This window comes from Helianthus annuus, chromosome 9 (genome assembly GCF_002127325.2).
Source record: "Helianthus annuus cultivar XRQ/B chromosome 9, HanXRQr2.0-SUNRISE, whole genome shotgun sequence".
NCBI classification, from domain to species: Eukaryota; Viridiplantae; Streptophyta; class Magnoliopsida; order Asterales; family Asteraceae; genus Helianthus; species Helianthus annuus.
In genome coordinates, this window is record NC_035441.2 from 37,029,813 (window position 1) to 37,101,901 (window position 72,089).

At 37.0% G+C, this 72,089-nt stretch overlaps 1 protein-coding gene across 9 annotated transcripts; it reads left to right on the plus strand.

The window, feature by feature from the left end:
- Nucleotides 1-35,345: 35,345 nt before the first annotated feature.
- On the plus strand, nucleotides 35,346-53,694 carry LOC110877429. Of its 9 annotated transcripts, none has more exons than XR_004866924.1 (15): nucleotides 35,346-35,450; nucleotides 35,546-35,613; nucleotides 35,699-35,794; nucleotides 35,954-36,054; nucleotides 36,417-36,464; nucleotides 36,544-36,634; nucleotides 37,638-37,707; nucleotides 37,834-37,969; nucleotides 38,038-38,223; nucleotides 39,236-39,532; nucleotides 40,387-40,636; nucleotides 52,819-52,996; nucleotides 53,112-53,210; nucleotides 53,304-53,383; nucleotides 53,465-53,694. XR_004866924.1 is itself a non-coding variant. In XM_035977461.1 (6 exons), the coding sequence occupies exons 3-6, from the start codon at nucleotides 52,856-52,858 to the stop codon at nucleotides 53,557-53,559; spliced, it is 429 nt and encodes a 142-aa protein (XP_035833354.1). In that variant the 5' UTR covers nucleotides 39,589-40,265; nucleotides 40,387-40,636; nucleotides 52,819-52,855; the 3' UTR covers nucleotides 53,560-53,694. The 9 variants fall into 9 exon arrangements, 1 of the variants encoding a protein (XP_035833354.1); XR_004866927.1 differs by having other exon boundaries at nucleotides 35,346-35,412; nucleotides 53,286-53,383; XR_004866921.1 differs by having other exon boundaries at nucleotides 35,346-35,412.
- The last annotated feature ends 18,395 nt before the right edge of the window (nucleotides 53,695-72,089 follow it).

Consider the following 72,089-nt stretch of genomic DNA (forward strand, 5'->3'; position numbering starts at 1 on the left):
ACCGAGGATAATTCTACCGAGGATGATGTTGTGTTTGGCGTTCAAGTTGATCATAAGAAACCGTTATTAGACTTGAACCAGGCTCCGCCTCTCTCTCTTGATGAACCAACACCACAAGGGTATCCGAATTATGGATACGGTGATTAACAATCGTATTATGAAATTAACAATACAACACATTCTTTATACGTGCAACAAGACTATCTGGGTGGATACAGAGGATATGGTGGTGAGCAATCATATTATGAAAGTAACAATGCACCACATTCTTTTTACGTGCAACAAAACCATCTGGTGGATACGGAGGATCGGTGGTGAGCCTCCGAACACACCACTGTCTGATGATGGGCAAGGGTCCAGTGAACAATCCCCTAACCCAGGCAATCCATATCAAACTAAGCAGGTATCACATTTATGTAGTTAAATGTTATCTATTAAACTTAGTATATATATAATATAAAAATAATAAATAAGAGTAATAAATATAAAATATAAGTTAACCGTATCAGTGTTTTAGCTTTTCAAGTCTCTTGATACACTGCAGAAATGGGTACAAAAAAGAGAAAATGTGAATGATTACGTTATTGTGACGCGCAGATCGAAGAAAGATAGGTTATGGCTTGAATGCGACTGTGGTGGTGAGCATCGTTCTAAAGCAACGGTTAGAAAATCCGGCATAAAAAAATTGGTTGCCCACTTTCACTAATAGCTGTGCTGGTCAGCAACTATGATATCTTGCATTTACTAGTGGGAAACCTGGAACATAACCACGAACATGCTTACGATTTGTCTGGCCACGCGTCTATGCAGAGATTTTCTCCCAACGAATACAAACTGGTAGAGCAGCTAACCGCTCAAAACATGGAGCCACACAACATTTTTCAAACCATAAGAAAGCAATTCCCCGACAGCATCCATGTTCCGAAAGACGTACAAAATGTGGTGCGGAAGATAAGAGCACACAAAGAGACCGGAAGAATCCCATGCAGTCACTAGAAACCATGCTGATGAAGAACTACTTCATTTATGAGACCTGGCAGGAACCCGAAACTGATGTCATAACAGAGCTTTTTTTGTTCATCCCCAATCTTGTGATATGTGGCGTGAATTCTTGCACGTGTTGTTGATCGACGTAACGTACAAAACAAACATTTACAACATGCCATTTGTCCAGGTTGTGGGTTTGACGTCGACTGACAAGTTGTATTCTATCGTGCATGCGGTTATTTGTAAAAAGCGCAATGATAACTTCGTATGGGTGCTTGAACAAATCAGGTCAATGTTGGATGACTGTATGGAGCCACGTGTCATTGTAACATATAGAGAGTTGGCCCTGATAAACGCGTGTGCTACTCTATCCCCGAACGCCTCTAGGTATCTCTGCAGGTTTCACATATCACAGAATATTGCTAAACACTGCAAAAACATCTTCAATAAAAAAGACTAGGATAGTTTTTTTGTTATTCTGGGGGACATTATGTGAGTCTCCTTCGGTACCCATATACGAATACAACTTACGCAAACTGTATGAGCGACTTGTGGCTTGCAACTGTGGAAGTAAGTGTTGACCCCAACTAACTCTACCAAGAAACCACTGGTTGTGCAAAAAGATACTCGTGGCCGGAAAACATCAAAGAAAGTACAACAAAGGATAGACGAAGCTGCGAGACACAACTCCTTCAGTGAGGCAAGTACCTCATTTGCAGGTTCCCAACAGATTAGCTACGACGCTCCCCGACAAAGCTCATACATACCGTCAAAAAGCTCTTGTGGAACAGTTTCGGTCATAAAGTGTCAAAAACCCAAACTGCAACGAAGCGGTTCAACGACTTCTTACAAGAAACGAAATGATCATGGGTATCAAAAACCAGGCGCACCCCCTTCCCGCAGAGGTTTCTTTCCGCCTAGCTGGTGTGCAGCGTCAAATGACGCTTGCAGAGTTTACGGTCCGCTGCAGCTTATACTTGCAGGATGAGATCGCTACAGATCTTTATACACATGTACGTTTATTGTTAATATTTTGTATTGTTTTTATTTATTTTAATATATAAAATTTAACTTAGAATCATACTTGTAAATAGGGAATGGTAGTGGATGATAAACCCACGCTTCTAGGGTCTTGGGATGTGGTGGCAGTAAAGAAAACTTGGGACCACGAGCTCGCCAAGGGGAAGGTTTCAGCTATTAAGGACCCGCTCCACAAGTACGTTTAATATTATTGTTAATATTACTTATAATTAAATTATTATTATTATTGACACTCTAAGGAGGTATCTACACAGGCTGATCTCCTCTTCCATCACAGCTCGTGGAAGAGTCGAGAGTGGTGTATGAGTGGAGATCTATTTTTCTTTTGATGCCTCTTGTACAAAAGGCAGTGTGCTCGCGCACACGCATTGGCGCAGTACTTCGCCTCCGCGTATCATCGACAGCAACGCAAAAAGTTGTATGACGGCGCCTATGTCACTGTGATAGCCCGTTCCTTTTGCTATCAACTAAGCGCTGGCCCGCAATTTACGATGTAACTTTTTGGTGATTTGCCAATATACTGTCACCATTTGTTTTTATCTATATTTAATCGAGTTTTATATAAAGCTCAAGACTTTAAGATTTTGCTTTTTGATTTTGCCATGTTACACTTAGTTTCTTTGTGGCCATATGTAATCTTCTTTCTCATCCATTCCATTGTAACTGTAGCATCACATTAAGATAAACAATAAGATTATTATGTAAAATCTTATATTCTGATTCTTAACGATGATAGATTTTGATTGTGGCATATTTTTAGATATATACAATAAAACAATTTTTAGAAAATCTGAATAATCAGTTTTTTCCTTCTCCACATTTCAGTTTAAGTTTTACTAAAAATGGAGTTGTGTTTGAAGTAGAAAACTTCTTATATTGTATACTATATTGAGTGTCGATACCGTATTGTACTGTGACAAAAAAAGTTTCAACCAAACAACATTGAGACCGCTATTTGTATTTTCAGAAAACGTATCATCATTTTTTTATCGATGTAAACACAACTTTAATATATTGGGTTACACAAATTTATTTTTTACATAGTTGTTTTCAATTGATGCGAGTTTATTTTTCTATGATATTATTTGGGTTATATTAGACAACTATTGTGTAGAATCAGACCATTGTGAAGAATGTGGTTTTGTTGTAAACTAGGCTGTTTCGTAAGGAGTTGAATAATTTTCTATTTATGTCATAAACTAGAGTTTTTTCTGGTATTGTATACGTAACGAACTTCAGTGATACCTACCGAACAATGTCAATACCTGTATCGGTATTGCTATTAGTTTTATGGTTTTCGATCGATGTAATAAATATTGTTTTTTTTTTTCAAATTTAATGTCTTATGACTTTCTAAAATACCATTACGATGCACTTATTTGTATCTACATATTATATCAAGTGTCATTATCGTAATAAATCGAACCAATGCTAACCGAATTCCCGCCTCATAACTTAAGAGAATCTCACTCGATGTTATTAATATTAATACTAAGTATTTAGAGCATCCCTAATAGGATGTTTTGTACTCATTTTAGCTTTCAAAAACGCCACATCATCTAGTGTTATTATTGTGGAGATCGTTCATGTCATCCGTTTTTTGGGTTATCGATCTTGGCCAAAAACAAGAAAAAACGAGTTTGAGTGGGAGCCAGTATACTATTTAATTAATATTAAACATATATAGAGAGAGAAACAAGGATGATAAAAAAAACCAAGCGTGACGGGTATATCCGAAGCACTAAACATATGGGACGGGTATACCCAAAATCCAATAAGTATGGGTTGGGTATGGGACTAGTTTAAAAAAAGTTGTGTGTATGGGACATGTATGAGATTAGGTAATCCAGGACCCGATTACCCGAAACCACATACCCATTTACCCAAACTATATACCCGAAATTTTTGTTCCCGAGTTTATATTATTTATATTTTTATTATCCCTTAACTCTTAGCTATTAGTGACTTATTTTAATAGGTTCATTATGTAAAAGAAAAAGATCGTTTCAAATATGTCTTTGATGATATTATTTATATTTTTTGTGTTGTGAAGTATATAAATGATATTATTTATAAATTATAATGTTATTATTTATTTATGATAAAAACTTATGTGTATGTAATGTATAATTTTAGTTATAATAGTTATTATATAAATAAAAGTTAGATAATAATTATAACAGTAAAATGGAAATGTATTCGGAAATCCCAAACTTCATCTTTTAACAAATTAATTGGTAAACCCAATACCTGGCAGGTAATTACCCGAAAATACATGACAGGTATTAGGTCGTGTATTGTACGTTCTCAGTAAAGTTTCACTTACACTATGTTCCTGAGTCATTTAACAGGGGGAGGGGAGCGGAAGGAAAATTTTCTCTCCTAATCTCTCCAATTTGGGAGGATGAATATTTCGTCATATTTGGTCATATTTTCTTCCCTTTTCCCTCCCCTCCCCCTGTTAAATGAAACTCGGGAACATGGTTTTTCATATTTTCATCTCTTTTCCCTCCCCTCCCCTGTTAAATGAGACTCGGGAACAGAGTGTTAATGTGATGGATAAAATTGTTAAGTGAGGATATTGTCCATCTCACTGAGCAAAATCTTATTGAGTTTATCTTCACCTTCCATTGTTCACACCAAAAAACAAACGCCATATTTTACTAAATACCATTCAATTTATAAATGCCAAAATACTCAAAAACCACAGATTGCAAATGTCATTTCTTGGAGACTCAGTTTTGTTCTCAATAAAGTTTCACTGAATGGGATGGACAACATTGTTAACTGAGGATTAACAATGTTGTCCATCTCATTCAGCAAAATATTATTGAGTTAATCATCACCAAATTAGAGGTATAATGTGTTTTTATTTAGTAAAAGGTATTCTTTTTTTGGCGTTTATGTGTGTGTCCAATCTTATATTCTGAAATTGTTATGTAACTTCCAAATCACAAGTTATTCACAAGAAGTAGAAAAAAGGTGGGAAGAAAAAAAATGCTATATAAGAAATATAAAACGTCAGATTCCAATATTTGTGTGTTCTAAAAAAATAAAAAATACAAAAAAACCCAAACTACTCTTCGCTTGCTCTCGAAGACCGTGTCGATTTTCTTTAATTACGAGCTTTTCGCATGTCAATGCGTAGTGTCCATAACCTTTACAATTCTGACACTGTCTTTCTTTAGCCCCGAGTTTCGATTTTTTTTTTTTTGATTGCTTCCTCCTATTTGGATTTGAGACGCCTGTGAGATCCAGAACCTTTTGACTTAAACCCAATAGGGACTCTTATCAGATTCTTGTGGTTTTTATATTGACCTGTTATCTCCGCAAATCTATCCCTAGTACTTGGAGCAGGAGCAACAATCTGCATATCTTGAACATTCTTCATATAAGATTGAACATGATCCTTGTATAAGGATAGCTCCTCCTTATTACAAGATAAAAGGTTCAAAGTATACTCCATTGCAAAAATAATTTCTTGCATCATACTTTGCACATTGGGATCAAGCTCGGTCATATATTCACATCTCATTGAGTATTCGGAAGAGCAATTTGCAGAAAGCTCTTTACGCTATCTATTCAAAATGTATTGTTTTGGTAATTCCCTAATATCCAAACTTCTCAAAACATAAAATATATTTCTACGTAGCAAATCAAACTGCTCAAAACGCATGCATGAGCAAGTGCTGGTGCAATCAGACTTACCGTACATTACCTGAAAAACGCCACAAACAATGTCTGTATAAAACGCCATGCAGGGAATGTTTGTATAGAAAGCCCATCAAACAACAAACACAAAAACTGCATAGAAAAACAAATTAAATGTTTAAAAAATAAAAGCCATATTCAGAAAACACGCCAAAAAAAATTACCAAAAAGCCCATTGTTTACCTCGAATAAGGATGTACAAGGCTGTACAAGGCTGCTGGAAATCATTTATGTCAAACTTAACAAATCCATTGGGCTGATCTTCGTAATGTTGATTTATGCAATCCCCAATCCCGATTAGCTCAGTTTGAATGTCACTAAAAAAATATTTTTTTGTGTATATGTCAGCAGTTTGGCCCTCCAACACTTTATAATTACTTTTCAACTAGGGGCGTTTGTGTCGAGATTCATAATCATTTTTCTGGTGCGTGTGATGATGTGCTTCTATTGTAGTTTTGTAATGAGTCATGAACTCAACAAGAGTAGATTTTGAATTGCACACTTGACCAAAAAAATGGTTCTCACTCTCCAACCTCTATGGCGTTCGCATATGGCCTGGGAGCTCCTCCATTCAATAGTATGCATGGATCCAAGATTCCCTGAGTCCAAAAATATCAGAGAGCCAGTCATGATCTTCTGAATTGAACTCTCCAATAACCTCTTCCGATCCCGAATCAAACTCTTCGGGTGTAAGAATATCCGTCCACACAACACCACAAATACGTTCTTTGAAATTGGTGGAATTGCATAGCCTAACACCAACCTATATATAACACGAAAACGCCATGCAAAACATATATATTAGAAACAAACAAACTTACATGAAAAACAGTTACAAAGGACAAAACGCCATATATCTTAAAATGCCGTATATCTTAAAACGCCAAACATAAAAATAAGAAAATCAAACTTTAGAGAAAGTCTGTGCATCACGTGCCACATGTATAACCGATGTCTTGTTTCAATAAATACAGCAGAAATAGCCTTCTTCATTAGTGGGTCTTGGTCAGTGACAACAACTTTTGGTTGAGAACCAACAACTTTTAGGAAAACTCTCAACAACCATATATACGGATCAGTAGTTTCTGACGCTAGTAATGCAGCACCAAATGTAACATTGCCGTGGTGATTGTCTATACCAGTGAATGGTACAAACACCATAGAGTATCTGCATATGAAAACACCATTGAGAAAATGAAACGATAACAAAACACCAATGCATGTAGACAGTGAAAACGCCAATGCATGTAAACAGTGAAAACACCAAAAGAACAGAAAAATAGAGTTATAAATATTACTTGTTGGAACGATACATGGCGTCAAACGAAATCACATCACCAGACACGTGGTAATTACATTTGGCTTGATCGTCACACCAAAAAAGTCTTTGGAGCTGAGTGAGGTGTCGTTCAGTTGGAAGAAAATGCTTATCGAAGAAAATACTTATCGAAAAAAATGCTTATCAGGATGTTCAACAAGATCATGGTTATGCTCCTCAACAAAGTTATAAACCTTCCATGATCCAACCTCAAAAATTACACATAACAGTGCGTCCTCTTTGAAAAGTTGGATCGCACAATCCGTCCCTTTTGATTGGGGACCAACGTATCAACCTTCTTATCCTTATATACCTAGATCTCGTACACATGTAATACTTAATATGTTTTTCATCTTTGGCGTTTATATTTTCAGTCTCTTTCCTAACAGAAAAACCACAAACGTTGGCATACGTAACATACATTGATATCAATCATCGAGGCTTGTGAATATCATGTCCATTTTGGGATTTATATCTTCACTAACGTCAGGAATGATAAATGGTAAACCAGTTTTGGGGCAAAACCTTTCATTCGAGAAAACATCTTCGTCTGAGAAAACACAGTGAGAAACAATTTTAGAAAAACGCCATTAAAATAGAAATTGTCTCCTTATAACATTATCGACGAAAATGCCATTAATTGAATAATAAACAAGACCTAATAAACATATAATTGGAAACTCCATAATAAAAACGCCATAATGAAAACACCATTAGTTGATTAATTAACAAATATAACGAATTAACAAAATTAATGAAACGTGTTAATCAAAAGGCCATGAGTTGAATAGTTAACAATAATTAACAATATGAATAATTAACAAATATAACATGATAATGAAAATGCCATAGTTAACAAAACTGATGTTTACAAATTAACAAATAGTAAGAACTGATGTTTACAAATATTACTCAATAATATTCAAAACTAATCACGTGTAAAACGCCATTGATCGTATACAATAAGCATATATTAGATCCCAAATGACAATTAACATTAATAATGAAAACTCCAATTATCAGTGCTTACTAATTGTTAAACAACCAATGAAAACGCCAAATATTGATACATGAATAACGCCATTGAATATACAACGCATTGTGAAATATTAATTTGAACAAAAACGACAATGAAACAAGCATAAAGAACAAAATGCCATATCTATTGTAAATGTGTTGCATGATTTGCTAGAACAAATATGAAAACGTCATCAAAGATTACTTTGTCTAACGGAATCCACGTTAGACACCATAGATCTCGAAAGCTTGGAAAGGAGGTAACTGCTAAAAGGAAATTTTTGGAGTTTTATTTGAAACAGATTTATAACATGATATATGGAGGGGAACGTGCACAATGATAATCGTACCCCTGCATATCATTTAGCGCCCCCTGCCATGCGTTAGGCCAGGATTCGTTCTCACCGTTTTCACAATTTCAGTCGTTTTCTCCTGATCTCGTTTATATATATATATATAATATAGGGATCGGTTAAAATGAAAACTGTTGGGATTGAACCCTTCCAAAGGAACAGATAATGAAAGCCAAAACTGGATCAGACTAGTGGATCCAGAATAAGCAGATGTTTGCATTCAAGTCTCTCCCCTTGAAAGTGGTTTCAACATCTGCTGACCTCCTATCTGCTGATCATGTAAACTGCTGACCTACAACTGCTGATCAAGTCAAAGTCTGTTGAAGAACTAAAGCTCTGCTGCTCAATCTACTACCTTGTTTCAAGCACTGCAGGTCATGACAAGTACTGCTGGATTCACAGCAGTGGAAGGATGCAGCAGCTGTTATGTTTACTTTATGTAATGAAATGTAATATCAGTAGTTAGTATAGTAGTGTTCGTATAGGTCAGTTGTTAAGAGTTTGTTAGGAGGTTAGATGTCACTTTCATGGTGACGTCAGCTTAGATGCTCAGTGGTTTGTTAGTGCCTATAAATAGAACAGTGCTCTGTACTGTTCTGTTTAGCTTTTTTCACCATCTTCTTCCTACACGAACAATCAATCACTGAGCTCGGGCTAAGGGGGAGTTTGCGAATCATACATGCATTGTTGTCACACCCCCAAAATCCACCTGCGGAGTATCACCGCTTGGGAGCGTGACTGACCAGGATCAAGCCACCAACCATATCGAACACAGTATTTAATAATAAAAACAGATAATGTAATTCATCACGACATGATTGATGTTCAAAACCAAACATTGTTTAAGTAGCGGAAGCTTGTAAGTAAACCCAACATAAATAGTAATGTATGAAATGTTATAAGTGTTTATTTAAGCATTCATAATCCATGCTCCACAACGACCTGCTCCTCCCTGTGCAAGCTCCATGTATCTAACGACCTGCATGGCATCTAACAGAGGATCAACAACTAGTTGAGCGAGTTCACAGTTTATAGTTCAGTAATTGTAGTAGTATAGTAAGCCTTGTATTTGTTCGTTATGTCATGTATCGTATTAGTTCGTATCGCGGCCCTCTAGGCATGTATGCGAAGATTAAGTAAAGTTCTCAAGCATTCTAGACTAGGTATATTTGTATCGCGGCCACCCGGCACCTGTGCGAAGTTTAGCGTATAGTTCGCAGCCTTCCTAGGCATGTGTGCGAAGATCAGTCATAATATCGCGGCCAACCCTGGCGTGTATGCGAAGATCAGTTCAATTAGTATTACTAGTCTAGTAGTATCTTAACCAATCACCTTCCTCACCCGAGGATCATATCATTACGTTCCATTATAGATAAGTACCAGTAAATAATCAAATCCCATTCCCACCCTGGGAACCCCATGCCTTGGCTGTGTGAACTCACCTTGGTTTGCTCGGTAAGATTAGCTACTTGATTTAACAGTGATTAAGCGCGCCCTAACATGGGTACATATAACAATCAGTTTCATGTGCATACCTCCTACGTAACACGCGTACGATAAATTCACATATTACTCAGTCACATGCTACACACCATTCTAAATCCCCATAAAAACCCTCAATATTCATACAAAAAAAAACTATGATAATCAAGGAGAGATAAAAGAGGTGTGTGCTAGCTAGCTAAATTAAATGAGGTGCTAGCTTGCTTGGTTTTTCTAAAGCTCGAATATTAGTAAGGAAAGAGAATTGAGGTGTGAGCTAGCTAGGTTATAAATTGTGGTGGCTTCTTGCTAGCTTGGTAAATGAAAATGTGTTTCACGGTTCATACATTAATGTCAAACCATAAAAAGAACTCGGACTCCTATATATATAAAAGAAGTTCGGACATGGTACCTAGCATTTAAAAGTCGGATCCCCTCATCTCATAACAAGGTCGGACCCTTTTAATGCTATAAAAGTCGGACTAGATGGCTCCCCCTAAAACTCGGATCCTTTCACTAGTTTAAAAGTCAGACAAGGACAAAGGGTGTGAAACTCGGACCAAAGGGTTTTAGGGATCAAGTGTCGGACTCCACTTACTACCATAAAAGTCGGACACCTTTTTTTTATACATCAAAACTCGGACAACACAAGGTGGGGGGGGGGGGGGGGGAACTCGGACCCCCTTGATGATTAACAAAGTCGGATAGTAACAACATATCAAATAAAAGTCGGACTACATCACATACAAATTAAGGTCGGACATGTGTTTAGCTTACAAAAGTCGGATTTCTTATGCATTGCACCAAGGTCGGACCTTGTGGTCCTTGTAAAGATCAGACCACATAATTATAGGTTAAAGGTCGGTCATACTTGGTTAATTAAAAGCTCGGACAATAACATATATATAAAGATCGGACCTCATTAAACATATAGGAACTCGGATAGCATACAACTTTAAATACTCGGACATAATATCATCAAACAAAGTCGGACTTACAAACTATCAAAATCAATCAACAGTTAATCATGCAATTCATTGAAACAGTTACGTTTCCTTTCGTTTGCTCGACCAGAAAACCCTAATTCGTGGCGTCATAGTGCAGTAATCGAATAGATCATTAACAGTTCTAACCTCATGCAACCTAATCATCAAGAAAATAATTATACGACAACAACCCTATTCATATCTCAATGGTCAGAGTCAATAAACACAGAACATTACAGAATTTAGCATGTGAAGAACTAGGGTTTACAAGAACCACATAATCAAGGATTGAAAACAATCAAACAATCAATAACCATTTACCTTGGATTGATTCTAAATGGATTGGAAGATTAAACTTGTTGCAGGAGACTTGTAAATCCAAGAATGATGAGAAGATGGTTGTAGAGAGGATTAGGGAATGTGAGGGTACGTGTTTTGATTCTTGTGATGATTAGTGAATGATTAGGGAATGAGATTAGGGTTAAGTATGATTTAGATTTCACTAATAACTCTTTACACCCTTAATTAATAGATTTTACAATAGTACACCATCTCAAACAGTTTCACAGTTTCACCATCAAGTTTATGCATTTAACAAGTCTATCACAATTAGCACATAATCATGCATAATCACACAATACACTTCATTGCATCAAAACGTATATAATTCCATAGCAATTAATTGTGTAAATAATCAACTAAACAATACAAGAACGTGCAATAAATGCGAAATAGAAATCTTGGAATTTCGATTTGTCACATTATCCCCAACTTAAAAGAAATTTCGTCCCGAAATTTGGTACGCACTCACTGAGGAAGCTAGGCAAGCTGTATTGTTCACTGGTTTTCCTGGGGTGTCACATCATCCCCCCGTTGATTTGGAATTTCGTCCCGAAATTCCGCAGTAGTAGCTTCAGTCTCAGTAGTGGTTGTATTGGTTCCGAATAACTGGGGGTACTTTTCTTTCATTTGGTCTTTGCGTTCCCATGTGTACTTTGGGCCACGTCGGGAGTTCCAACGAACTCGAACAAGAGGGATTCTCTTGTTTTTGAGGACCTTAACATCCCGGTCCGTGATTTCAACTGGCTCCTCGACAAACTGCAACCGCTCGTCGATAGTGAGTTCCTTAAAAGGAACTATGAGGGTCTCATCTGACAGGCACTTCTTCAGATTTGACACGTGAAATACATTGTGAACTGCACCGAGTCAGCTGGTAGGTTTAGCTTGTAGGCCACTTTGCCTATTTTCTCTATGATCTCGAACGGTCCGACATACCGCGGATTTAGTTTGCCCCGTTTGCCAAAACGAACCACACCCTTCCAGGGTGAGATTTTAAGTAAAACCCGGTCCCCGACCTGAAATTCCAACGGTTTCCTACGCTTATCCGCGTATGCTTTCTGACGGTCGCGTGCTGCCGCCATGCGTTGTCGTATTTGTGCAATCTTTTCTGTAGCGTCCACTACTATCTCTGGACCCATGATCTGACTATCCCCCACCTCTGCCCAACAGAGAGGTGACCGGCATTTACGTCCGTACAATGCCTCGAATGGAGCGGCTTGTATGCTGGTGTGATAGCTGTTATTATACGAAAACTCCACCAAAGGGAGATGCTTTTCCCAGCCGTTACCGAAATCAATGACACATGCCCAAAGCATGTCTTCAAGAGTCTGGATTGTTCGCTCAGACTGCCCATCCGTCTGAGGATGATATGCTGTGCTCATGTCTAATCGTGAGCCAAAAGATTTGTGCATCGCTTGCCATAGCTCTGACGTGAATCGTGCATCCCGATCCGAAATGATGGAGGTGGGCACCCCGTGCCTCGAAACAACTTCTTTAAGATAAACGTCTGCGAGAGTGGAGAACTTATCCGTTTCCTTAATAGCCAGGAAGTGTGCAGACTTGGTGAGTCGATCCACGATCACCCATATGGTGTCATTCCCACGCTTCCCACGCTGAGATCTAGGTAGGCCTGTAACAAAATCCATGGAAATTTCTTCCCATTTCCACTGTGGTATCCTGGGTTGTTGAAGTAGGCCCGCTGGTTTCTGATACTCCACTTCGACCTTTGCACATGTCAAACATTTGCCGACGTAAGTTGCTATGTGGGCCTTCATGCTAGGCCACCAATAGGTAGTTCTGATGTCGTGATACATTTTATCCGAACCTGGATGTATCGAGTAGCGAGACTTATGAGCTTCATCCATTACAAGTTCTCGTAAACCGCCATATAGGGGTACCCAAATACGCCCTGTTACATAGTAGGCGCCGTCTTCCTTTTGTTCCATTCGCTGCCTTGAGCCGCGTAAGGCTTCAGCCTTGATGTTTTCTGGTTTCAATGCTTCCACCTGAGCATCTCGTATCTGTGCAGGAAGACTAGACTGGATGGTGAGCTGTAAAGCTCGTACACGCGTAGGTAAAGTATCTTTTCGACTGAGAGCATCAGCCACAACATTGGCTTTGCCTGGATGGTACTTGATGGCGCATTCATAATCGTTAAGTAACTCGACCCATCGTCGTTGACGCATGTTCAATTCCTTCTGCTTGAAGATATGCTCGAGACTCCTGTGATCGGTGTAAATAGTGCACTTGGTACCGTACAGGTAGTGTCGCCATATCTTAAGCGCAAAAACAACAGCTCCCAGCTCTAAATCGTGCGTCGTGTAGTTCCGTTCATGAACCTTGAGTTGACGAGAGGCGTAGGCAATAACTTTATCCCGCTGCATCAATACACAACCAAGCCCCTGTATCGATGCGTCACAATAGACGACAAAATCATCCGTGCCCTCTGGCAATGAGAGAATAGGTGCGCTGCATAGTCTATCCTTCAGGTACTGAAAAGCCGTTTCTTGTGTATTACCCCAACGATAGGTAACACCTTTCTGTGTCAACATGGTAAGCGGCTGCGCGATCTTGGAGAAGTCTTTGATGAATCGTCTGTAGTAACCCACCAAACCCAAGAATTGGCGTATTTCCGTTGGAGTACGCGGTGCAGGCCAGTTCCTGATCGAATCTACTTTGGATGGATCGACATGAATCCCATCCATGTTCACCACATGGCCTAAGAAGTGGACTTCACGAAGCCAAAAGTCGCATTTAGAAAACTTGGCGTACAATTGCCCCTTTCGAAGAAGTTCCAAGATAAGACGTAAGAGCTGCTCGTGCTCCTCCTGACTCTTGGAGTAGATCAAAATGTCGTCGATGAAGACAATGACGAACTTGTCAAGATAAGGTTTGCACACCCTGTTCATACGATCCATGAAGACTGCAGGCGCGTTCGTAAGCCCGAATGGCATGACTAGAAACTCGTAGTGACCGTAGCGAGTTCTGAATGCTGTCTTGGAGACGTCCTCATCCCGGACTCTCAGCTGATGGTAACCTGACCTTAGATCAATCTTGGAGTAGTAACTCGACCCTTGCAACTGGTCGAATAAGTCGTCAATGCGTGGAAGAGGGTAGCGGTTCTTCACTGTGAACTTGTTCAGCTCGCGGTAGTCTATGCACATCCTGAAAGTGCCATCCTTCTTTTTCACGAATAGTACTGGAGCTCCCCAAGGCGAAGAGCTTGGACGAATAAAGCCCTTATCCAAGAGCTCTTGTAGTTGCTTAGACAGTTCTTCCAGTTCAGTTGGAGCCAAACGATACGGTGCGCGAGCTATAGGTGCTGCCCCTGGAGCTAGCTCGACTTGAAACTCGACCTGACGATGAGGCGGTAGACCAGGTAAATCTTCAGGAAACACTTGAGGAAATTCGCGTACCACTGGAATATCCTCTATTCTTTTCTCCTTTGTCGATGCATCAGTAACAAGTGCCAAGATAGCCGTATGACCCTTTCGTATGCATTTCTGAGCCTTCAAGAAAGAGATGATGCCAACCACAGCACCACTCTTGTCGCCTTGAACTTCGAGAGGTTCCTTCCCCTCACGAGGAATACGAATGATTTTCTCCTTGCATAGGATCTCTGCCTGCTGCTTGGATAACCAATCTATGCCGATGACGATGTCGAAACTACCCAGAACTATAGGAATAAGATCAATCGAGAAGGTCTGACCCGCTAGAACGATGTTACAACCCTTGACTACATGCATGGCTTCTACACTCTTACCATTTGCTAGTTCTACGACATGTTTGGTGTTTAGGGGTGTTGGTGTACGTTTTAACAATTTACACATTTTCAAAGATATATAACTCGTATCCGCACCCGAATCAAACAAAACAGTAACATAAATATCGTTGAGAAGAAACTTACCCATAACGACGTTGGGATCATTTCTGGCATCACCCTGCCCCAACACAAATGCACGACCCCTTGCTTCGTTGTCGTTGTTGTTCCCACCATTGTTGTTGTTGTTGCCATTCCCCTGATTGTTATTATTGTTGCGATTCTGGTTTAACTGGGGACAATCACGCTTGAAATGACCTTCAGCCCCGCACTGAAAACATCCCCTGTTGCCCCGCTGATGCTGCTGCTGGTGCTGGTTCTGTGGAGCTGGTGGTGGATGTTGCTGATTCTGATTTGCAGGTCGCGAACTCCTGCAGTCTTTAGCTTCATGCCCTAACTTGAGACATCTCTGACAACGCTCCTTATGACACCGCCCGCTGTGGTGTCTGTTGCACTTATTACACAGTGGGTGAATTCCCCGATATCCACCCTGCCCATGACTGCCAGATGATTGCTGACTCGGATTCTGGTAGTCATTTGTCTTGCGCTGCTGAGACTGAACAGAAACTGATCCCTTGCTGGAATCCCCCTCCCATTTTCTCTTGTTGTCACTGGGAGTAGCAGAAGTAGTGACAGCAGTAGTGGTAGCACTGATACGTTTTGGCAGCCTGTTCTGATCCACTGCCTGATCTGTAATACGATGTGCAAGGCGCTGAATAGCCTGGATATTATCAAGATTAGCCGATGTCACATGGCTCTGAATTTCTGGCGCCAAACCCTTGAGATACAACTCAATACGCTTCACTGGAGGGTCCACCATAGTTGGGCATAGCACGGCCAGCTCATTCGACCGTTTAGTATAAGCTTCGATCTCTGACCCAACCATTTTCAAATGATACAGCTTGTCTTCCAACTTATGAATGTCTTCACGTGTGCAGTATTCCCTTTTGATCAATTCCTTGAAATCATTCCAATGGGTGGCGTTAGCAGCTGCCAACCCTAGGATCTGTACTTGCGCGTTCCACCAAGTCAACGTGATCCCTTCCAAAGTACCAGTGGCGTACTAGACCCTGCGAGCCTCAGGGCATTCACACATTTGGAACACAGATTCTAGCTTCTCAAACCAATAGAGGAGTCCCACTGCCCCCTCGGTGCCACTGAATGAGCTTGGACGACAGTCCATGAAGTTCTTGAAAGTGCAGACAGGCTGCTGAGCGTGTTGACCTATTGTGTACGAATAGGACAAGGTTAATCACAAGAGTTAATGTAGGATCTAAAGATCCTAGTGTGAGTCTAAGCTGCAGGGTATACTACCTGCTTGAGCAGCTGCAAGTGCCGCAGCAACTTGTTCATTAACGAAAGCCGTCAACTGGGCTTGTGTCATGTTGATACGTCCGGCCATTGATCTTCACATCAAAGGCAACATAGGTGAGTGAGGTTCGCGAATAGTGCGATGACAGAAGAGTGTAAGCGCATAGGTGTTCTTAAGCAATAACAAGTAGTGAGCAAAGTAATGTAACCATACTGCGAGCAAAGTTCTATGCAATTCTAGCATGTAGGCAATAAACATAAACCGTATTACCTAGGATGTTGAGTCTTGCACGTGGAGCGAAGCGTCGTTGTGGATCGTTGAGAGCACTGTTCTGGTTATAGTCTGGTTTTAATAAAAACGTTTTCCCATATTAAAACCAAGTTCTCTATAACCAATGGCTCTGATACCAATCTGTCACACCCCCAAAATCCACCTGCGGAGTATCACCGCTTGGGAGCGTGACTGACCAGGATCAAGCCACCAACCATATCGAACACAGTATTTAATAATAAAAATAGATAATGTAATTCATCACGACATGATTGATGTTCAAAACCAAACATTGTTTAAGTAGCGGAAGCTTGTAAGTAAACCCAACATAAATAGTCATGTATGAAATGTTATAAGTGTTTATTTAAGCATTCATAATCCATGCTCCACAACGACCTGCTCCTCCCTGTGCAAGCTCCATGTATCTAACGACCTGCAAGGCATGTAACAGAGGATCAACAACTAGTTGAGCGAGTTCACAGTTTATAGTTCAGTAATTGTAGTAGTATAGTAAGCCTTGTATTTGTTCGTTATGTCATGTATCGTATTAGTTCGTATCGCGGCCCTCTAGGCATGTATGCGAAGATTAAGTAAAGTTCTCAAGCATTCTAGACTAGGTATATTTGTATCGCGGCCACCCGGCACCTGTGCGAAGTTTAGCGTATAGTTCGCAGCCTTCCTAGGCATGTGTGCGAAGATCAGTCATAATATCGCGGCCAACCCTGGCGTGTATGCGAAGATCAGTTCAATTAGTATCACTAGTCTAGCAGTATCTTAACCAATCACCTTCCTCACCCGAGGATCATATCACTACGTTCCATTATAGATAAGTACCAGTAAATAATCAAATCCCATTCCCACCCTGGGAACCCCATGCCTTGGCTGTGTGAACTCACCTTGGTTTGCTCGGTAAGATTAGCTACTTGATTTAACAGTGATTAAGCGCGCCCTAACATGGGTACATATAACAATCTGTTTCATGTGCATACCTCCTACGTAACACGCGTACGATAAATTCACATATTACTCAGTCACATGCTACACACCATTCTAAATCCCCATAAAAACCTCAATATTCATACAAAAAAAAACTATGATAATCAAGGAGAGATAAAAGAGGTGTGTGCTAGCTAGCTAAATTAAATGAGGTGCTAGCTTGCTTGGTTTTTCTAAAGCACGAATATTAGTAAGGAAAGAGAATTGAGGTGTGAGCTAGCTAGGTTATAAATTGTGGTGGCTTCTTGCTAGCTTGGTAAATGAAAATGTGTTTCACGGTTCATACATTAATGTCAAACCATAAAAAGAACTCGGACTCCTATATATATAAAAGAAGTTCGGACATGGCACCTAGCATTTAAAAGTCGGATCCCCTCATCTCATAACAAGGTCGGACCCCTTTAATGCTATAAAAGTCGGACTAGATGGCTCCCCCTAAAACTCGGATCCTTTCACTAGTTTAAAAGTCGGACAAGGACAAAGGGTGTGAAACTCAGACCAAAGGGTTTTAGGGATCAAGTGTCGGACTCCACTTACTACCATAAAAGTCGGGCACCTTTTTTTTATACATCAAAACTCGGACAACACAAGGTGGGGGGGGGGGGGGGGGAAACTCGGACCCCCTTGATGATTAACAAAGTCGGATAGTAACAACATATCAAATAAAAGTCGGACTACATCACATACAAATTAAGGTCGGACATGTGTTTAGCTTACAAAAGTCGGATTTCTTATGCATTGCACCAAGGTCGGACCTTGTGGTCCTTGTAAAGATCGGACCACATAATTATAGGTTGAAGGTCGGTCATACTTGGTTAATTAAAAGCTCGGACAATAACATATATATAAAGATCGGACCTCATTAAACATATAGGAACTCGGATAGCATACAACTTTAAATACTCGGACATAATATCATCAAACAAAGTCGGACTTACAAACTATCAAAATCAATCAACAGTTAATCATGCAATTCATTGAAACAGTTACGTTTCCTTTCGTTTGCTCGACCAGAAAACCCTAATTCGTGGCGCCATAGTGCAGTAATCGAATAGATCATTAACAGTTCTAACCTCATGCAACCTAATCATCAAGAAAATAATTATACGACAACAACCCTATTCATATCTCAATGGTCAGAGTCAATAAACACAGAACATTACAGAATTTAGCATGTGAAGAACTAGGGTTTACAAGAACCACATAATCAAGGATTGAAAACAATCAAACAATCAATAACCATTTACCTTGGATTGATTCTAAATGGATTGGAAGATTAAACTTGTTGCAGGAGACTTGTAAATCCAAGAATGATAAGAAGATGGTTGTAGAGAGGATTAGGGAATGTGAGGGTACGTGTTTTGATTCTTGTGATGATTAGTGAATGATTAGGGAATGAGATTAGGGTTAAGTATGATTTAGATTTCACTAATAACTCTTTACACCCTTAATTAATAGATTTTACAATAGTACACCATCTCAAACAGTTTCACAGTTTCACCATCAAGTTTATGCATTTGACACGTCTATCACAATTAGCACATAATCATGCATAATCACACAATACACTTCATTGCATCAAAACGTATATAATTCCATAGCAATTAATTGTGTAAATAATCAACTAAACAATACAAGAACGTGCAATAAATGCGAAATAGAAATCTTGGAAATTCGATTTGTCACAATTGTAATCAAAGTTTAAAATAAATTTAATCATTTGATTCTGTGTTGAAAATGTATGATTGAATGCATTTCTTCTGTTTAATTGTGAAAAGTTTGCTTCCATTTAATTTCCGCTGCACTACTTTTTCATTGTTCATCTAAATTCAAACACAAATCACAATCAATCCAAACTCAGATCCTAACAATTGGTATCAGAGCTTGGATAGTCAAATTTGATTTAACAATCATTTTGACATAAATAGTTCAGCTCGCAATCGTTGATACTAATCGTTTGTTCGTTTCGTTGAAAAACAGAGCAAGGTTTAATCACCATTAAAGTTGATTAATCAGTGCCTGTAAAACAACCAGGATGACGTCACAATCACAAGCTGACAAGAATAACATCGGTTCTCTTTTCAAACCACCAATGCTTAAACGTAATGAGTACAACATCTGGGAGAGAAGGATGAGTCACATCCTTGCTCAACAAAACACTGGATGTTGGAGGTCTGTTGTTTTTGGTCCTCATGTTCCTATGGTGCCAAGTGCTGAGGATACAAAGAAGTTCGTTCCTAAACCAACTGAAAACTATACTGAAACTGATTTTCAAAAGTTCGAACTCGATGCCAAAGCATTTAGCATCATAGCCTCTGCATTGCCCAATGAAATCTATGTTGGGCTGTTACACTGTAACAGTGCCAAAGAATTATGGGATGCATTGAAGGAACAATTTGGGGGGACGGAAGAGGTTATCGAAAACAACAGGGAAATTCTGAATCAGCAGTATGAAACATTTTGTCATATCAAAGGGGAATCACTAACCCAACAATTTGAACGTTTCAGTTGTCTCATCAGTGAACTAAGGCTTGTTAAGGTTACATTTCCAAATGCAACCCAAAATAGCAAGTTCCTTAGATCACTGCCAGAAAAATGGGACACAATTGCTTTTGACACCAAAAATTCAGCTGAGTTCAAAGATCTGACCCTGACCCAACTCCATGATAGACTCCTGACCTATGAAAGGGAGTTAAACCAGAAAAGGAAGTTGCAAGAGTCTGGTAAAGTTGCTGATGACTATTCATTTGGCAGCACAACTCTATTTGGTCAGGAAGAATCTGGTAGCAGCAGTAAGGATCAGAGTTATGATCATTTTATTGACATAACTGCTGGTGGTAATTTTAAGAATTCTGATTCTCACTCTGCAAATTATGCTTTCACTGCAAATAATGAAAACCAGATGTCAGATAACTTGTGCTTTGAACTCAATGATTTGCAACATTTTGATCCCACTGACTTAGAAGAGATGGATATTTTGCATCAATTGGCTTTGCTTAGTGTTAGTACAAGCAAATTCTACAAAATAACAAGGAGAAAATTCCCAGGGCTTCATGGGAATTTAAGGGTGGGGTTGGATAAGTCGAAAATTAAGTGTTACAAGTGTAATAGGCTAGGTCATTTTGCAAGGGAATGTAGGAGTCAAACCACTGGTCCAATAATTACTCATCCTAGTTCAAACCCTAGACCACAACAGCAAAACACTATGCACTATACCTAATATGCCCCTGCAGCACATGTTAACACTACTCATTATGCTGCAACCCCTGTGCCTGTGCATTATGTTCAAACCACTGTTCCACAAATTCAGTATGTTCAAGCCCCTGTTCCACAGGCACAAGTGCAACCTGTTGCACCTCAACAAGCTGCTCCAACAATGACACAACCAGATCAGCAAAGCTTTTTCACACAAGGTCTGATGAGTGTGATTCCCAACTTTTGAGGAAATTGAGAAATACCAATTTAAACCCACATGGTCTGATGAGTGTGATATCCGGGAAAAATTCAAACTAATGGATTTCACAACCACTGATGGTGTAAAAGCTCTAAAAGCAAAGGTCATTCCTCTCAAAGATATTCCAACAGTGGTTCAAAACTCTATTGCAAAGGAATCTGAGAAAAGGAAGAAAAGAGAAAAGATCAAAAACTTGTTTTGTGAATTCTATGAAAAGAAAAATCATCTAACAAAAGACTGTTTTCATCTAAAAGCATATGATATAAACAAAACAAGCATCATTGTACCTGCTGAAAGCTGCACCATCTGTGGTAAAGATAATCACAAAACTCAACAATGTGTGTATCTCAAGAACTTTGACATAAAAAAGAATGAGTACACTGCAAAAACATCTTTGAGTCCATCAACATCATCTGTCAAATTCACAAAGAAACAACCACTGTTTGTGCCAGTCCAAACAGCTGTCACAAAACAGCTGAACCAAACATCTTTCAAAGAGATGTTCAGGTGACTGATGCACCCCCTGCCAATCAATTCAAGAGAGGTAAGGGACAACCATCATACCATAGGATCCCACATGTTTATGAGACTTACAAAAAGCCCTCTAAACCCAAAGTGAACATGTATCCTTTTGGTTATCAACAGATGATTGGTCAAGACCCCCAACAGTGGTTAGAGAAAAACATTCCCAAAAATGTTCAAACCCTTGAGCTAACCACTGTCCATGCATCTGTCATCAGCCCAGACACTGTTGAGACCCCATCCAAAGCCTTATTGGCTTTGGAAACCTTAATGAACTAATCCTTTTACTTCATGTGCAGGGAGCTTCTGCATGCTTAGATAGTCTTTGGTATGTAGACAGTGGAGGCTCCAGGCATATGACAGGATGTAAAGCCCTACTCAAAGATTTCAAAATCCATGGAGGGGGTGATATATCCTTTGGGAATAATAGTAAAGGGAAAGTTCTGGGGTCTGGTACAGTTCAGTCTGGAAATATAAAATTTGAAAATGCCAATCTAATAGACAATCTGAAATTTAACCTCCTGAGTGTCTCACAAATGAGTGACAAGGGGTATGGGACATTCTTCACAAACGAGTGTTGTAAGATTGTTGGACCAGAGATGATTGAAAAGATTGAATCAATAATAAAATCAGGAAAAACAAAACTTGTTGCTCAAAGAAGTGGCAATGTTTATGTTGTTGATATGTCAAAAGAGTGTCCCAGAGCTGATGCCTGTCTGTTCTCAGCTGCCTGTAACAAAGAGACAGAGCTATGGCACAAAAGACTGGGGCACACAAATCTCAAGACAATCAATGAAATTTCAAAAAAATGGCTTAGTAAGAGGCTTACCACAAAAAATGTTTTCATGTTCTGAGCATTGTGTTTCCTATTTAAAAGGAAAATAGCATAAAAGCTCTTTCAAGCCCATTGAAGAGTCCAAAACAACCCAGTGTTTGCAAATGATGCACATGGAGATATTGTTTGGCCCAGTGCAAGTCATGAGTCTCAAAAAGAAGAGATATTGTTTGGTTATTGTTGATGACTTCTCTAGGTTTACATGGACCTTCTTTTTACACCCAAAAGATGAGACTGCAGGCATTTTGCAAGACTTTGTGACACAGGTTGAAAAACAATTTGACCTTCCAGTGAAAGTCTTCAGGAGTGACAATGGCACATAATTCAAAAATAAGGAGTTGGATCCCTTCTGTGTGAAGAAAGGGATTGTAAGGCAGTACAACATCCCTAGAACACCAGAGCAAAATGGGGTTGTTGAAAGGAAGAACAGAACATTGATTGAGGCTGCCAGAACCATGCTTGCAGATTCAGGTTTGCCATTAACTTTTTGGGCAGAGGCAGTAAATACTGCTTGATATGTCCAAAACAGAGCTTTAATCAACCATAGGCACAAAAAGACTGCTTATGAAATTCTGTATAAAATAAAGCCATTAATCTCATATTTCAAAGTTTTTGGTTGCCCATGTTTCATTCTAAACTTAAAAGATTCTATCTCAAAGTTTGCAGCCAAAATTGATATGGGATACCACCTGGGATACTCAACCACTGCTAAGGCCTACAAAGTGTTCAACACACGGACCAAAGCAGTGGAAGAGACTTTGAATGTAAAGTTCATTGAACTTTCATCAATGAAAATCCCTGCAAATCCTGCAGAATTGTTTGATCTTGAAAAATTCACTTTTGAAAATACTGCTGTCAAGACTAACAGTGCAGGTCCATCAGAGGATTCATCACCAGACTATGGATATGAGATCATCATTCCTCAACAAAAGTCTGCCACAATGGGAAGAGCAGTAGATGTTCAAAACAGCTGTCAAAGCTCAACCACTACTACCTCAACAGTTGTTGACCAAAGTAGCCCTTTAACACCTACTTCCACCTCATCAAACACTGCTTACAAAAGTCCTCAAACAGTGGATCAAATTCAGCAGGTGTCCACACCTTTACCCCCTATGCCACCACCTTTTGAAGCCACTGCTGGGTCATCAAAGTCACCAGCAGTGGTTAGCTCAGATGATACACATCTGCAGCCCTCACCACTCAATGCCATTATTCCATACCAAGGAGAGCTCATCTTCTTGAAATCTCATCCGCTAGATCAAATCATTGGCAACATCAATGAAGGGGTGCTCACAAGAAAGCAATCCCAAAACATTTGTCTTTTTGCTGGTTTTCTATCACTCCATCAGCCAGTCAAGTACCAAGAGGCACTGAAAGACAACAGCTGGGTAGAAGACATGCAAGAGGAGCTTGTTCCATTGCCAGAGGGTGTGAGTCCTATTGGCACAAAATGGGTCTTCAAAAATAAAACTGATGAAAGAGGTATTGTTGTCAAGAATAAAGCCAGGCTTGTGGTTCAAGGTTTCAGACAAGAAGAGGGCATTGACTATGATGAAACATTTGCCCCTGTAGCAAGACTTGAAGCTATCGGACTCTTTCTGGCCTTTGCTGTCAACCACAACATCAAGGTGTATCAAATGGATATCAAATGTGCATTCCTCTATGGTAAGATTCAAGAGGAGGTTTATGTTTGTCAACCTCCAGGTTTTGAGGATCCATTTAATCCAGATCATGTCTACAAGCTGAATAAAGCTTTGTACGGCTTGAAGCAAGCACCAAGAGCCTGGTATGAAACTCTGTCCACCTTTTTACTTTCCATTGGTTTCACCAGAGGCAGGATTGATAAAACACTGTTTTTAAAATGGAGAGGGAAGGATTTAATGATTGTCAAAATTTATGTGGATGACATCATTTTTGGAAGCACATGCAATAAAATGTGTGAAGAGTTCAGGCAACTCATGACAGCTGAGTTTGAAATGAGTGCAATGGGTGAACTCCAGTGCTTTCTTGGTCTCCAAGTAAGGCAGCTGCAAAATGGTACTTTCATCCATCAAGGCAAATATGCCAAGAACTTTTAAAGAAATTTGATATGGATGATTGTAAGCCATGTAGTACACCCATTGCAACCAATAAATTGGTCATGTCTGAAGAAAAGGATGATTTGGTTGATCAGACCTTATATAGAAGCATGATTGGGTCTTTATTGTACCTATCTGCATCTAGACCAGATATCATGTTTGCATCATGTGTCTGTGCAAAATCCCAGTCAGCCCCTAGAAAGTCAAACCTTATTGCTGTAAAAAGGATATTCAGATACCTCAAAGGTGCTCCCACACTTGGTATCTGGTATCCAGCTGATGGTAAAATTGAGCTTTCAGCTTTCTCAGATAGTGACTTTGCTGGATGTGATAAAACAAGGAAGTCCACTTCAGGAGGGTGCCAATTCCTAGGAAATTGCTTAGTGTCTTGGCAAAGCAAAAAGCAAGCAGCTGTTTCCACATCCACTGCTGAGGCAGAATATATAGCTGCTGCAAGCTGTACAGCCCAACTGCTCTGGCTTCAAAATCAGTTACTGAATTTTGGTATCACTGCCTTCAAGACACCACTCATGTTGGACAGCCAGTCAGCAGAAAATATCATCAAAAATCCAGTTTCCCACTCAACCACCAAACACATCGACATCAGACATCACTTTGTGAGGGATTGCTATGAAAAAGGTTTGATTTCTCTTCATCATGTTCCAACTAAGGATCAGCTGGCAGATGTGCTAACCAAAGCATTAGACACATCCACTTTTGAAAGCTTGATCTCTAGGATTGGCATGCTTAACATGGAATAACAGGTAAAATCCTGTTTTTCTATGAATAAAAGCATTAAAATGTTTTCAGAAAACCAAAAATCCATCCTTAAAAATAGCTAAAAATGAATTTTTCATTAAAATCCTAAAAGTCTGCCATAACCACTGATGGGTTCAAAAGTCTGCTCTACTTCAAAAGTCTGTCCACTGCTGAAAGTCATCCCCTGATCTCAGTTTCCTCTGATAAGCACTGATGTTCAAAATCAATGTTGTATCCACTGATATGCTATCCACTGATAGTGAAAATCATCCACTGCTCTCCATTACCGTTACAACTACTGTCGTCACCAGTTGTTTTCACAAAAAGTACTGTTCAAAAGTACTGTCCTTCATTTCACTAGAGGATGGCATGCGGACAGTACATAGTGGTCAGACCTTTTGTAACCACTGCCACGTCAGCATTCACTTTTCCTCTATAAACCCCCTTTTCAAACCCTAAACAGGGTTTCACTGTCGAATTGAATTGTTAAAAATTCTCTTCTCAAAGCAGTTTCCATCCCATTCCATCCAATTTCTTCGCAAACTCATTTTCGATCCTCGTCTTCAAAATGACAAAATCGAAATCATTCGCAAAATCTTCCAAAGGGGCCTCTCAAAAGGCTACCTCCACATAAATCCCACACAAATCATCTCATAATCTTCTGGGTCTTCTCACAAAACCCGGCACCATCGATACATTTGATTCCATCCTCGATATAATCACTGCGTCAAAGTACAAAACTTTGCTTACAGCAGATGCTCCTATCTACCTGCAAACCCAGAGAGAGTTTTGGAAAAATTGTACCCTTGACAAACAAGGTGAAAATATCATAGCCATTAACTCTACTCTACAGAAAAAAGCAGTTCAAATAACACCCAAATCCATATCAGAGGTCTTTCAACTCGATGATCAGGAAGGTACAGATTCTTTATCTAAACAGGAGTTAAAAATCGACTTCATTGAAAGAGGGTATGCAGACACAATGATGAGGAGGGACACCTTACAAAAAGGTTTCTTTCCTCCTGCAACACGGTTTTTATTCCATACCCTCCTTATATGTGTTTCAAATAAAACCACTTCTTTTAATGAAATACCAATGAAGATTCAAAACTTGGGATATGCTATTTTACAAGAAGAAAATTTTAACTATTCCAAGGTAATCTTCAATGATTTGGTTAAAAATGTTGAAACAAAATCATTCTTACTGTTTCCAAGATTTTTAAGTTATTATTTTGAGAAAAAATTCAGTAAGGATGATATTACTATAATAAACCAAGGTGAATCTTTACAAATGCACAGCTTAACTGCTGAAACTTTTACAAGAATGTTAACACCTTGCAAAACACAAACAGAGGTGCCTGAGCAGAATTTAGCAGCAAACACTGCTCCTCAGGTATCTGCTGCTGAGCCCACTGCTCAAGGTGATCAAGGTAGCAAAACAACTGCCTTGAAACCCACACCTAAAATCACCAAAAAGCCATAGAAAAAGAAAAATCAAAAACCCCCCAAAACCCACCAAAAAAGCAACTCTGGAGGATGAGATACCAGAGCAACTGCCTGTGACAAAACTAAAGTCACAAGAAACCACTGCTGCTACTTCCTCACAGCAGCTGGTCAAAATATCTCAAACCCTACCTGAAACTCCTCCTGTCTCTTCACAAAAAGAACAGGTTGTACAAATAGGGTCACCTCATCATGATGCTCTGGAAGCACTCGTTTCCATCATCCACAGCCCAATGCCCGCGGAAATTTCTCTTTCTAAACCTACCTTCACATCCCCAATTCCACCAAATACCAAACTACTGTTGGATGCAATTGATTTGAACGTGGCACAAACCAGTCCTTCTCAATCACCTGTTCATGAGAATATACCTCAACAACAAACTAGGCCTGATGTATCAATCTTTGCAAACCCTCCAACACAACCTGAGGAGGTTACACCCCTTGAGTTACAAGTAACTCTTGGTGGTAATCCAAGTGAAGCAGCCACTACAAGTGTTGAACCTACAGGTTTACACTTGGACAGTGGTTACATCAATAAGACTTCCTTGGAGGCAATTCCTTCCATAACACCTCTGTTATCTGCTAGTGAGTTTGTATTAACCACTAGTTCCATCAAAAGATTATCAAGTGTTGAAGGAAGAAGACCCCAGTACCAAGAAAAAGGGGCATCAGTTGTTGATGTTTGGAGTACACTCCCTACCTCAACCTCTGATAAAACCACTGCTAGTGGGGAATCAGATGATCCCATTAAATTGGGTGATGGTTTACAGTACCAGGAAATGACGAAAAGATTTGAAAAACTGGATACATCTGTTGTAGAAATCAAAGAAATGCTGCAACAGTTGTTAACAGTTCAAATGGTACCATCCATTGCTGTTCCACCTCAAGCACCTGCTCCACCATCAGCAGATGTTACAAATGAGCTCTGGAATTTTTTTCAACCATTTCTCCACCAAGAACAACAGATGGCTGAGCAGCAGCATGAGAAACATGTTCAAGAGCTCAGAGAAGCAGTGGAGTCTAGTTTCAAAACCACACAAGCAGACATCAAGGCTCTAAAATCACATCTGTTGGCAACCACTGGCACTGCTCCTCCAACAGTTCTTTTTATTGATGAAATCCCCTCAGATAATGCCAAAAAGGGGGAGAAAATTAAGGAGTGGATAAAGAAAGGGATTGATAATGGGGTGTATCTTGATCCAGAAAAGGATGCAATGCTTAGAAACATTCCCTTGCCAGATGGTAGCAAGAAGGTTGATGTTACCCAGAATGCACTAGATGATGGTGTCATAAGTGTAAAAAGGGTTAGAGAGGCGAAGGATTTGTCAAGTGGAATGAGGAGAAGAAAGCTTTCATGAAGCTGAATGCACAGGGTTGTTCTGGGGAAAAGGATGTTCAAAATCCTATTCCAAAAAGAAATCTTACTAAAAAAGTAAGGAAACCCAAATCCACACCATCCAGTCTTCCTAAGCATACTTCAAAACCACCATCCAAAAGCCACCAACATCAAACCTCCATCCAAACAGCTGCTGAAACTCCTGTTGTATCAACATCTGCTAGTACCTCAGTTGTTACAGCAACTGCTCTCACTTCAACACACACCACTTCAACACACACCACTACCACTGCCTTATCACTACCAAAAACATCATTTCCTGCCATAAAGCAGAAGACAGCAGATGTTAAAACATCTGTTGTAATGACAACATCGGTTGAAACACCAGTTGTTTCAACAACTGTTAGTCAGTCACAAACCACTGCCACTCAAATCACCTCCACTGTTCCACCCAAAACATCATCTGCCTCTCCTAAAATTAAGAGGAGAAGGATTATCATACCAGATGATGATTCTCCATCACCACCATAAACAGCTTCAAAATCCCAAGCACTTGTCACAAATCCAAAACCCATTCCTCTCTCTTCAACTCAAATTCATAAGCCATTACCTCCTGCAGGTGTTGTGTTTCCTTTAGAACTCATAGCAGTTAGAGATGAAATCAAATCTTTCTACTATGAGGATAACCCTGCCAAAAGGAGCTTGCCTTCAATGAAAGGATATCCTAGGCCAAACAACATTGAAGAATATTTAGAAATCAAAGCCAAGCAAGCAGAGGATATCGCTAACAAAAATAAACAAGGGAAATCTGATAGGGAATTTCAGCAAAACTATCAGTTTCTTCTCACACATGTCAGATCAATGGAGCAATTTGCCAAAAAGGTTAGTCAACAAATTTCAGAAAGGGCAGATGAGACTCTAAGAAAAGACTACATTGAAAATATCATGACCTACAAGAAATACAAGGGGGAGAAACACATGTACAAGAACTGGACCATTCCTGAGCTTGAAAATGAAGCAGCCAGGATCCAAGAGATGATCAAAGATAATGTCCAGCAGACTCCTCCTGAAAAATTCAAACAGTTTGAAGCTGAAAAGGCATTAGAGTTGAAGAGAATGAAAGAGGAGCTTATCATAGCTGATTATGGGTCAAAGAGTTCTGTGTCAAAGTGGGGAGAAGCCAGGGTCAGGGCCACCTACAAAAGGTTGGAGGAGCTTAGGAAGAAAGATCCAACAGCTCCACAAAAGCCTGACTACTCCAAAGCAGAGGTCTCAAAAAGAGCACCAAAGCTGCAAGCCAAAAGAACCACTGCTCCCATTGGTGCTGCTATCTACAAAAGAAGGAGTCAAAACCGGTTGGGTACTGCAACAATTCAAGATCTAATTACTGGAAATGACCTTGTAAAAGAAGGCATTAGATTAATGTTGAAAGAAGATCCTGAATTTGAACAATCTGCAAGTACTGCTCAGCCAGTTATGAATAGGCCAGCATCACCAAATACCTCATCAAATAAAAATCTCCCAAGAAACCCACCAGGCTCAAAGGTACTAAAGTGGAAAACAGACAAACAGACCCACGTACTGACAGTGTTCAAGTCTAGTGGCGAAGTGAAGAACCTAACAAGGGAACAAGCTCTTGGCCAGAGTCTTGAAGCTTTGCAGGATCTCCTTGATCTTCCACTAAGCAGGGATAAAGATGATACAGATGCCTTAACTTTTGAATTACAACTCAAAGGGCAAATAAGGGAACTGCCGATGAGGCAATAAAGATCTACAATAATGGAGAGTTTTGGCATTATCTGTTCCAGTGGGAGATTGTTGGGATTGAACCCTGCCAAAGGAACAGATAATGGAAGCCAAAACTAGATCAGACTAGTGGATCTAGAATAAGCAGATGTTTGCATGCAAGTCTATCCCCTTGAAAGTGGTTTCAACAACTGCTGACCTCCTATCTGCTGATCATGCAAATTGCTAACCTACAACTGCTGATCAAGTCAAAGTTTGTTGAAGAACTAAAGCTCTGCTACTCAATCTACTGCCTTGTTTCAAGCACTGATGGTCATGACAAGTACTGCTGGATTCACAGCAGTGGAAGGATGCAGCAGCAACTGTTATGTTTACTTTATGTAATGAACTGTAACATCAGTAGTTAGTATAGCAGTGTTTGTATAGGTCAGTTGTTAAGAGTTTGTTAGGAGGTTAGATGCCACTTTCATGGTGACGTCAGCTTAGATGCTCAGTGGTTTGTTAGTGCCTATAAATAGAACAGTGCTCTGTACTGTTCTGTTTAGCTCTTTTCACCATCTTCTTCCTGCACGAACAATCACTGAGCTCGGGCTGAGGGGGAGTTTGCGAATCATACATGCATTGTAATCAAAGTTTGAAATAAATTTAATCATTTGATTCTGTGTTGAATATGTATGATTGAAAGCATTTCTTCTGTTTGATTGTGAAAAGTTTGCTTCCATTTAATTTCCGTTGCACTACTCTTTCATTGTTCATCTAAATTCAAACACAAATCACAATCAATCCAAACTCAGATCCTAACAAAAACCATCCCCAGTTGCGAGAACCACTCTCCACCAATCAGATTATGCGACATATACACTATTATTTTAAAACCAAAAGGTTATTTTGGTAATTTACTATATATGTCATTTCCATCTCTGGCTCTGTCTCTTTTTAAAGTCTGCATACTCTCTCTCTCTCTTCACATAATTTGAAACCCTCATCTCTCATCTTTCTCTCTGTTCATCTGATGAAGAAAATCAAATCTTCATCATCTTCATCTGATTACAGAGACCAAGTTACCAGCACCACACCCACACCCACACCCACACCGACGACCCCAAAACACCACACCCACACCGGCGACCCCCCATCTTCTCTGGCGACCAGACCGGGGGAGCCAGCATAAAACCCCTTTTTTTCAGCCGATACCGTCGGTGGTGGGAGGTGGTTGATCGGTGGTTGCTTTACCGGAACCCTGGTGTTCTGGGGATAAATTCATCGGCTCAACATCTCCGGCCTCCCTTCTTCTCCGCCGTCTCTGCCACCCACAACTACCCCTTCGCTGCCGCATCCGTCACCGGAGTATGTGAGTTTTGAAGGGGTTGGAGTTTGGTGAAAATAGGCAAAGATATGTTTCTCTCTCTCTCTCTCTTATCACAGAGATCTGCTTCTCTCTCTCTTTTTAATTGAGTTTTTTTGGGGATTTTTTGTGACGAAGGTTTGAAGGATGTTGTTGTGGTGATGTTATTTTGGTGGTTAAGACGATGCTGGTGGTGGTGTTTGGCAGAGGTTGGCGACGGTGTTGGTGTTGGTGGCGTTGGGGTTGGGGTTGGTGATGGTGGGGTTTTTTTGTTGGTGTGGGGCAGAGGTGGCTGACGGTGGAGAGTAGGTCAGGCGGTGGTGTAGTCCGGAAGATGAAAAGGATGATCTTGATGCAGGTTATTGAATGTTTGAATCTGGAAACAGTTTGTTGTTAGATGTTATAGATTCTGTGATGCAGGTTTCACACATTCTGTGATGAGTTTTAAGCTCATATTTTGTTGATGGGGTTTCTTGATTTTTTGTGTTAAAGATGGTGAAAATATTTTGGGGGGTTTTTTTTCCTTCTGTTTAAAATTTTGATCCCCTGTTTTTGTATATCTGATATTTTGGGATTTAATTAAAGATATGGGGATTTGAGTTGGCAGTGATAGGGCGAAAATTTTTTTTCCGACAATTTGATGACGATGGCGTGGCAAGGACGGTGGGGGGTAGGTTTTTGACCTGCAACCCCACTTTTGCATCCATGATTATTGGAAACTTTGAGACAAACCCCGTTTTTTCAAGATCCACACATGGTTTTGGGTTTTGTGTGTTGGTTTTTATATTTTTTTTAGTCGATGATAATAAGTTCAACTTATCTTATCTGAGACACCTACTGAGTCATGATTTTTGGGTGAGTTCGTTTGTTAAGATTCTCATATGTTGGGGGGCGTAAAAAGATGTTTAGCGTAAAAAAATTTCTTGTTTTTTTTGTAAAAAACTTTTTGTAAATTTTTTTTTGTTTGGCGTAAATTTTTTTGGGTGAGTTCGTTTGTTAAGATTCTCAAATTTCGTAAATCCGAAATCAAGGTCGGGGGCATAAAATGATGTTCGGGGTAAAAAAAAATTTGTTTTTTTTTTGTAAAAAAAATTTTGTAAAAAAAAATTGTTTTGGTGTTAAAAAATTTTCTTTTTTCTAAAAAAGTTTAAAATCGTAAAAAAACTTGTTTTTTGTAAAAAATAAAAAGAATTGTTTTTTTTTTTTTTTTTGTAAAAAAATCTGTTTTTTGTAAAAAAGTTTAAGGCCGTATAAAAAATTTAGTCAAGAAAGGTTAAAACCGTAAAAAAGTTTTCGTAAAAAAATTTTTTGATAAAAAAGTTTTTCGTAAAAAAGTCTTTTGTAAAAAAAAGTTCGTAAAATAAGTTTTTTGCAAAAAAACTTTTCGAAAGTACAAAAAGTTTTTGGTAAAAAAAACTTTGTCCGTAAAAAAAATCATAAACGGGGTGTAAAAATGGCGCGTAAATATAGGGCGTAAAAAACGGCGCGTAAAAACGGGGTGTAAAAGAACGGCTTGTAAAAACGTTTTTTGTAAAAAAAAATTCTGTTTTAAAATGTTTTTAATAAAAAATCTGATTTTAATAAAAAACAATTAATATAATAAGACAAAAAGTAATAAAGAAACAGTAAATGACAAAAAAGAAAATTTACTAAACTTCCCTTTAACATTAAAATATTAAAAACATAATAAGACAAAAAGGATTTAATATTAGTTTTAACTACTTTTAGTCTCATCCATCCATCTCCAAGATCCAATGGTTGGAAAATGGTTCTCATGGTTTTCACAACTAGAGGTGGTTTTCATTTTAATCTTGCCTTATATATATATATATATATATATATATATATATATATATATATATATATATATATATGGTATAAAGGTTATTGTAAATTGTGTTTTATTATTTTGGACTGATTTGAAAATTATAGTGGTAATAGAGTGTTTATATCGATTTGAAAATAGGAAAACGTATCTTCATATGCACACTAGTTATCAAAACCCCTACAAATTCGCGATTTCACTCCTCGAAAATCTGATTTCATGGAAGAAGATCATCATCGAAAAACATCTTTGTGTTATAAACGTAATCCACATTCCTTGTTCATTGTGTATCATCCTTTAATTTCTAGGGTTCCATAACATTCATCGGCGTTCTTTTTTTAGGGAAAAGATCAAAATCGAGCGGTAAAGAGCGGTATATATAATGTTGTAGTGTTATACAGAGTTATAAAAAGGGTTATATGGTGTTATATACTATTCGTAGTGTTTTATAGTGATTTGTAGTGTTATATCTTGTTTTGTAGTGTTATATACTTACTATAGTGTTATGAACTGTTGAATGGTGTTTTGTAGTGTTATATACTTATTACAGTGCTGAATGGTGGTTGTAGTGTTATATATAATGTTGTAGTGTTATACAGAGTTATAAAAGGTTTATATGGTGTTATATACTATTCGTAGTGTTTTATAAAGATTTGTAGTGTTATATCTTTTTTGTAGTGTTATATACTTTTTACAGTGTTATGAACTGTTGAATGGTGTTTTGTAGTATTATATACTTATTACAGTGTTATGAACTGTTGAATGGTGGTTGTAGTGTTATACATAAAGCTTGCACATAACAGTCCTTTAAGTATAACACTATATAAAGACCTTCATTCTATATCCATCACTATATAACACTTTATAAAACCTTCATTTTGCGATCTTCAGATTTTATGATTTTTTAATTGACGAACGATAACCCACAGAATCTTAATGGATCTTTAAAAAAAAATCGTATTCCTATAATAAAGGGTGCGGTTATAGAAGGTTATTAATTAATTAAATCAATGAGAAAATTATTTTTTTATCCTTTTGAATTAATTTAGATTGAGGACACATGTGATCTCCACAATATTTCTCACACTTCTCACACTTTTAACCATTTTTACAGGATCCTCTACACACACATATCTATCATCTATCATATATAATAAATGTGTTAAATTTTGCTGATTAGGCCACTGAATTTTGCTTTTTGGCTCCAAAACCTTGAATCCGTTTTTTTGACAATGAAGCCCCCGAACGGAGCTATTTTACCCGTTTTTAACCCGTGTATATAACCCATCTAATAAACCTGAATTTCTCTACAGCCTCATTCTTCTCCTTCGCCGCTTCATTCTTGAAACCCTAGATTCACATCTCTGCTTATGTTCGATCATATTTTTTTCACAAACCCTAACACAAAATGATTCGCCGTCTCCATGGATTGAACCTTATCACTTCCTAAACCTTCATCGCACACAGCCATTTCCTCTGTTACAAAACGCTAATGGCCATATCATACATAATCAAAGCAAGCAAATGATAGCTCTTTTGATTAAATATGACTTTATATTTGCAATAGAATAATGTTAAGCTTCATCCAGATGGATATTTAGTCATTTTTCACGTTCACTCATCGTCGCCAGACGCCGTCGGTTTCAATCCCGTCTTTATTGTGTTCGTTGACGGTGGTCCAAGTTCAGTGTATGCCATCAATACTCTTATTTTTTCATTTTGATTGCGTGCTTATACTTTATACGATTGATTTTTATGACATCGAGATTATTGTAGTAATGTTTTCTGTTCTGTGGAAAAAATAGGTTTCAAAGCAATCGGGTTTATCAGATTTTGCAGTTTTACATGTGCAATTGGTTATGTTTTTTACTGTTTACCATTATGATTTCTTGCAATTGATAAGCTTAATGGAATATCTAATTATTGTTCTTATTTTTTATGATTTTAACTAAAAAATTTGTAGGTAAAAATATATCTTAATTGTTAGACATTGACTCGATGTTTGATGTTTATTCTGTTAGGTTTTACAATAATGATTTTGGATATGTTACTATACGTTATTTGGATCTGTTCTAAAATACCCTAATGAAAAGTTATATTATTCGACGTTACTTATTTGCAGTCATTTCGGAATTGATACATTACACATCTGCAAGAAACGTGGATTGATTTACCATTCAGATGCCGTTAATTCAAGTAATTGTGTCTCAAGTTATGAATCTAAAGCCGCAACTTATAGATTCCTCAAAGGTATTTTTTTATCACCGACATCTGATTGATTTTATTCTTTGTTTTATTTTATTAAATTTTGATGTAAAGGCGATTGCTCGATTATTTGCTGATATGGGTGATTCCTATGTTGAATTGATTGCAACCGGTATGATACTTGATCTATTGATCATTGTGAATCTTTAGGTATTTTATGGTTTCACCTTTTTAGTATGCAGTTTCAGAATTTAATCTAACTTTATTCTCATTTTCGTTTGGTTTCATTTTCACATTTTCTATAGAAAACTCCAAAAGACAACAAAGCAAGGCTGGTCATCCATGGATTTATAAAGAAGGTGTTGTATGAAAAGTAAGCAAAAAGAAAAAATCCATATTCATTTCTTAAAATAACTGAAAACTTCACATTGTTAACCGTAAAGTATGACTTGGTACAGGTGATTGGTGGAGTCGCGGATCCTTCTCATTTTTAAAAATTCGTCCTTTTGTCAGAATATATCTTCAAACCATTTTCACCTAGGCATTGAGCTTAGGTAATTTCATTTCATTTCATTTTTCTTAAATATAATTAAACTAACCGTTTAAGTAAAGTGTGGTATGCAAGAATGGGCCATTCCATAATGAATGTGATTTCGTTCTCCTTGAACAGTGGTTTGTTTGTCTGGTACGCCTAATGTGTGTTTAAAATGTAGGTGTCCAAGATATAGACCATAAATTTTTAACATAGAGCCATGGAAAATGGAGACGGTTGCCTATTTAGTGCGGTCGTGGTTCCGAATATGGGGAGATTGTTGTGAGTGCCCTGATATGATATATTGTAAACATTTATTTTTCATGAAAATAAATTTTTAAGATCTGGACGTTTCTCCCGACTTTCTTGAAGTTCCACCTCTTCCGGTTTTTCTTGGAACCTTTTTTAGTACTCTTATTTTTTTGAACTTGAAACGGATCATCTTGTGTTTCCAGAATAACAAAGTCGGGAGAAACCGGTGGCATTTGGTTCATGTTACGCTTGATAACATGGGTAACTTTGTCCAAATTGCTGAAACCGAAAGGCTAAGATTTGTGTGCTATCGTGACCATACACATGTCAAGTTCTGAAATCGTTGATTTGTATCATTCCTCATGTAGCTCACTAGCTCACTGGTTATGTAGATGGTTGCTAATTTGGAGAGGATTAAGATGATGTTAGAAAAAACACAGGTCACATGCTTAGTTTTAGTAGTTGGGTTGCAACTCCTGAAGAGTTGCTTGAAAACTTACAATTTGGGTGTCGTTGCAGGGATGAGCTTTCGAGAAGCACACGATCATTGGTAATATGCCTTGCAAAGAACTAGGATGGTCAAGGAATAGCCTTCAAAGACTTAATTCAGGTTTGCTTTATATTAAACTTATAAACTTCAACATTTGCATATGTTTGTTTCTTATAAAGAAACCAAATTTATTATACACAAAAAAATTGGTTGCGAAGCGTGCCTGTCGAGCGGGTAGGGTAGCATGTCAAAAAATATAGTTTTTTAAGTCAGACTGGGGATGGGGTGACCTGAATTTTTTTGTGTAATTACCATGTTGAATAATAATATAATAAATGGAATAAAATGATTAAGGAGGTTTTATGCATTAAAAATATATATATATATATATATATACATATAGGGTATCCTATACATATATATATATACATATATATATATATATATATGGGACCCATTTCAGTTTAACCTATGTGACCTGTCTTTTTATTTTACATGTTACAGATAAAACATAATTTGAACTACTGGATCAATAAAGATTGACCTTGGAGCACCAAGGCACTATACGCAATCTTTCTATTCTATTATTAATGTGGCTCAAATCCACGACGCTTAGATTATGATAAAGTAACAAGGGTGCGATTTTGACCATATGAACAAGATTGTTGACCAAAGATATGGGCGGGCTATATCTGGTATCTTTCTTGGGGAACTAAAAAATGAAAATTCACAAAATTAAGGCTAAAAATTCCTAAAATTTGCAGGCAGGAAATGCTGGTGTTCTTCAAGGCACAGAAAGGTTTGACCACAGTAGAGGATGCAAATTTCAATCTATTGTTAAAATTTGAGTTATATTGTTGTCTGCATCTTACACAGTATTCATTCTTATTGTTTTGTGATTTCTATGTTTTAGATCATGGATAAACACAACCATATACAAGTCGTGTAGTTCATGTAAAAAGGATATGCACCCAATACGACTCACATATTTAATTACGGTTATTTATATACCATATACTGGGTGACAAAAGATTCATTAGGGATTTGTCATTATTTTCCTGAACCTTTTGAATTCGCTTATTACATTGTTATTATTATTATTTTATTTACCTTAATATTGCAGCTGGAAGAGGAAGAGATGTCAGTCCCACATTTTGAGTTTGTTGCTGGTGAAGGATCTCAACCAGTGGAAGGTATATATGGATTTGTGCTGTTTTGTTTTCCGTCCATGGAATCTATGTATTTCATGTTCGTTCTTGTGTAGAGATAGGTAATTTGATTGATAGTAAACTAAATTATGTACTCCCTTTTCTGGTCAGAAAATGCTAATGCTGTTGATACACCAATAGTTGATGATCCACCATCAGTGAGGTTCACTTGGAAAATAGAGAATTTCTCAAAATTGACTCGCAAAAAGTTGTACTCTCATATTTTCTTTGTTGGAGGATACAAATGGTATCTTTTGATTTAGCTATAAATCTATATTTTCTCTATAAGACATTACTGTGGTGATTGGTTTATAGTATTTTGCTGACATGGTGTCTTGGTCAGCCGAGTGCTCATGTATCCAAAAGGAAACAACACCGACCATTTATCAATGTATCTTGATGTTGCTGACTCTACCACATCGCCACATGGTTGGAGTAGAAATGCTCTGTTTAGCCTAGCTGTGGTTAACCAAATTCATAGCGAGTTCTCCCTAAGCAAAGGTTAGTGTTAATGACATTAACAGTCTTTAAGATGGATTATAAAGTACACTTCCTTGCAAGAAGTTATTTACTATACTAAGGAAGCTTGAAGAAAGATTTAATTGCTTGATGTTGGTCGAGAAAGGAGAACATTCTTTTACTTCTTTAAAGGGGGATAATACAATTTTCTAAAATACAATTTTATAAGCAATACAGATTAGTGAAACTGGTGAAATTTTTTTTAGTTGTGAACATTGTCTTTTGTTGAAACTTATTATGTTATTTTTTTTTATATAACTCATGAAAACAAATAGTGTGAAAACTAACGTTCATTTGGCATTTTTCAACCTGAAGGATACATGATACAATGGCTTTGTGTGTGTGGATGCTTTTGTTGTGAATGTGAAAACATTTATCTTTCAAGTGAAAATACCCACTTCCAAATGAAGTTTCTTTTAAAGATATCCTAAGTTTTTATAGTTCAATAAATACTTTTAACTTTAAACAAGGATACATGCATGTTAGTTTTCTTATATTCTAACTTTCTTCCATCACTTTTTTTTGCTCTCATCCTCACATTATAAGTTGTTGATTATGTGATAATTATGACTCTTTTCTCCTTGCAAAGACATATTACTTTGTACAACTTCTGTCATGGTTAACTCATTTCCATTTTAGAGACAAATGTGGTAAGTCTTACAGGGTTTGGATTTTTTTTATATTTATGAAATGATTATTTTAAAAAAGTATGTGTACGTATAATATTATATCATTTGTTTTTAAAGTTTAAAGTCAATGAGTGGAGTTATTTTTAGATTTTGGTTATATTATTTAATTCTTTGGATCGTGAGAAATTCATCTTCATATTTTTTATATATTTAAATGTTATTGTCTTGCTCTATGGATTATCAACACCATACATAACTAAATCTATTCCTACTTCAATGGTTTCAGCATTGGTACTACATAGTATCGACACCAATGTTTATTTTATATTTTTAAACACTTATAATTTGGTTGGTTCATTTTGTAGAGGGGACTCGATTTACTAAGGAAAATGTTTTGGCAATTCGAAGGATATGCATCTTCAAATGGACTCGACTATCTTTAAAATGTTTTTGGGCGTGGAAACATGTGAGCAAGTATGGGAGGCGGGATCCGTTTCTAAATCGGGTCGGAATCTTGATTTGGGTCAAAATAAATGGATCGTATATATGGTCTTTTCCAAACGACATTACTATACAACCTCACTTTTCTAAACCCTATCCTCCCTCTCATTCATCGGTGTACTGGATCCATCATCGTCTTCTCCAAAGGATTCACCAAACAGGTAAAAATTCTTTAAATATAGATTCATGTTTGATAATGTCGATTCCTATTTGATGTTAAGATTACTAAAACTTCATTGATTTTTTTACAGGGCAACTTTATTTTGTTAAGAGGTGTCAAGATGAGTAAGTTGAGTAACAAGTAATCCAAACCACCTTTTGTCCAGAGATTTTAATCGAAGTGTCATATGTGATTGCTAACACATTATTTCTACACGTTTTTTTTTAGTAAATTGATTTATGTTTGATGTGAACTAATTCACTATGTGAGACAATTTTGACCCATTTGATAATTATATTATATTCAATTAGAGGTGGCAAAACCGGCGAGGGAGCTATTGGATAAAGTAGTTTGGGTCAACGGGTCTGTCTGGGCTGGGTTTACCCAACAAATTTTTTTGTTCAAAAAACTTATTTTATTTTTACAAATAGTTAGTGTGGCGAGCCTATTTTATTTCAGTAAAAAAGTGACTTTTGAGTAAATGCATATACTAAGTTTTATACGTTTAAAACTACATTTAAGACCGGATTCTCATGAGAAATTCTCTTGATTTTTCTCATATGACATGTTTAAAAGATAAAACACAATTCAAATTGACCTGTCTAAAAAGTATCAAACTTATATCATGTGAGTAATGCCTAGCAACTCGAGCCGATTTCCAAGCCCAATTGAATGATGATATAGACCCATTACTGGATAAGCTCGGAGAAGTTTCTGTAATTCAGCAATATCATGTGAGTAATGCCTAGCAACTCGAGCCGATTTCCAAGCCCAATTGAATGATGATATAGACTTGTTACTAATCACCAGTCTTTGTGAAATTGTACACCTTTTAACCTTATTAGTTTTGTATAGGCTACTGAAAAGGTGCTGCAAAGGGATCAGACCAATCCAAGGATGGGTCCAGAAGCAAATGTTTGAGTATTCTCCCACTGAGACGCGCGTGACCGAGTTTTGATTAGATCCGTGATTGCTTAAATTGGAGGCCGAAGAATTAATGTGGCACCATAAATCTGATATGGAGCTTCTGAAGTGATCTTCCATGGAGTTAAAAGATACCTTATGCACATGTTTAACAACTGCACCCCACTGGTTTTCAGATTCGGTAAGAGCCCTCCATCTCCATTCCCAAATCGGATCGATTTTTTAAAATAGTTAGTGTCAAATATGTTTACTAAAACTTCATTGATTTTTTTACAAGGCAACTTTATTTTGTTAAGAGGTGTCAAGATGAGTAAGTTGAGTAAAAAGTAATCCAAAGCACTTTTTGTTATGTGATTGCTAACACATTATTTCTACACTTTTTTTTTTTGAGTAAATTGATTTATGTTTGATGTGAACTAATTCACTATGTGAGACAATTTTGACCCATTTGATAATTATATTATATTCAATTAGAGGTGGCAAAACGGGCGAGGGAGCCATTGGATAAAGTAGTTCGGGTCAAAGGGTCTGTCTGGGTGGGTTTACCCAACAAATTTTTTTGTTCAAAAAACTTATTTTATTTTTACAAATAATTAGTGTGGCGAACCTATTTTATTTCAGTAAAAAAAGTGACTTTTGAGTAAATGCATATACTAAGTTTTATACGTTTAAAACTACATTTAAGACTGGATTCCCATGAGAAATTCTCTTGATTTTTCTCATATGACATGTTTAAAAGATAAAACACAATTCAAATTGACCTGTCTAAAATGTATCAAACTTATATGAATTCTTCTGGTCCATATGTGTTTTTTCTATTGTTTTGCTTTAATTTGAAGTGTGTTGTTCTTTATATTGTTTAGATGCTATCAATTTTGATCCTTTTTGTTTAATTGTTGTGCACACCAAGTGTTTTAGAATTGCTTGCCTAATCTTAGGTATGATTTTCATGGGGTTGATTGTTCTTTGTAGTTGGATTTAGGTTTTAGGGTTTTGTGTGTCTTCAAAACGCTGAAGTTGTTTCTAGGTAATGACTCTTGTCCCTTATAAGTAGAGTTTCTGCTGATTTTTGACTCGTTTGACATGTTAGAACCGTTGTACCTTTTTGTTGGTGCACTTGTGTCTGTACTTTGTCTGTATTCGGTCTGTATATAAACGATGTCCAAAGTTGGTCTGTAAGTTGACCAAGTCAACTATCCTCCTAGTTAGACTTGGCCAATATGTTTGTAATATGCTTGTCTGAATCGAAGGATAGCCTCGAAGGATACTGTTGATCCTTCGAGGTGATCGAAAGATATGCTTCGACTGATGGCCCTCGAAGGATGATCCTTCGAGGTCCTTGCTGATCATTCGAACAGGTTGTCATCGATAGATGATCCTTCGGACCATCTATCGGATCCTTCGATCAGATCTGCTATGTATGGGTATATATATACCCATGCAGTGTAGTGTGAAAGATAGATGCACACAGACAGAAAGTTAGGAAGTGGAGAGCATTCTGTCCGAAACACACACACACACACACTTTGAGAGTTTGCAAACTGATTGTAAACATTGTGCTTGTAACTGGAAACTTTCTACGCGTTAATACAAGTGGTGTTAATCGTTGAATCTTGTGTGTTCTTGTGTTTGTTCTTGCATCATCCCGGTTTGCTCGCTAGCTTGGATTCCGCACTCGCTAGTGAGTTTGTATAACAAGGTTTAGGTTTGTTCTCGATCCTCCGAGAGGGACCTACAAGTGGTATCAGAGCTTTGGCTCTTTACCTTGTTTAAAACCGGGTTGTTCGAGTCTTTGGTGTGTTTGGACACTTGGTTTAGCACCCGTTTTTGGTAGTTTTCTGCATAAAAACGCGTTCTAAACCTTCGGGAGTGTTCAAGGTTGGGTTGGGTAACTTGAAAACTTGTTTTTAAGTAACTTTGATTTTTCCGGCAATTTTTCCGGTGAGTTCAGGTGACCGGATTTTTCTGGATAAGGGTATCAATTTTGGGTAACCTTTTGAAAGTTGGTGAAAAGGCGTGTCTGAACATACCTTTCTGCCGAAAGTTGGTACACCAACCTGTCACCTTTCTCACCAACCCGTCAACCTTTCTGTCAGTGTGTCAGACCCTCGAAAGATCATCCTTCGATCAAGGAGATTCGAAAGATAACCATCCTTCGAATATCCTTCGAAGTCAGTGAGTTATCCTTCGAGTCAAGGAATCTTTTCGAAAGATCATCCTTCGAGTCACTGTTTATTTCGAAAGATAAGGATCCTTCGTGTTAGGTGAATCTTTCAAGGTTATCTTTCGAGGTTAGTGTTCGAGCCATCAACAGTGATCCTTCGAACACTGTTGATCTTTCGAACAAGTGTCATCTTTCGAGATCTGTGTACGAAAGATAAGGATCTTTCATTGTTGAATCTTTCGATAAGGGGAATCTTTCGAAATCATCTTTCGAAAGATAAGGATCCTTCGAAGTAATTGTTTGAAACTCAACAGTGATCTTACGAACACTGTTGATCCTTCAAACAGGTCGTGATCTTTCAAACAGTTTACATCTTTCGATTCATATCTGTTTTGCACTTAACAGTTTGTGGTGTTTAGGTGTGGTATTTGTATTTGATCAAAATGAGCTGTACAAGTCCTTGGGATTGGAGTTTGGACTCACAATCTAATAGTCAAGAACTCACGTCTGTTGCAGCATGGGCAAAGAGTATGTTTCCTCCAGCATCAATCAGTCCAAATCAATGGGCTTTGGTAGCAAATCAAAGTCAAAGCCTTCAAAACTTGTTGATCAGTGAAAGTGAAACGGGCAGTAACAATCGTCCACCGAAGCTAAATCATATGAATGACTATCCTTCATGGAAAAACCGTTTTCACACGTATGTCCAAGGACAAAGCACCGATCTTTGGACGTGTTTCATCAATGCATTCAATGAGAATCTGGAGACTGCTGCGTCCACTTCTGAGGGTTATGCCAATATGCTTGAAAATGACAAGAAGGCTTATGAATTGGAGAAAAAGGCCTTTGCCACACTTACTCAAGCACTCAACAAAGACATCTACCATCAGTTCTCATATTGCAAGACCACGAAAATGTTGTGGGATGCCTTAGTTGCTAGAGGAGAAGGAAATGCAGCTGCTCGAAAGTCTCGAAGTGATTTGTTGAAGAAAGAGTTTGAATCTTTTCAGTTTTTGGAAAATGAGACTCTAAATGATATGATCACTCGTTTCTATCATTTGATTAGTGAAATGTGTGCTTATGGTATCATTTCTACTCAGCCAGAGATGGTGAACAGGTTTGCTGATGCCTTGCCTCCAAAGTGGAGCTCTTTCATCGAGCTGTTGAAGCATACCGGAACTCTAGACCAAGTCAACATCTATGAGTTCATTCAGAAACTGGAGCACAAAAATGATGAAGAAATCAGGAAAGCAAAGCGAGCTCCCGCTCCGCAAAATACAGAAATGTATCTTCCGGGTTTCGATGCCTTGGCAAGAGCAGCAGCATCTCAGCAACCTAAGTTACAGACTGCATTTGTCTCCAACACAAGCTCATGTCCGTTTCCTCAGTCAACAGCTGCTCCACCACAACCTCAACAACAACAACAGCAAGCTCATTACACAAGCCATCCTAAACCTCAACCCCAAAATCCTCACACAATCCGAGTCGACAACTCAAATCTTTCACACCTTAGCATTGAAGTTGCTAAGGAACATATGGAAATTCTCAATACCATGGTCAGTGCTTACTGTGGTTTGGTAGCTGGTCAACTTGGAAACATCAACATGACCAATGAAGATTATGATCAGATCGACAAGGAAGAAATGGAGTTGATGGATATTAAATGGGCTTTTGCTAGTGCGGTTAGAAGGGCAAAAGATTTCATGGCACGAACTGGAAGAACTTCGTTGGAAGGAAAGAAAAACACGAAGTATGGGTTTGATATTAATGCAGTCACGTGCTTTAACTGTGGCGAGAAAGGGCACTTTAAACGTGAGTGCACTCGACCAACAAAACACGGCAATGACAACCCTTTCAGAAACCAGACGAATGTGAATGCCCAACAAGAAAACCGTGAACGGAGGATGGTGGCAGTGAACAACAATCAGGGACAGCCTGGAACTGCAAATCACAATCGGGCTTTGGCTGTTCAAGCTGATGAAGGATGTGACTGGTCAGTTCAGTTTGGTGAAGGTGATCAAGGAAGTGGAACTGCATTGTATGCTAAGGTCATCGAGCAGGTTCATAAAGAAGAATTTTCTGGAAGTGATGACAGTTCTGGTTATTCTGGAAGTTCGGATGAAGAAGGCTCTGTTTCTGGGGATAATCACTCAGAGCCTGATGAGAAGGAGGAAGAAGGTGAAGATATTCAGGATCTTCTGAATGAAGCTGATGAGCTTAAATATCAGAAATCAATTCTGATTAGAAAGGCGGATACTGCATCAAAGGAAATGGAAAAGCTATTCTCTGAAGATGGAGCTTTTTCTTTTCAAACTGCCTTTATGGCAAACGGCTCAGCCTCTACTAGTCAGGTAACTTCTGAACCTCCTGCTCCTAGTATTTGTAAATCATGTGCAGAGATGAAGCTTGAATCAGAAAAGCTTCATAGTCATAACCAGAATTTGGTTATTGAACTGTCGAAATGCAAAGAGGCAAACATGGCTTTAACTCGGAATGAAAAAGAATTTAAATCTGTAATAGAAACATTAAAGAAAAATGTGTCCGAGGTTAACAAAGTAGTTTACCACAAACAAGTAAGTATAAACGAATACATTAACATTGTGGAAGAAACTAAAAAGCAATTAGCCATTGCCCAATGCGAACATGATGCGATCAAACAGAAGTTGGATAGTTATTCTAACTCCCAATTTGTGCTTGATCACATCATCGATGTTCAACAACTAAAGGGAAATCAGAAAGGCATAGGGTATAACAAATGTCTGCCCCCCTTGATGAACAACTATCCAAGATGCCTGATGAGGAAGAAATGCCTCGGTATGAACCCAGTGTGCCTCTTGATGTTGAGGAGTTTGCTACTGGCCTTGGGTTCAAACCGGACAATTCTTCAAACACAGCCCCTAAGGAACAAGAAACTTCACCATCCATGAAGCAAAGTCCTCCAATTATCGAGGACTATGAGACATCGGATGATGAATCAGAAGTGGCTGTAAGTGATCAGGATAAATCACTTAGCAAGATGAAAGGAGTAGATATTCCACGAGAAAATCACATTCTTTGTGATCCTGATACTCCTGAGGTTCCATCTGTTAAGAAGCAAGTGATTGATCCTGTCAAAGTTGATAAGACTGGTGTGTCTACTGTTAAAAGCAGTAATGTGTTGTACACGTTGGTTGGAGATAATAAAATCTACTCAGATCATGTTTTTCCAATTAAAAATGTAAATAAATCTTTGATTGACAAAGTCTTTGAAGACAATACAAACAAATTTTTGGGAAAAACACTTCCGGGAATTGTTGTAAAACAATGTGATCCAATTCCTAAGGCTGAGATTAGAAAACAGTTTGGTAATCAAAAATCTCCAACCACTCAACAACCTACTGCTTCTAAGGGTAAACAACAACAACGAGCTCCAAAGCCAAAGGCTAAGGTTGAATCAAAAGGAGCTCGTTACATGAAGAAAGAAAAAGGTGTTAAATTTGTAGCATCAAAAGGTACAGATAAAATTGAGACTTTTGAAAACAAATCAAACACTGATTTTGTACAACAAGTCAAGATTTTGAAACGTAACAGTGATAACAATTACACCCAACACACAAACGGGTGTGAGGAAAGAGCAAGTACCTCAGGTTCTACAGGTTCAACATCTGGTAGTCGATCAAGTTCTCCTAAGTCTGTTGAAAGGAGAACTTGTTTCAAATGTGGAGAAATTGGGCACATTATCAGAAACTGCCCAAATGCTCCAAAGAAGAAATTGGTTGAAAAAGCTCCACCTGAAACAGTTCACCCTCAACGTCGATCAGTTTCACCTAAACATGATAAACGAACTGTAAAAGAACAAGAAACTAAACAACGACGTAAGAACATGAAAACTGTTGAAAAAGCTTTAAAATCTGAAGTTAAAACAGTGCAAAAGGAACCAAGTGTGTCACAACCTGTAAAACCAGAAACTTCAAAAATTGTTTATAAAAATAAATCTGGCAGGCCAAATCAAACTTGGTTACCTAAGTCGGGTGACAATTCAGGGGGAGCAGTTGTTCTTAAAAACCATCAAGAGATCGAGCTCACGTTTCGTGATGCTAAGGGACGACCCAAGACCACTAAGGCTTGGGTCCCCATTCTCAACTGATGTGTTTGATTGATATGTGCAGGATGTTCTAGGAGGAACTATTAATAGTCATTGGATTGTTGATAGTGGAGCATCCAGGCACATGACTGGCGACTTACGGCTCCTGTATGACGTGAGAAATATTAGAGGAGGGTATGTTGCTTTTGCGGGTGATAAAGGTGGGTACATCACTGGAGAAGGAAGTATCTCCAATGGTATCGTGTGCTTTGATAAGATCAATTATGTGAAGCAAATTGATCACAATCTTCTGAGTGTGTCGCAAATCTGCGATAAAAAGTTCTCAGTGATTTTTGATGACGCTGGCTGCTATGTGCTGAAACCTGGATTCAAAATTCCACAAGAATGGATTCTCTTATCGGCTCCGAGAGTTAATGATCTTTATATTCTCGACATGAGTCAGGCGATTACAACATCTGCACAAGTCACTTGTTTTGTCTCAAAAGCCACGGAAAAGGAGTCTATATCTTGGCACAGAAGAATGGGACACATTCACTTGAGAAAAATGAACCATTTGGTGAAAAATAATCTTGTGAATGGTGTGCATGTGAGAAGTTTTCATCTACAAGATATCTGTGTCTCGTGCCAAAAGGGGAAGCAAACAAAGAAGTCTCACCCTTTGAAGAAAATCAACACTGTCAGCATGCCTCTCGAACGTCTTCATATGGACCTTTTTGGACCTATGAAGCACAAGACAACGTTTGGTGATGCTTATTGTTTAGTAGTTACTGATGACTACTCTAGATTTTCTTGGGTATCTTTTATGGCACACAAGAGTGAAACTCCTGGCATCCTCAAGGATCTTCTTACAATGTTAGAGAATCTCTATTCGTTGAAAGTAAAAAGGATCCGAAGCGACAATGGAACCGAATTCAAGAATCAAGTTATGGATGAGTTTTGTACTTCTAAAGGCATTCTTCATGAGTACAGTTCTCGATATACTCCACAACAAAATGGTGTCGCTGAGAGGAAGAATCGGACGATTATCGAAACTGCAAGAACAATGTTAGTAGAGTCGGAACTCCCTATTCAATTCTGGGGGGAGGCTGTATCGGCTGCATGCTACACGTTAAACAGAGTTCTTACAGTAAAGAGACATGGCAAGACTTGCTTCGAACTCCTTCAGAAAAGGAAACCGGATCTTTCTTATCTTGAACCGTTTGGTGCTCCTTGTACTATGATTGAGCCAGATGGAAAGTTTGGTGCAAGAGCTATCGAGGGTTTCTTCCTTGGATATGCTACTCCGAATTTTCGTGTTTGGAATCTAGCTACCAAAAAGATTGAGCTATGGAGCGAAGTTAGGGTTCAAAGGTACACGAGTCCTGTTAGGGCTCCGGGTGATCTGTGGATGTTCGATTATGATGGGCTATTTGACTCCTTCAATCTGCCAACCTTTGACGAAGAATCAGCAGCGGCTCGGATGTTGTTGGAAAGTGACAACGCTGCTGTCTCGCCATTGGTTAGACCTATTGTTGTTGACCCTCAAGCTTCTTCGTCAGTCAACAATATGGTTCAAAATGAGGTTTATGAAGATGCTGCTGATTATAATGACTCTTCTGAAGATGATGAATATCATGATGCAGCCGAAGGATCTTCAGCTCCAGCTGCTCCTGTTCAAGGTGCTTCTGTAGATACACCTCATACGCAGAATATAGATACTGCTGAAGGGAATGCATCCACCTCTACCCACATTCCTGGTGTGGAGTTGGTTGTTGATCTTAATCTTACCAATTTGGGTATCAATGCACGTGTACCAGATAATCCTGAAATGAGGATTCATGATACCCATCCCCAGCAGAACATAATAGGAGATGTCCATCGCGGTGTGCAGACGCGTAATCAGCTGAGAAACAACCGGAATGCTGGTTTGTATTCAGCTATAAGAGAATCTGGCCAACAGAATGACTGGTCCTTCGCGTGTTACGTGTCACAAGAAGAACCAAAGTCGTGGAAAGAAGCATTGAAAGATAGTGCTTGGGTTGAAGCCATGCAGGAAGAATTACAGCAATTTCACAAGCTTGGTGTTTGGAAGCTTGTTGAAAAGCCTGAGAATTACAAGAAGATTGGCACTCGATGGGTCTTCAAATGCAAGAAAGACGACCGTGGAGTGGTTATTCGAAACAAAGCTCGTTTAGTCGTTCAAGGTTTTCGTCAGATAGAGGGGATCGACTACAACGAAGTCTATGCACCAGTTGCACGTCTGGAAGCTATTCGGATCTTTCTGGCTTATGCCTCATTCAAAGGTTTCAAGGTTTACCAGATGGACGTCAAAAGTGCATTTCTACATGGTGTGGTTGAAGAAGAGGTATATGTCGAACAGCCTCCTGGTTTTGAAGATCCTGTTCATCCCGATCGGGTTTGGTTGCTCAACAAAGCTCTCTATGGTCTTCATCAAGCGCCACGAGCTTGGTATGCAACCTTATCTACATATCTGCTGGAGAACGGTTTTCGAAGAGGTCTTATCGATTGTACTCTCTTCATCAAAGAACAAGATGGAGATCTTCTTCTGGTACAGGTATATGTTGATGATATTATTTTTGGTTCTACTAATGATGTTTTGTGTAGGAATTTCGAGCGCATCATGCAGGATAAGTTCGAGATGAGTGCTATGGGGGAATTGAATTTCTTTTTGGGCCTACAAGTGCAACAAACGGAGTCTGGGATATTCATCCATCAGACTAAATATGTTGGAGACATCTTGAGCCGGTTCCAGATGTCCGATGCAACGCCCATTGGTACCCCATTGCCAACTAATCACGGAATAACTCCTGACTTGAAGGGTGAACCTGTTAGCCCTTCATACTATCGCGCGATGATCGGATCCCTTATGTACCTCACAGCATCAAGGCCAGATATAATGTACCCAACGTGCCTGCTCGCCAGATATCAAGTTAACCCGAAGGCCTCACATCTTGCAGCTGTCAAAAGGATTTTTCGTTATTTGAAGGCTTACCCCGACACCGGTCTGTGGTATCCTAGGGATAATAACTTTGACTTGGTCGCTTTCAGTGATTCTGATTTTGGCGGATGCAAAATCGACGGCAAATCCACAACGGCTGGATGTCAGTTTTTAGGAAATCGCCTAGTCACATGGCAGTGCAAGAAGCAGACATGCGTCGCTACATCAACATGCGAAGCTGAATACATTGCTGCCTCAAGTTGTTGCTCCCAAGTTCTTTGGATCCAACAACAATTGCGGGACTACGGTTTTGAATTCCTAACTACTCCTATTTACGTTGATAATTCTGCTGCTTTAGATATCACTAAAAATCCTGTGCAGCATTCAAAGACCAAACACATCGAAATCAAATATCACTTCATACGTGATTGCTTTGAGAAAAGGCTAATCGATGTTGTTAAGGTCCACACCGATGACCAACGTGCCGACTTATTTACCAAAGCTTTTGACAAATCTAGATTTGACTTCTTATTATTGGTAAATGGCATTAAGGTCAAGCAAGAGTAAAACCAACATCGGAAAATCATTTTTGTAAATATCTTTGTGTGTTTTTAAATTTCTCTTAGTTTATTGATTTTAGGGGGAGTAAATCCAAAAATCGGAAAATCCAAAAACATCGAAAAATTTCAAAAACACAAAAACAATAGAAAAACAAAAATGAGTTTCCTGGCGAGCAAAAGAGAAAATGATAGTACATCAGTGGTCTATACAAACCTCTTTAAACCTTAAATGAAAAACGATAAGCAGCTCTATATAAGATGTATCGGTAGGCTCACAATCATTTTAAAGTGTGCAGGGTGATATAAATCTTAATCGACTGAAGATCAGGTGGGAACCATTCATTGGCATATGGTCTTAGTACCGAAATTTCGTTTGATAGATTGCCGAGGTTCTGAGATATTCGGTCTTTATGCTGCTTATCATCTGGGTATCATGGTTGTATCTTTTACCGAAAAATAACGGGGACGCAAGTCTAGATCTTCCATGATACTATACATACGTGTACATATTGCATACTGCATTCGACCTCAATAAGTGATAAACAATCACATGTCCAAAACAAATAAGTGATAAAAATATCACATTTTTCCGGGTGCCAAGTTCGTCTCTCTGCTGTACGGAAGTACTGACCTGTTCACGGACTTGCACCTGTGCCCTCATGCATACGAAAATCAAGTTCCTCATCAATAAGTGATTATATCACAAAGGGCTTGTTTTCAAATCAAAATAAGTGAGTATCTCACAGCTTATACGGTCAAACAGATGATAATCGGTATACTCACCGGTAAGATGAACTCTCGTGCATACCTTGATACGGGAATGTGTCGTGATGTGGATGAACACCGGTCGGTAAGTATAAATCATACCTTAACGTATCCCCTCGCCATGATTACATCTGATAAGTTGAGCTTAAGTGGACAACAATACCGATAATTGTTATAGGATGCTTATCTTAATGTTAACTAACTGAACAACAAGAGTGTTTTGGCATGACCGTACACTGATATGATTCTCTTACCCTCGAAACTCGCAAAAAGAATGTCTGTATATATTTATTTACTGCTTAACTTTTATTGTTTTTCTTTTAAACAGTTTCGTCGTTTGGTGCATATCAGCACGACATTAGCGGTGATGTCGTTTGATAACACTCAAAGGATTTTAAATTGTTGTCTTTTAGTTTCTAAAATACCAAAAAGATTTTAGGCTTGTTTTAATATAAACTTTATAAAAGCCAAAAAGATTTTCTTTCTACTTTATTTTCGATCGTACGATGTTGGAGCTCGAGTCTTCGTTACCTGAAACCTGAACGAAAACCGAATTGACTAAATCTTCATAAACGGTCGAAATTTGCAAGTTTTGAAAGTTAAGTCTAAAGTTGAGAAATTTATTAAACTTTCAAACTGTCGGACGGTGTTTGATTATGACATGGTCATTCGTGTGTCATTTGTTTATACTATATTCCAAGCAGTTGTTCTCATTACGCGTTTAGATTTCTTGCATGTGCAGATTCTAAAGGCTAGGAGAACATGGTCGATGACAAGCTTTGGAATGAAGACACAACGTGAAGGCACTCAACTGATGAAGATGATCGAGTTGCCGCTGGCCATCATCAACACCACAAGGATCTCACTTCATAAAGATCAAGTCATTCACGAGCATAACTCAAAGGGGAGCTTATGTTAAGGGGGAGTTTGTTAACACACTTCCTACATGATACGGGTAGTTTGTTGATACACTCTCTGCTTTCAAGACGTGAAGATTTTAAAGATCCACCGACATTGAAGACTTGAAAGGACATCAGAGTTTTGGTAACTCGAAGACCAAAGACCGTCGAAGTTTGAGACGAGTCTACAACTATAGAAGATAAAGACAAAGCTACAGCCAAGGGGGAGTTTGTTGGTGCACATGTGTCTGTACTTTGTCTGTATTCGGTCTGTATATAAACGATGTCCAAAGTTGGTCTGTAAGTTGACCAAGTCAACTATCCTCCTAGTTAGACTTGGCCAATCTGTTTGTAATATGCTTGTCTGAATCGAAGGATAGCCTCGAAGGATACTGTTGATCCTTCGAGGTGATCGAAAGATATGCTTCGACTGATGGCCCTCGAAGGATGATCCTTCGAGGTCCTTGCTGATCATTCGAACAGGTTGTCATCGATAGATGATCCTTCGGACCATCTATCGGATCCTTCGATCAGATCTGCTATGTATGGGTATATATATACCCATGCAGTGTAGTGTGAAAGATAGATGCACACAGACAGAAAGTTAGGAAGTGGAGAGCATTCTGTCCGAAACACACACACACACACACTTTGAGAGTTTGCAAACTGATTGTAAACATTGTGCTTGTAACCGGAAACTTTCTACGCGTTAATACAAGTGGTGTTAATCGTTGAATCTTGTGTGTTCTTGTGTTTGTTCTTGCATCATCCCGGTTTGCTCGCTAGCTTGGATTCCGCACTCGCTAGTGAGTTTGTATAACAAGGTTTAGGTTTGTTCTCGATCCTCCGAGAGGGACCTACACTTTTCCTATATAATCCCAATCAACTCTTTTATAAGTAAATAACACTTCATAAATAGTTTCTCTTAACCCTATTATGTCATATGAGTACCATAGGTTATATCAAAGGAACAACTAGAAGAACAAGGTGAACATGATCAAGGAGGGAAAGATTGTACCATCAGAAGTAACAATCAAGCTTCTTGAAAAAGCAATCTTGGAAAATGAAAATGACAAATTTTTAATTGATGGATTCCCACGTAATGAGGAAAACCGTGCAGCATTTGAGGCAGTCGTAAGTTCTAATGTTCTATATCTTGATTTGTTGATATTTAATGGGTTGTGCGTTGAGGATTTTTTTTAATATCTCTGTTAATTTTATGTAAAATCCCCTTTTTTGGTATGTGGAGCAAGGTAGCATGTGAATTATTTTTTGTATGTGGGGCTACAACACATGGGAAACCTTTTATTCATCTCGCTGCCGTAGATTTGAGAGGCAAAGTATACGAGTAAGTGAATTTTTTTTTTATTTTGTTCTTTAAGGCTTTTATATTGAGCGAACAATCGAAAATATGGTTTATTAGTGGTGGTGATTGGTGCAGGCTGCTTAGACAAAATGCAACAAGATTCTTGCTGTATGATGTCTACAGAAACCCCGACCCCCTTCAGTTTGACGGGCCAGGTGCCGATTCCAAAGCTGTCAAGGCATTTGTTTGGTGATTATAATTTTGTGTACTTAATGTGTATATTTGTGGTTGGTTAGGTTGGAAACAACAATTAAACATTTTGCTCGGCATGTCAAGGAAACTAATTTTACTTGTGTCAAAAGATGGTCAAGAGCGATTCACAAGCCTTTAGTCCAAGTGGTACCAAACATGTATAATTCCTAAGTTGTATACATAACCGATATTTGTCTTTTTCTTAATGTTTTTGTACACGGCTTATAAAGAAAACTTTGTTACTATTTTATGTAATGTCACTTTATTTGCATTAGTTTTATCCATGCACTTATGATTAATTTAATTTAAATTTTTCAACCCGGGTTGCCACCCGGGTGATAACCTAGTTATATATATATAGGAGAAGGTTCAAACAAAAACCACTTTTATTGCGAAAAATTGAAAACAAACTAAAAAAAGCGTAAAAAACACACCAAAAATGTTTTTTTTACAATTTTTTATTAAAAATCGCTAGTTTTTATATATAAAAAAATTTTCAAAAAAAAAAATTGTAGTGCACATGTGTAGTACTATTACACATGTGCACTACAAAAAAAATTTGGGAAAAAAGTTTTTTTTATATAATTTATAAAGCAAAAATTGGTATGCAAAAAAAAATTTGGTATGTTTTTTATTCTTTTTTAGTTACTTTTATAGTTTTCGCGATAATTAGTGGTTTTCATTTGAACCTTCCCCTATATATATATATATATATATATATATATATATATATATATATATATATATATATATATATATAGGATTAGGTTCAAACGTGAACATTTTCTCCGGCGTGAACTGCGTGAACTGATCTGGGCCCTTGATTTTTATGATCTTGAGATTTTAAGTCAATGGCATGATGGTAATTATTTGATTAATTGTTACTATTTAATTAAATCAAAAAGAGTATATGTGTAATTTTCATCCTAAATTAATTGCATAAATTTAGTTCTCTCTCACAAATCAAGTAATCATAATATTCAACCCTAGATATAGAAAAAGTCAGTTCTCTCTATCTTCATCTTCATCACTGCCGTAAACCATCATATTCAACCCTAGATCAGGGTCCGCCGTAAAACAGCAACCATCATCGCCGGCCACCTCCATCTTCATCTTCATCATCGCAGGCCACCACCACCACCATCTTCATGTTTCACCGGAATCCTAGCGGCGGCGACTGACGGTGAAGCCAAAAGTATCAACATCAACGGCGCCGTAAAACAGCAACCATCATCACCGGCCACCTCCATCTTCATCTTCATCATCGCAGGCCACCACCACCGCCATCTTCATGTTTCACCGGAATCCTAGCGGTGACGACTGACGGTGAAGCCAAAAGTATCAACATCAACGGCAGCCAAAAGTATCTTCTTGAAAAGGTACTTGCTTTTGTAATACTAGGTTTTATGCTAAGATCACCACTTGCTACTGATTTGAACTTTTCATGCTACAATCAAAACCGGTGACTTAACACGCAGAATATTTTAATAAAAGTGTCGTTGTTAAGAAAAAAGACAAAACAAACTATTTATTAGTTATTGGACCGAAGTTATCTTTGAAGTTGTAAGCCAGCAAACGAAGATCAATATTATATATGAACCCATTTTCACACCCCTAAACTCACTTGTCTTCTTGCTCTTTACTCTAGGAAAACTAGGCCGGATGGAAAAAAGCGTTGTGAGATAAATATATGTCAGATATGCACTAATGCTTTCACCTTGGTATATGTGTGTTGGGGCCCTACCTATTCTTAAAGGTTGATAAAGTTACATTGTATATATGTACTATACTCATTTTTCTTATTATTAATTTTATTTTTATTTTACAAATACTAATATCACCTCCTGTTCGATTTAAGTTTTTTAGATTTGATTTTTTTTATTTTGATCTGTTTTTAATTTGATGTACACTTATGTATTCTGATTGTGCTCTGTTTTTAATGCAATGTACACATGTGTATAACGTATGTTTTTTGTGAAATCTCAGTTATTTTTTTTTTGTGTATTGAATATGTAAAGTTGTTGATGTACACTTGTGAATTATGCAAAATATTAGTTGCTAAGTTTTGATTTTGCTCTGTTTTTAATACGATGTACACATGTGTTGTAAAAGACTATGTCTTTTTTATTTTTCCGATTATGTTGCGTTTATTGTTTTCACGAATCTGGAACTTGTAATTGTATGTTTTTTTTTGGTTTGGCAAACATTATGTAACTTGTTATTTGCTTAATATAAAATAGTTTTACAGGTTTTGTTTGTTTATATGTATGTATTATGTAGCTAATTACACATATGTACCATGCTGAGTACACATGTGTACTGTTCATTTCATATCCAAGTACACATGTGTATATCGTTGAAATATGAAGGTTACGTGAATCTTAAAAATCATAATCCGAATTCTGGTGGTGAAATCTAAAAAATAAAAATGAAATAAAAGATAATGTGGATAAGGAATTTAAAATAGGAAAGATGTAACTTAATTCAATTATTAAAATAATGATTTAAATCTAATTTTTATATAATTACAATCATGCTCCTAACAACTAAAAAGGAAATCAATGGTCCAGATTAGTTCACGCAGTTCACGCATGGGATTAGGTTCACGCTGGAACCCTACCCTATATATATATAGTGTGTGTGTGTGTGTGTAAAGTTCTTTGGGGAACACTAAAAAAGTGAGGAAACAGGGAACACTCTTAAAGATTTAACTTAACATCTGAAAAATCAATTTTTCTAAATTTTTTTCGGTACTTTTCCTTATAAATACTTGTAGAAGCAATTTTAATTAAAAAATCAAAAAAAAAATATAAAAAAATTGTTAAAAAAGGCTTAATTTTTTTTTTTACAAAAATGATTTTTTATTGGAATAGTTTCTACCTATTTTTATAAGCAAAAGAGCTGAAAAAATTTTTATAAAATTGATTAACTTAACATGTTAAGTTAATTTTATAAGTTATATTTTTAAAGTTTTTTTTAATATATTTTTATATTTTTTAATTTTTTTATTAAAAATGTTTCTATATGTATTTATAAGGAAAAGCGGCGAAAAAAATTAGAAAAATTTGATTTCTAACATGTTAAGTTGAATTTTTAAGAGCGTTCCACGGTTTCCCACTTTTTTAGTGTTTCTCAATTAATGCTCCCCTATACATATATATATATATATATATATATATATATATATATATATATATATATATATATATATATATATATATATATATATATATATATATATATATATATATATATATATATATATATATATATATATATATAGTAGGTTCGCACGGAAAGTGTGTTTTTCTTAGAAAGTCTAGGAAGCGATCTGGTCCATCTGATTGGTGTGTTTAAGGGTTGAGATTAAATCAATGGCAATCTTGTAATATTTAAGTTTAATTAATTGATTGTTTTAAATGAGTAGGAGCAATTTTGTCAACAGACGTGTTTTAAATCAATTAGATAACCACCCAGTTCCTAAATTCAAGCGATTTTCCCTCTCTCTCTCTCTCTCCAAACCCATCTTGGAAACCCCAATCCCTACCAAAAATAACTACAATCATGGAAGAAGATAACTTTAGAAACGATGGAGAGCACCGGATCAAATTAAAACACTTCTCCATCTCCACCATCTCCGAGTTCATCATCACCATTCAAATATTGTTCTTATCATCTCCGTTTTCTTGACGATGTGTTTTAACAGCAAGCAAATAAATACAGTTGTGTTTTAGCAGCAAGCAGATTCATACAGTTGTGGTTTAGCATCCAGATTCATACAGATGTGTTTTAACAGCAAGCAGATTCATACAGTTGTGTTTTAGCATTCAGATTCATACAGATGTGTTTTAACAGCAAACAGATTCATACAGTTGTGTTTTAACAGCAAGCAGATTCTTGACGATGTGTTTTAACAGCAAGCAAATTAATACAGTTGTGTTTTAGCAGCAAGCAGATTCATACAGTTGTGGTTTAGCATCCAGATTCATACAGATGTGTTTTAACAACAAGCAGATTCATACAGTTGTCTTTTAGCATTCAGATTCATACAGATGTGTTTTAACAGCAAACAGATTCATACAGTTGTGTTTTAACAGCAAGCAGATTCATACAGATGTGTTTTAATAGCAAGCAGATTCATACAGTTGTGTTTTAGCATTCAGATTCATACAGATGTGTTTTAACAGCAAACAGATTCATACATTTTTGTTTTAACAGCAAGCAGATTCATACATATGTGTTTTAACAGCAAGCAGATTCATACAGTTGTGTTTTAGCATTCAGATTCATACAGTTGTGTTTTAGCATCCAGATTCATACAAATGTGTTTTAACAGCAAGCAGATTCATACAGTTGGATTTTAGCATTCAGATTCATACAGTTGTGTTTTAACAGCAAACAGATTCACACATTTGTGTTTTAACAGCAAGCAGATTCATACACTTGTGTTTTAGCATTCATATTCATATAGTTGTGTTTTAACAGCAATCAGATTCATACAGTTGTGTTTTAGCATTTAGATTCATACAGTTGTGTTTTAACAGCAATCAGATTCTTACCCTGTGTTTTACCATCTTTATATTGTGGGATCTATAAAAAAAATTGGCTTTAGCCCTGTAAACTGTTAAAACACAGCACCAAGAACATGCTGATAAATTTCAGTAATCTTCTGAACAATGGAATATGCGATGTAATGTGACATGGAATTTTAGTTAATGAACCCATTGACTTCCAGATTTGAATTCGAAAATAATAAAAATTCCGAAAATCATGGAATTTTAGTTAATGAAGATACATTCCAAAAATAAAATTAAAATGTGAAATTACATGATAGCCCTTCTACTTAAAATCCCTCAATGACACATGTCCAATTCTTATTCCTTCCTAGACTTTCTAGGAAAAATAGACTTTCCACCCAACTCCTACTCTATTAATATATATATATATATATATATATATATATATATATATATATATATATATATATATATATATATATATATAGGTAAAGAGTACTGTACAATATTGGTTATCGTACATTACGTACACTTCAATCTCAGCCGTCAGATCATCTTCCCGCATTTTAAAAGAATGTGATAATTTTTGATGAATTCACATGTTGTTTTTTTGTATCAATTTCACATGTGATAATTTTGATGAAATAGCATGTTATTTTTTATAAGAATTTCGCATGTGATAATTTTTTATCAATTCGCATGTTGTTTTTTTGTACCAATTTCGCGTGTGATAATTTTGATGAAATAGCATGTTGTTTTTTTGTAACAATTTCGCATGTGATAATTTTGATGAAATCGCATGTTAAAAAACCAACATGCGAAATTGTTACAAAAAAACAACATGCGAATTCAATGCTTGAAGATGATCGGACGGCTGAGATTGTAGCGTACGTAATGTACAATAAGGGCATCTGTACGTTAAACTAACCATATATATACACACATATATATAGGGGCCGTTAAAATGAAAAACCACCCTCAGTACCAATCAGATATGACACCAAAAAGGGTAATATGGTCATTTAATCAAAACCATCAAATCATCTCTCTCTCTCCTCTTTAAAGTTTTTTTTAAGTCATTTAAATTTCTCTCCATCAAATCATCTCTCTCTCCATCAAAAGTTTTTGTAAAAAAAAACTTAAATCGTAAAAAAAATTTTCGTAAAAAATGTAAAAAAGTTTAAAACGTGTGTTTAAAAAAAGGTTTTTGTATAAAAAAGTTAAAACCGTAAAAAGGTTTTCGTATAAATTTTTGTCTATTTTAAAAAAATTTTCTATAAAAAAAATTTGTAAAAAATTTTTGGCAAAAAAGTTTTTGTAAAAAAAAAAAGTTTAAAACCGTAAAAAAAGTTTTCGTAAAAAAACATAAAAAAGTTTAAAGAACGTGTGTGTAAAAAAAGTTTTTGTAAAAAAAAAAGGTTAAAACCGTAAAAAAGTTTTCATATAAGTTTTTGTTCTTTGTTAAAAAGTTTTTGTAAAAAAAATGTAAAAAGTTTTTGTAAAAAAAGTCTAAAACCGTAAAAAAGGTTTTTGAAAAAAAAAGTTTAAAACCGTAAAAAAAGTTAAAAACGTGTGTGTAAAAAAACGACGTGTAAATACGGGGCGTAAAAAACGGCACGTAAAAAAATAGCACGTAAAAAACGGGGTGTAAAAAACATCGTGTAAAAATGGGGCGTAAAAAATGGCTCGTAAAAAAAACTGGGTAATAAAACGACGGGTAAATACGGGGGCGTAAAACGACGCGTAAAAACGCGGCGTAAAAACGGAGCGTTGAAAAACGGCGCGTAAAATCGGGCGTAAAAACGGCGCGTAAAAACGGGGCGTAAAAAACGGCTCGTAAAAAAACCGGCACGTAAAAACGTGTTTTTGTAAAAAAATACTGACAAAAATTGTTTTTTGTTAAAAAAATCAGATTTTAAAATGTTTTTTAATTAAAAAATCTGATTTTAATAAAAAACAATTAATTTAAAAACACAAAAAAGTAATATAAACAATATACACAATAAGACAAAACAAGCAAAATTACTAAAGTGTCCTTTCAACATTAAAATATTAGAAACATAATAATAAAAAAAGATTTTAATATTGTTTTTATAACTTTTATTCTCATCCATCCATCTTCAAAGATCAATGGTTGGAAAGTGGTTCTCGTTGTTCATTTAACTGTGGGTGGTTTTCATTTTAACGGTCCCCTATATATATATAGGGGACCCTTGAAAAAGAAACCATTTCCAATTGCAAAAACCATGAAAACCACTTTCCAACCGTTAGATCTACGAGATGGATGGAGGAGATTAAGAGTAATTTAAACCATTAAAAAAGTTCTTTTTCTCTTATGTTTTTAATATTTTAATGTTAAAAGGGTATTTAAGTAAATTTGCTTTTTTTGTCTTATTATATTTATTGTTTTTTATTACCTTTTTTGTCTCATTACATTAACTGTTTTTTTTTGTTAAAAATTAGATTTCTTGATAAAAAAAATTCAAGATCTTTTTACAAAAAAAAAAGCGCTTTTACGAGCCGTTTCACGCCTCGTTTTTGCGCGTCGGTTTTTCTACGCGTTGTTTTTTTACGCCCGGTTTTACGTGCGGTTTTATTAGCCGGTTTTTTTACGAGCCGTTTTTTACACGCCGTTTTTTTACGCCCCGTATTTACGCGCCTTTATCTACACACACGTTTTTAAACTTTTTTTTACGGTTTTAAACTTTTTTTACGAAAATTTTTTTTACGGTTTAAACTTTTTTTTTTCAAAAACTTTTTTACAAAACTTTTTTTTTTACAAAAATTTTTTATAAAGAACAAAAATTTATACCAACACTTTTTTTCCGGTTTTAACATTTTTTTACAAAAAAAAAAAAGAAAAAACTTTTTTTTACAAAAACAAAAAAAAAAACTTTTTTTTAGACAAACGTTTTTTAACTTTTTTACGGTTTTTATGAAATCTTTTTTTACGGTATTAAACTGTTTTTTTAACAAAAAAAGATTTTACAAATTTGTTTTTTTACAAAGAACAAAAATTTATACGAAAACTTTTTTACGGTTTTAACCTTGTTTTTTCAAAAACTTTTTTTACACATGTTTTTAAACTTTTTTACGTTTTATACGAAAACTTTTTTATGGTTTTAAACTTTTTTTACAAAAACTTTTTTACAAATTTTTTTTTACAAAAACTTTTTTACAAAAGAGAAAAAATTTATACGCAAACTTTTTTAAGTTTTAACCCTTTTTTTACAAAAACTTTTTTTCCAAATTTTTTTTACCAAAACGTTTTTACGGTTTTAGACTTTTTTTATTTTTTACAAAAACCTTTTTACACAAAATGAACTCACCCAAAAATCACAACTCAGTAGGTGTCTTAGATAGATTGAACTTATCATCGTCGACTGGAAAAAAAAATAAAAAACAACAAAACACTCAAAATCAAGTGTGGTCCTTGAAAAAAACGGGGTTTGGCTCAGAGTTCCCAATAATCATGGCTGCAAAAAGTGGGATTGCAGGTTCAAAAACCTACCCTCCACCATCCTTCCCACGCCATCGTCATCACTGCCAATAAATCAAAAAAGGGTCAACAAAACAACTTACAAACAGTAGGGGTCAACAAACACAACTTACAAGCATCAGCCGCCCCCCTAGCTTACACAATAAGATCAAAACCTAACCAGAGTTCCTTTGTTCCTTGCAACAAAATACAAGATTCAAGATCAATCCAAAGACATTATACAGAATCAAGATCAATCCAAGATCCAAATAAAAAAGCAACTCACTTTTTTAAACAATATACAGAAATCAAGATCAAAAACCAAAATAAAAAAGCAACTCACTTTTTCCAGATTCCACCATCCCCTTCACCCCACCTCTTCACCATCGTTCACCAAACAGGTGGCGGGGGCGACGGCGGCGTCCACCGGAGCCGGTTCCGGCGGCGGCGGCATCCACCGGAGAAGACCAAAATACCCTTTTAGGGGGTGATTTTGGGTTTGTAAAAACAACCCACCACCACTCATAAACCAATAACCAAATCACCACCACTATTCGCTATCGCCGGCAGCCGCTAGCCATAAATCACTGTCGCCGGTAGCCCGGTAACAATAATCACCGTCGCCGGCAACCTCTACAAAGACAGAAGAGATGGTTCTGATGGTGGTTGACGATGCCGCTAGCCATAAATCACCCTCGCCGGCAACCGCTAGCGATAAATCACCGTCGCCGCCACCGTCTTCCCCACCAACCACCTGCACAACACCGTTTACCGACCAACCACCTCCCACCACCGTCTCCGCCACTGACCAACCACCGTCTTCATGAGGAGAGAGAGAGATAGAGATGAGAGATTGTTGTTGCAAGTTCGATTTCAAAGAGAAGAGAGAGAGATGAGATATGAGAGATGAGACTTTAAAGAGGCTTACAAGGACAGAGATTAGACATTTGGATCAAATGACCAAAATATCCCTTAAAAATATAAAATAATAGGGCACAAGTGACAAATTCTGATTGATGGAGAATGATTCTAGCATACTAAAGATGGTTTCTATTTTAACCGTTCCCTATATATATATATTTAGGGGATGAATCATTAGAAAACTAGTTTAAATGAGAAAACCAAAAAAGTAACTAAAAAACCCTAAAAAAGATACCAAACTTTTTTTTAATTTTTATAAAAAAAATCGTAGGTTTTTTTATGTATGGAAAAAAAACACTCAAATAAAAATATTTTTTGTTGTATTGCACATGTGCACTATTACGGATATAGTGCACATGTGTAGTACACATATAATGCACATGTGCAGTACAACAAAATTTTTTTTAAATTTTTTTTATATATAAAAAGTAGCGATTTTTTTTATAAAAAATTGTAAAAAAAATTGGTATGTTTTTTAGGTTTTTTTAGTTAGTTTTCTAGTTTTCTGATTTATATGTAGTTTTCTCATCATTCTCTCCCTATATATATATATATATATATATATATATATATATATATATATATATATATATATATATATATATATATATATATATATATATATATATATATATATATATATATATATATATATATATATATATAATGGGGAAGGTTCATTTGAGAAGAAAATTTAATTGAGAAGAAAAAGAACAAAGGGTAATTTTGTAAAACATTAAATAGTTTTTTAACTTATCTCATTTATTATCATTTTGGACTAATTAATTAGTCATAAAGACTATTATCCTCCACACTAACTTTTTTTGCCTACACACATCAAAAGTTATCCTACATATTTCGAAATTCATCCTACACATTGAAATCCATCCTACACAGCTCGTAATTTATCATACACAACTCGTAATTTATCCTACAAAACTTGTAATTTATCCTGCACTTTAAATTATTTTATTTTATTTTTTTTAAGAAATATATATTTTAAAGATAAGTTACAAAAATTTGATATAGTTAGCTATTAAAGAGGAAGACTACAAATTAATGACCTATGTAGATTTACCAATGTACTCTTATAATAACATTAAATACTTATATTAAATAAAGTAAAATAAAGTATTCTTATTGGTTGAAATTTCTTCTTTTTTGTTCTTACAAAAAATTTCTTCTCACTTGAACTCTCCAATATATATATATATATATATATATATATATATATATATATATACATAGGATTAGGTTCAAACGTGAACATTTTCTCTAGCGTGAACTGCGTGAACTGATCTGGGCCCTTGATTTTTATGATCTTGAGATTTTAAGTCAATGGCATGATGGTAATTATTTGATTAATTGTTACTATTTAATTAATTAAATCAAAAAGGGTGTATGTGTAATTTTCATCCTAAATTAATTGCATAAATTTAGTTCTCTCTCACAAATCAAGTAATCATAATATTCAACCCTAGATATAGAAAAAGTCAGTTCTCTCTATCTTCATCTTCATCACTGCCGTAAACCATCATATTCAACCCTAGATCAGGGTCCGCCGTAAAACAGCAACCATCATCGCCGGCCACCTCCATCTTCATCATCGCAGGCCACCACCACCGCCATCTTCATGTTTCACCGAAATCCTAGCGGCGGCGACTGACGGTGAAGCCAAAAGTATCAACATCAACGGCGCCGTAAAACAGCAACCATCATCGCCGGCCACCTCCATCTTCATCTTCATCATCGCAGGCCACCACCACCGCCATCTTCATGTTTCACCGGAATCCTAGCGGCGACAACTGACGGTGAAGCCAAAAGTATCAACATCAACGGCATCCAAAAGTATCTTCTTGAAAAGGTACTTGCTTTTGTAATACTGGGTTTTATGCTAAAATCACCACTGGCCACTTATTTGAACTTTTCATGCTACAATCAAAACCGGTGACTTAACACGCAGAATATTTTAATAAAAGTGTCGTTGTTAAGAAAAAAGACAAAACAAACTATTTATTAGTTATTGGACCGAAGTTATCTTTGAAGTTGGAAGCCAGCAAACGAAGATCAATATTATATATGAACCCATTTTCACACCCCTAAACTCACTTGTCTTCTTGCTCTTTACTCTAGGAAAACTAGGCCGGATGGAAAAAAGCGTTGTGAGATAAATATATGTCAGATATGCACTAATGCTTTCACCTTGGTATATGTGTGTTGGGGCCCTACCTATTCTTAAAGGTTGATAAAGTTACATTGTATATATGTACTATACTCATTTTTCTTATTATTAATTTTATTTTTATTTTACAAATACTAATATCACCTCCTATTCGATTTAAGTTTTTTAGATTTGAATTTTTTTATTTTGATCTGTTTTTAATTTGATGTACACTTATGTATTCTAATTGTGCTATGTTTTTAATGCAATGTACACATGTGTATAACGTATGTTTTTTGTGAAATCTCAGTTTTTTTTGTGTATTGAATATGTAAAGTTGTTGATGTACACTTGTGAATTATGCAAAATATTAGTTGCTAAGTTTTGATTTTGCTCTGTTTTTAATACGATGTACACATGTGTATAACGTCTATTTTTGTAATATGTCATATTTTTTGTGTATTGAATGTGTAAAGTTGTTGATGTACACTTGTGAATTATGCAAATTCTTAGTTGCTGAATTTTTTTGTACTATGATAGGAGATGTCGTTAACGAGAAAAGTGGAGATGGAAGGTCGATAAGGATGATTCACGTATGAGGTCAATAAGGATGATTCACGTATGTTTGTTTGCTTGGTCGATAAGGATGATTCAGCATACAACGTGGCGAATAGTTGTAAAAGACTATGTCTTTTTTATTTTTCCGATTATGTTGCGTTTATTGTTTTCACGAATCTGGAACTTGTAATTGTATGTTTTTTTTTTGGTTTGGCAAACATTATTTAACTTGTTATTTGCTTAATATAAAATAGTTTTACAGGTTTTGTTTGTTTATATGTATGTATTATGTAGCTAATTACACATATGTACCATGCTGAGTACACATGTGTACTGTTCAATTCATATCCAAGTACACATGTGTATATCGTTGAAATATGAAGGTTACGTGAATCTTAAAAATCATAATCCGAATTCTGGTGGTGAAATCTAAAAAATAAAAATGAAATAAAAGATAATGTGGATAAGGAATTTAAAATAGGAAAGATGTTAATTAATTCAATTATTAAAATAATGATTTAAATCTAATTTTTATATAATTACAATCATGCCCCTAACAACTAAAAAGGAAATCAATGGTCCAGATTAGTTCACGCAGTTCACGCATGGGATTAAGTTCACACTGGAACCCTACCCTATATATATATACAACACATATATACAACACATATATACGCGTTACGCCGTTACCAATAAAGTTTACTTTTTTTTTTCGTGTAGACAAAATTAACATCTTATAATCCACAAAAGCTATGTAATTGCCCTTAACTTACGGAGAGGAAAGTCAACTACCTTATCAAATTGCAGATGGTGACAAAGTGTTTAAATTTCTTTCTCGTGTGATGGGATGGTTTTTTTAATACCAAATCCATTAAATAACCAAAATCCTGCGAAGAACTGGAATACAACTCCACAATTATTCCAAGTAAATATAAAATAAATTGCTCTAGTTGTTAGAAGTTAGCCATAGTTATCAACTAAATAGACGTGTTTAAAGTAAATTTGTCAAATGTGACATATCTAATCATGTGTTGTCGCATATCACATAACCAACTAAAAAGCTAACTTTAAGATTCTTGTGGATTTAGCATAACAAAGATGATAAAATATTAATTGGTTATATGTGCTTGTCTGATGATAGATCAGAGGTGGCAATGGGTTTGGTAATAGTTCAAAATGTGTGTATCTCTTAACTGGGATTGGAGATTTGATTACAATATGTTCATTTTTTATGGAAGAGAGAGGAAACATTGTTATAATTCAGTAAAAATTTTCCGTTTGTTATCTAAGTACATCTTTATTTTATTTTATTTTTATTTTTTTTTTAATAATTTAGTCATATTATTTTATTTACTTTTTAGTTCTAATAATTTACATCGAGATAGTTGGTAAACGGCGCCACTACCTCTTTTTGAATAGCGAAACTAAGCCTTTTAAAAACTACGTCCATAGATCTCGGGGTCATAACATTACTATGCATGACCCTTTGAACTCGACTAAGTAGGTCCACAGCCTCTGGCGCAAGAAAACCAAAAGTATCAAAAGCAAATGTGATAAACACGTGCTGGTTGTCAAGACACGCTTTCTCATGCTTGATCACTTTACCCGACGGAGCCTTTAAAGCAGCTTAACCCACTGTGAAAGCACTACTCCCTAATCCCACAAGCGGGGAAATCCCTGTTAGATCCACACAGGCGTGTTTTCCTCTTACCCATCCAAAGACAAGGTTTAGGCTTCTGCAAATGAAATTGCTTGATTCATATATTTATTTTTTTGGAACGACAAACTAGCTTACTCCTAACCTACTCCAGTTAATCACAAATACATGCACCTTACCACCTCACCATGTCTCTTGAGGACAAATGAAATTGTTTGATAACTTATTATACGAGAAACTTAAATGGCGTCGAACTTGTTAGGACTTAATGTGGTCAAAAGGAAAGGAATGTATGTGTGTTTTTAAGTGATTTAAGCGTAAAGACTAATCCTTAGATGCCAAACGAGTTACATTAAGGTTAAGTTGGCCCTTTTAGTTTATTAATAAGATAGTTGTGGATATGTGTTTGGAGAGGTAAAAATTGGCCCTCATTTTATAGATCACTTCAGGCTTCAAAAAGGTTGAGCAGACCTAGAAAGGTGGTAATCTTGTTGGCCGATTATCATGTTTAGATTAACATAGTTGAAATTGACAAGATGGTTCAACTCAAATAACGTGTTACAAAGATAAAGATAACAATGAAAAGCAATGGTGCTTATCTAATAACAATGTCTATCTAACACATTTGAATGTAAATACTAATAATTTAGATACATGTCAATAACAAGTAATTATCTAATTAAGTAGAAGATATAACACAGATAACACATTTAATTCAGGTGATGCGGGGTTCAGCGTTTGAATGCTCCAATCATCATTGCAAACTATACGCGACCCTGAAATGCATGGGTTCGAAGCCGTAGAATTCATAGGGAGGGGATTACAAGAAGATAGCGAGAATCCGCTTGGAATTTGAAGTGTTGCTTTCCATTTCTCAAGAGCATTGGCTTCCTCCAAAGTAGCAGAAGTATAATTTGGTACAAATGATAGTAGTAGGGCTAGAGATAAAAGCAACAAGTTTGAACATGAAATTATTTGCTTTTTCATGTTGTTTTAAAAGAAAAGATTGGTTATGTCCCATAATTTATAATTGAGAGGCTAATCTTTTCTCTTAAAAAAAAAACAAAAATACTTGCAACACAAGACAAGGACTCAAGGAGTGTGTTTTACTTTGAGAGAAATTGATTGACTATCTTGCAAGACTTTATTAATTATTGCTTTTTAATAGTTGGAGTATTAGTAGGTGGAACTAAAAAAAGATGGAAAGAAAAGGTCATTGGTGTGGCCGTGTAAGTCTTGTCTTGATTGAAGAAATATTGTATTGATTGTTGTGTGTTTTACAAAGAAGCAAAAGGGACTATTTATATGCATATACAATGACTCAAACAAGGAAACACACTAAATGTTTGGAGCTGGAAAACAGGTTGTCGATGATTGTCAAGGCTAAGATTGGGGGATGATGATTGATCTGATTCTAGAATAATGCCTTCACAATCCTTTCCTTTTTAACACCCCCCCCCCCAAGTTGAGTAGTGGGATCACCAATGCTCAACTTGCTTAGACATTTACTGAATATTCTTTCAATTACTGCCTTGGTTAGGATATCTGCTAATTGATCTTCAGACCGCACAAATGGTAATTCAAGAATTCCAGTTTCAAGTTTCTCTTTAATGAAGTGTCGATCTACTTCTATATGCTTCGTACGATCGTGTTGAACTGGATTTTATGAGATCTGAATAGCTGCTTTATTATCACACATGATTTTGCTCGGTTCTGCTGGAGGAAAACCGACTTCAATAAGGAGCTTCCGTATCCATAGTATTTCTGTCAAGCCTCGTGCTATCCCTCGAAACTCAGCTTCTGAACTAGATAAAGCAACAACCTTTTGCTTCTTACTCCTCAAGTTAACTAAATTTCCTCCTACTAAGGTGAAATATCCTGATGTTGATCTTCGGTCTCCTTTATCTCCTGCCCAATCTGCGTCAGTATACCCTTGAATCTTTAGATGTCCGTTTGCTTTAAAGAGGACTCCATGACTAATTGTTCCTTTGAGATATTTTATGACTCTCCATACTGCTTCCATGTGTGATACTTGAGGATGATGCATGAACTGACTAACAACACTCACTGCATATGCTATGTCTGGTCTTGTGTGTGAAAGAAATATCAACTTCCCTACTAGTCATTGATCCCTCTCTTTGTTAGCTGGTTTTGCTCCTTCCTCCATCTGAAGTTTATGATTCACCACCATTGGTGTGTCCGCAGGTTTACAATCGATCATCCCTGTCTCAGCTAGTAAGTCCAGAATGTATTTTTTCTGACAAATAAAGATTCCTTGTTTGGACCTAAGTACTTCAATGCCAAGGAAGTACTTAAGTATTCCCAAGTCGTTCATTTCAAATTCTTGGAACAGTTTCTCTTTTAATCTTGTCATCTCTTCCTTGTCGTTACCTGTAATGATCATGTCATCAACATAAATAATTAGACACGTTACAAGTTTTCCTCTTTTTTTAAGGAACAAAGTATGGTCCGAGTTGCTTTGTCTGAATCCGTATCCCTTCATTACAAGTGTAAACCTGCCAAACCAAGCTCGAGGAGATTGCTTTAGCCCGTAGAGAGATTTTTTTAAACGACATACTTCTCCTTCCTTGAAACCTGTCGCAAAACCGGGAGGAGCTTTCATATATACTTCTTCTTTTAACTCCCCATGCAAAAAGGCATTCTTTACGTCAAATTGATGAAGTGGCCAATTTTCATTTGCAGCTATTGAGAAGAGAACTCTTATGGTGTCAATCTTGGCTACTTGTGAGAAGGTTTCTGAGTAGTCAATTCCATATGTTTGAGTGTACCCTTTAGCTACGAGTCGGGCCTTATACCTTTCAGTGGTTCCGTCAGACTTATGCTTTACTGTGAAGACCCAGCGACATCCTACGGGTTTCTTTCCTGGCGGAAGGGTACTCTTTTCCCATGTGTCATTTTTTTATAGGCTTCCATCTCTGTTTCCATTGCTCCTCTCAAATTCTTGGATTTTAAGGCTTGTTCAACATTGGTTGGGGTATGTTCAGAATATATTGTGGAAACAAAAGCCTTAGCCTCGTGAGACAGGCTCCCCCTGGCTATGTTGGCTACGGGGTACGTTGAGTTTTGAGATTTTCTTTCAGGAGAGTATCGTCTGGGAGGGATTCCTCTATTTGCTCTTGGTGGTAGCACATATCGTTCTGGTGCTTCCTTTGGTTCATTGTGTTCTTGTTCTGCGGCTGTCACTGGTTCTGTGTGCTCATGCTCATTTGGCCCAGTGTGTTCCTGTTCTGTGTGCTCATATTCAAATGATTAAGAGAAACAGAAGAATTTTCAAGGATTTCATCGTTGCTTACCTCGGGCATCAGGTTAGGGAGATTCTCTTCAGTGACACCATGCGCTGTGGGTTGTGTGTTGGGTGGTGACTCCCCTTCGGTACTGTGATCTTCAATGGTTATGACTTCTTCAGAGGATGGGAAGAGAGTTAGCCAATTTAGTGTGTCAATTGTTTTTTTTTTCCTCCTGACCACTAGGTTGGGTATCATAAAAGTATTCTGTTTCAAGAAAGTCAAGATTCATGGTAGTGTACATATGACATGTTTTTGGGTTATAGCATCGATAACCTTTCTGATTAACACCATAGCCGACAAGCACACATTTTTCAGCACATGGGTCAAGTTTGGTTCGATTACCTTTGGGTACGTGGACAAAGACCGAGCAACCGAAGATTCGTGGTTCAAGAGTAAGGGGTGGAGGGATTTCGGTAAATTTTTTTAGAGTTTCAAGAGGGGTTTTTAATTCGAGGATTTTGGTAGGGAGTTGATTTATGAGATATATAGAAGAAGCAACTGCTTCAGGCCAAAAAGATTTAGGGACTTTGGATTCAATTAAGAAGGCTCGGGTCATCTCAAGAATTATACGGTTTTTCCGTTCGACAACCCCATTTTGTTCAGGGGTATCATGGATGTATTAATGAATTCCCCCCATTGTCAGATCGAAGTATTTGAATTTCTTTTTGAAATTGTGTGTGGACCATAGCATGGAATGTTGTAAATTTTTCAAATACTTCGGACTTTTGTTTTAAAAAATAAACCCAAGTCATCCGAGTAAAATCGTCGTAAAAAAGTAAGAAAAAACGAAAACCCTGTCCCCCAGTAATGGGAACCGGACCCCATACATCAGAATGAATTAACGAGAAAGGAACGTCAACCCTTGTATTATTTGGTTTAAAAGTTTGTCGATGACTTTTAGCAAGCACACAAGTCTCACAACTTATTTTACTATTAGAGGGAAAAAGTTTAGGAAACAAAAGATGTAAATAATCAACGGATGGATGTCCGAGTCGCCTATGCCATAGCCATGCTTCCCGGTTTAGGGTCCCATGAGCAAGCAACACAGTACCTTGTTGAGTCACCTCATCCACATAATATAAACCTTGACGCTCAGTGCCACGTCCAATAATCATCCCCGTCCTGATATCCTGTAAGATGCAAAAAGTGGGATGCATTAGCACGGTGCAATTTAATTCTTTGGTCACATGACTGATTGATAGTAATTTGTGTGACAATGAGGGCACATAGAGGAAATTTGATAGTTTTAACATAGGTGAGATTTCAATTGTTCCTCCCCCTTTTACACCACTTATCTTCCCATTGGCATTCTGTATATGTGTTCTTTTTGGTTTAGAATGAGACACAATATCAGAAGGATCAAAGGTCATGGTGTCAGTAGCACCGCTGTCAAAGATCCAAGATTCGTGTTTTTCGTTATAACTTTGTGTTGTATTTGCTTTCGCAATATCATTAGTATAGGAGTTTAACAAGTGCAAGTATTTATGTGAAAAAACAAGAGGGTTATAAATAGAAGGGTTTGGATGTAATTTCCAAGACCCTTTACCTCCATCAGTCATTTTATCATTGAAGTTTGAGGGCTCTTTATCTTCTTCCCCATCAGCCATGCCACCGAAGCCACCATTTTTTCCGTCGTTACTGCCGCTAGTGTTGGTGGTGGCGGCAACTTTCCCTTTCTCAGCCGATTTGTTCCCTTTCTTGTGGCCATCATTCCACCAATCTAGATAACCCACAATCCTTAAACACTGCTCCTTGGTATATTTTGTCATACCACAGTGGGAGCATTTAAGGTGGGACTTGTCTTCTTTGGTTGGTGGTCCTTTCTTCTCTAATCGATGATACCCTTTGGTTGCAAGCCCTAATCCATCTGATTCTGAGGCTATTAATCCAGTTGCAATACCTTGTGTCTCGTTCGAAGTGGCTCCCAGAATGGTCTGATGAGCTACTTCTTTTCGAACAGATGCATAAGCTGCTTCTACAGATGGTAAGGGTTCCAACCGAAGTATTTTCTATTTTATGGGATCGTACTTTCGGTCTAGAGCGTTTAAGAATTGAAAGAGTTTATATTC

What these genes read in the sequence shown, in the direction of transcription:
- LOC110877429 (XM_035977461.1), top strand. Translation starts at nt 52,856, where the DNA reads ATGATCAAGGAGGGAAAGATTGTACCATCAGAAGTAACAATCAAGCTT. An exon ending in GTGCAGCATTTGAGGCAGTC is followed by an intron (nt 52,997 to 53,115) that starts GTAAGTTCTAAT and finishes ATGTGGAGCAAG; the next exon opens with GTAGCATGTGAATTATTTTT. An exon ending in TTGAGAGGCAAAGTATACGA is followed by an intron (nt 53,211 to 53,285) that starts GTAAGTGAATTT and finishes ATGGTTTATTAG; the next exon opens with TGGTGGTGATTGGTGCAGGC.